General features: G+C 39.2%; 2 protein-coding genes and 1 long non-coding RNA gene across 5 annotated transcripts; 1 reads left to right on the forward strand and 2 right to left on the reverse strand.

Annotated features, from left to right (window-relative positions):
- The first annotated feature begins 14,409 nt into the window (after positions 1 to 14,409).
- LOC119497094 lies at positions 14,410 to 23,291 on the forward strand. The gene is made up of 4 exons (XR_005208869.1): positions 14,410 to 14,438; positions 19,679 to 21,186; positions 21,714 to 21,872; positions 23,005 to 23,291. It is a non-coding gene; the product is annotated as an uncharacterized LOC119497094 (long non-coding RNA).
- Positions 23,292 to 29,919: 6,628 nt separating this feature from the next.
- On the reverse strand, positions 29,920 to 49,089 carry LOC119497092 (NLR family CARD domain-containing protein 3-like; the record flags this gene model as incomplete). Its single annotated transcript, XM_037784924.1, has 8 exons — positions 49,085 to 49,089; positions 46,106 to 46,107; positions 42,329 to 42,478; positions 39,741 to 39,838; positions 35,905 to 37,699; positions 33,489 to 33,665; positions 31,253 to 31,426; positions 29,920 to 30,088 (listed from the first exon to the last, which is right to left on the reverse strand). Coding segments are annotated over exons 3-8 (2,544 nt in total), but the record flags the coding sequence as incomplete, so codon positions are not given.
- On the reverse strand, positions 48,495 to 55,376 carry cep70 (centrosomal protein 70). 3 transcript variants are annotated; one of them, XM_037784926.1, is made up of 16 exons: positions 55,123 to 55,376; positions 54,112 to 54,211; positions 53,670 to 53,793; positions 52,601 to 52,781; positions 52,295 to 52,458; positions 52,079 to 52,138; positions 51,191 to 51,278; positions 51,032 to 51,120; positions 50,870 to 50,947; positions 50,065 to 50,152; positions 49,838 to 49,975; positions 49,512 to 49,664; positions 49,140 to 49,308; positions 48,948 to 49,056; positions 48,732 to 48,811; positions 48,495 to 48,653 (listed from the first exon to the last, which is right to left on the reverse strand). In XM_037784926.1, exons 1-16 carry the CDS (start codon positions 55,129 to 55,131, stop codon positions 48,592 to 48,594), a joined length of 1,692 nt encoding a protein of 563 aa, XP_037640854.1. In that variant the 5' UTR covers positions 55,132 to 55,376; the 3' UTR covers positions 48,495 to 48,591. The 3 variants fall into 3 exon arrangements, 2 of the variants coding, with proteins under 2 accessions (XP_037640854.1, XP_037640853.1); XM_037784925.1 differs by having other exon boundaries at positions 52,295 to 52,470; positions 55,123 to 55,374; XR_005208868.1 differs by lacking the exon at positions 48,495 to 48,653 and having other exon boundaries at positions 48,948 to 49,052; positions 52,295 to 52,470; positions 55,123 to 55,375.
- Positions 55,377 to 72,089: the final 16,713 nt, after the last annotated feature.

The following is a 72,089-nucleotide window of genomic DNA, read 5'->3' on the forward strand; positions in this document are numbered from 1 at the left end:
CGTTCTCTCCCCACTGCTCTTCTCCCTGTACACCAACGGCTGCACCTCCAGACACCAATCTGTCAAGCTCCTTAAGTTTGCAGACGACACCACCCTCATCGGCCTCATCTCCGAGGGTGACGAGTCTGCCTACAGATGGGAGGTTGACCATCTGGCATCCTGGTGCAGCCAGAACCACATGGAGCTTAATGCTCTGAAGACAGTGGAGATGGCAGTGGACTTCAGGAGGAACTCAGCCCCGCTCCCCCCCTCATCCTGCGCGGCTCCCCAGTCAACACGGTGGAGTTGTTCCGTTTCCTGGGCACGACCATCGCCCGGGACCTCAAGTGGGAGCTAAACATTAGCTCCCTCACCAGTAAGGCCCAGCAGAGGATGTACTTCCTGCGGCAGTTGAAGAAATTCAACCTGCCACAGACCATGATGGTGCACTTCTACTCGGCCATCATCGAGTCCATCCTCACCTCCTCCATCACCGTCTGGTTCGCCGCTGCCACCGCCAGGGACAAGGCCAGGCTGCAGCGGGTCATTCGTGCTGCAGAGAAGGCGATCGGCTGCAACCTTCCCTCCCTCCAGGAGCTGTACACCTCCAGGACCTTAAGGAGGGTAGGGAAGATTGTGGCCGACCCCTCCCATCCTGGACACCATCTTTTTCAGACTCTGCCATCTGGCAGGAGGTTAAGGTCCCTCCCCCCCCCCCCCCCCCCCCCCCCCCTCTCCCCCTGCCGACACTGACTCTCCCCCCTCTCTCAATATTTGCACTATCTTTATATCATGTTTATAGCTTATTTGTAATTTGTAAATTGTACATTTTTATTATTTTATTCTAACGTTTTTATCTATTCTTTTGTTATTATACAGTTTGTCTCGCACCAATAATGCCAAAGAAAATTCCTAGTGTATACCTCTTACACCTGGCAATAAACACCATTCTGATTCTGATTCTCTACTCATTTTAGGGAAAAGCTCATTGATTAGGACATAGTGATGTTGAGCTACACATTTAAAACCTGAACACATCTGATTGGATTATAAAGTGATTTTTATCTTCATCATTTATTCTTTATTCAGATTGTGGGGCTGCACTTTGTCAGAGATCAGCTGTGCTTCTCTGGTCTCAGCTCTGAAGTCCAACCCCTCCCATCTGAGAGAGCTGGATCTGAGTAACAACAAGCTGCAGGATTCAGGAGTGAAGCTGCTGTCTGATTTTCTGGAGAGTCCACACTGTAGACTGAAGACTCTGAGGTCAGTTCACTGACTCTCTGTTACTATTATAGATCTTATATGTTTAATTAACAATTGAACCTGATTTATGTACAAACATAACTTACATCCATAAAGTTGTTAATGTCCTTTTCTTCATATTTTCATGTTTCTTGAGCTAAATTCAGTCTGCAGTCACTAAAGACTTGTGTTTCTTAAAGAAAGTGTAGAAAATGTCCACTGTTAGTTGTTAAAGTAAATGAATGTTTATCATTGTTGGTAAATGGTCACATCTGGATACAGAAGATCCTCTGAACTAATACTCAGGGTTCCTACGCAGTATGGAATTTGATTTTAGAGAGATCAGCAGCATGTTATTAATGTGTGTTGACATGAATAGGTTTATGAATGTTGTGGTGACATTTGGATGATGTCTGTAGAAGGCTGACATTATGATGATCCACAATAACACAATGACAAAGTCACTGTACTCATTTTAGGGAAAAGATCATTGATTAGGACATATTGATGTTGAGCTACACATTTAAAACCTGAACACATCTGATTGGATTATAAAGTGATTTTTATCTTCATCATTTATTCTTTATTCAGATTGTGGGACTGCAGTTTGTCAGAGATCAGCTGTGCTTCTCTGGCCTCAGCTCTGAAGTCCAACCCCTCCCATCTGAGAGAGCTGGAGCTGAGCTACAACAACCTGAAGGATTCAGATGTGAAGTTGCTGTCTGATTTTCTGGAGAGTCCACACTGTAGACTGGAGACTCTGAGGTCAGTTCACTGACTCTCTTTTACTGTTATGTTATATGTTTAATTAACAATTGAAGCTGATTTATGTACAAACATAACTTACATCCATAAAGTTGTTAATGTCCTTTTCTTCATATTTTCATGTTTCTTGACCTAAATTCAGTCTGCAGTCACTAAAGACTTGTGTTTCTTAAAGAAAGTGTAGAAAATGTCCACTGTTAGTTGTTAAAGTAAATGAATGTTTATCATTGTTGGTAAATGGTCACATCTGGATACAGAAGATCCTCTGAACTAATACTGGTTTTAAATTGATCAAGTTTACTTCATGAAGTAGAAATATTTCTCTGGTTTCTGTTTGTTTCAACGTGTTCCACAAATAATGTCTGATCATTGATATTGATCCTTCAGCACACACACTGATGAACACAGAGATCAGCAGCATGTTATTGATGTGTGTTGACATGAATAGGTGTATGAATGTTGTGGTGACATTTGGATGATGTCTGTAGAAGGCTGACATAATGATGATCCACAATAACACAATGACAAAGTCACTCTACTCATTTTAGGGAAAAGATCATTGATTAGGACATAGTGATGTTGAGCTACACATTTAAAACCTGAATACATCTGATTGGATTATAAAGTGATTTTTATCTTCATCATTTATTCTTTATTCAGATTGAGGGGCTGCAGTTTGCGAAATATCAGCTGTTCTTCTCTGGCCTCAGCTCTGAAGTCCAACCCCTCCCATCTGAGAGAGCTGGATCTGAGTAACAACAAGCTGCAGGATTCAGGAGTGAAGCTACTTTGTGATTTTCTGGAGAGTCCACACTGTAGACTGGAGACTCTGAGGTCAGTTCACTGACTCTCTTTCACTATAATAGATCTTATATGTTTAATTAAGAATTCAACCTGATTTATGTACAAACATTACTTACATCCATAAAGTTGTTAATGTCCTTTTCTTCATATTTTCATGTTTCTTGAACTAAATTCAGTCTGCAGTCACTAAAGACTTGTGTTTCTTAAAGAAAGTGTAGAAAATGTCCACTGTTAGTTGTTAAAGTAAATGAATGTTTATCATTGTTGGTAAATGGTCACATCTGGATACAGAAGATCCTCTGAACTAATACTCAGGGTTCCTATGCAGTATGGAATTTGATTTTAGAGAGATCAGCAGCATGTTATTGATGTGTGTTGACATGAATAGGTTTATGAATGTTGTGGTGACATTTGGATGATGTCTGTAGAAGGCTGAAATTATGATGATCCACAATAACACAATGACAAAGTCACTGTACTCATTTTGGGAAAAGCTCATTGATTAGGACATAGTGATGTTGAGCTACACATTTAAAACCTGAATACATCTGATTGGATTTTAAAGTGATTTTTATCTTCATCATTTATTCTTTATTCAGATTGTGGGGCTGCAGTTTGTCAGAGATCAGCTGTGCTTCTCTGGCCTCAGCTCTGAAGTCCAACCCCTCCCATCTGAGAGAGCTGGATCTGAGATACAACAACCTGCAGGATTCAGATGTGAAGCTGCTGTCTGATCTTGTAGGGAGTCCACACTGTAGACTGGAGACTCTGGAGTAAGTAGACCGTCGGAGTCGGTCCATGCTGGTTTCAGCAGTGTTGTTGTGATGTGTTTCCTCAGTTAAGCTGTGAGAGGAGAACGGTGACACACAGAGAGAGAGAGAACAGTCAGCCAATCAGATCATCCAGAAGCTTGTTGTGATCATGTGTTAGAGTTGATGTGAAGAAGATGTTGTTGTTGTGTTCATGTCTCCAGGAAATAAAGCTGAATTACAGCTGACAGCATCACATCATGTATAGAGACAGTGGTCCTCATCCATCATCCATTTACTGTTCAGTCTGTGTATGAACATGTAGGACCTTTAAAGAGGACCTATTAATGTTATGTTCAGGTGCATACTTGTATTTTGGGTTTCTACTAGAACATGTTTACATGCTTTGATGTTCAAAAAAACACTTTACTTTTCTTCTACCGGCTGTGCTGCAGCGCCTCTTTTCACCCTCTGTCTGAAACGCTCTGTTTGATCTCCTCCTCCAGAAAGACTCCATATTTAGTCGGGATGTCAAAGTTAACGCAATAATAACGCGTTATCGCAAGTTCGTTTTAACGCCACTAATTTCTTTAACGCATTAACGCAACTTGAGATTTTTAAGTCGTAGTGTTCTCAGTTTTAAAGCTAGAGTGAAGATACCGGTATCATATGAGACTATAAAACCTGATGAATTAATTTGTGTCATTTGAGCTTGTCGAGAAGGAGGTTAAATAACGCTCCGAGGAAAAACTGGCATGGGCATTTTCAAAGGGGTCCCTATTAGCATCAAAATATTCTTAAAGTACCAAAAGTAAAAGCAGCCTACTCATCATGCAGAATGGCCTATTTCACATTATTATATATTATGGTATATCATTGTATTATAATTATTGATGCATTAATGTGTTCATCACTTTAATGTTGCAGCTGGTAAAGGTGCTCATTTTAACTAATTTATATTATTAATAAGGATATACTACTTAATACAGCACAGTTAATTAGTTGATTTATCTGAATCTGCACATAGCTAGTAACTAAAATTGTCAAATAAGTAAATAATTGAAGTAAAAAGTACAACATTTCCCTGTGAGATGTCGTGGAGTAGAAGTGGACTGTAAAGTTACGTAAAATAGAAATACTCCATCCATCTTCAAGTAAATACTCAAGTAAAGTAAAAGTACTTCAAAATTGTACTTAAGTACAGTACTTTAGTAGCCTACAGGGGGGGGGTGGTATTCTTCGATTAATAATCAAAACATTCCCAGTGATTTTCGAATAACATTTTTGCGTGGAATGCACATCACTACTATATATTTTACCTGCTTGGCAGTAATGTTAGCTGACCAGACGAAGGTCTCTCCATGAATCACTGCTGATCCTAGTGTTGGCTTTTCCTGCCTCAGCCTCCCGACCACGGCCAGAGGGAACAGGCGAGACACCGGAGTTTTGGTCGGAGACGATAACGTTTCTCGCTGCGGAGCCCCGTCACTTCACAAGACACGGGAAACCTCTGTTGGTCTGGAGGAGCTGCAGCAGTTATTTCTGCACAAACGTCCACTGTATATTCACTAGATATTCTCAGAGCTAAACTAACTCTTCTGCAGTGTGTACTGAGCGCGCATGCACGTGAGAGTGGAGCGCGGTGTGTGAGTGAAGCCAGGCAGAGGAGCAGAGTACAGCAGAGACTCTGGTCCTGGAGACCAAAGCTACGGTCTCCCCCGCGTCCTCCAACCGCGGCCAACACTGTTTAACAGACGGGCTTCACTAGATAGAACTTTGTGGTTTTGGTGCTTCCGTGTAGTTTGTGTTGGAGTCTGAGTCTGAACAGCGTAGCCTCACGCAAGCGCGCATGTGACACCGACCCGCAATGATTTATACGTGTAAGAAGTTACAAACAGTCCCTTTAATGAAGTAGAAATATTTCTCTGGTTTCTATTTGTTTCAACGTATTCCACAAATAATGGCTGATCATTGATATTGATCCTTCAGCACACACACTGATGAACACAGAGATCAGCAGCATGTTATTGATGTGTGTTGACATGAACAGGTGTATGAATGTTGTGGTGACATTTGGATGATGTCTGTAGAAGGCTGACATTATGATGATCCACAATAACACAATGACAAAGTCACTCTACTCATTTTAGGGAAAAGATCATTGAATAGTGTGATGGAATAATTGATAGACAAGTTAACTTAAGGAAGGAAGAGGTGCCGGAGCTGATGATGTCTTACAAAGAAGGTTTATTGAAGCTTGATCAAGGAGCAATTGTCAGGTCTCCACATTGAGATGCTCTCTGCATGAAGGCCTCACAACTCTGCCCTTCCTCCCTGGTGCTCAGTGTCTTACCCCTTATCATGTTTTGACTTACTCCGTTCCTCTGGCATCTCCGACCCTGGTTGCCCTAGCGACTGGCTCTACGGTCTCCACTACAGACACAGCTGTATAGATAACGGTGGCTCCTCTAGACAGGACTCCAACCCAATAATGTCAACAGAGGGACACTCTGACAAACACTCTGACCTTTCTACCAATAAGAGAGGAATTAATGGAAAATTCCATCACAAATAGGACATAGTGATGTTGAGCTACATATTTAAAACCTGAACACATCTGACTGGATTATAAAGTAATTTTTATCTTCATCATTTATTCTTTATTCAGATTGAGTGACTGCAGTTTGTCAGAGATCAGCTGTGCTTCTCTGGCCTCAGCTCTGAAGTCCAACCCCTCCCATCTGAGAGAGCTGGATCTGAGATACAACAAGCTGCAGGATTCAGATGTGAAGCTACTGTCTGATCTTGTGGAGAGTCCACACTGTAGACTGGAGACTCTGAGGTCAGTTCACTGACTCTCTGTTACTGTTAGAGATTTTATATGTTTAATTAAGAATTAAACCTGATTTATGTACAAACATAACTTACATCCATAAAGTTGTTAATGTCCTTTTCTTCATATTTTCATGTTTCTTAAACTAAATTCAGTCTGCAGTCACTAAAGACTTGTGTTTCTTAAAGAAAGTGTAGAAAATGTCCACTGTTAGTTGTTAAAGTAAATGAATGTTTATCATTGTTGGTAAATGGTCACATCTGGATACAGAAGATCCTCTGAACTAATACTCAGGGTTCCTACGCAGTATGGAATTTGATTTTAGAGAGATCAGCAGCATGTTATTAATGTGTGTTGACATGAATAGGTTTATGAATGTTGTGGTGACATTTGGATGATATCTGTAGAAGGCTGACATAATGATGATCCACAATAACACAATGACAAAGTCACTCTAGTCAGTACCAACAGAGACTTTTCCCTTTCTTCGGTCTTGTGTTTTACTGAGTCGTGGTTGTGTGGAACTATACCGTACTCTGCGCTGCAGCTGCCCGGCTTCCAGCTGTTCCGAGCCGACCGCGACCCGGAGTTATCACACAAGACAAAAGGAGGGGGAATATGTTTCTACATTAACGATGGCTGGTGCAAGGACGTGACAGTGCTTCAGCGGACATGTTCTCCGGATCTGGAATCTTTTATTATCAACTGCAAACCATTTTATTCGCCCCGTGAATTCTCCTCCTTCATTCTGGTCGGTGTTTACATCCCGCCACAGGCTCACGTGGAGCTCGCGCAGCGGCTGCTTGCCGACCAGATACGGGAGGTGGAGAGGAAAAACCCGGACTCTCTTGTTATCGTTCTTGGGAACTTATCACAGGAACTCCCAAAATATAAGCAGTTTGTTAAATGTCCGACCAGAGAGGAGAACACGCTGGACAAGTGCTACTGTAACATCAGTAAGGCATATCACGTCGTTCCCCGCGCTGCGCTGGGAAACTCCGACCACGTCTTGGTCCACCTCATCCCCTCTTACAGGCAGAGGGTCAAACTGGCTAGACCGGTTGTGAGGACGACCAAGAAGTGGAGCAGCGAGGCAGTGGAGGATCTGCGTGAGTGCCTGGACTGCACGGACTGGGAGATGTTTAGGACCGCCACTGACAGTCTGGACGAATACACAGAGGCTGTGACGTCGTATATCAGCTTCTGTGAGGACAGCTGTATACCGACGCGCACCAGGGTTCACTATAACAACGAGAAGCCCTGGTTCACAGCCAAGCTCAAACAGCTTTGTTTGGTTAAGGAAGAGGCATTTAGGAGTGGTGACAGGGAGGGCTTTAAAGAGGCTAAATACGCGTTTGGCAAGGCGGTGAGGGAGGCCAAACGGCAGTATTCTGAGAAACTACAAGAGCAGTTCTCAGCCAACAATTCTGCCTCAGTCTGGAAAGGGCTGAGACAGATCACAAACTATAAGCCCAAACCGTCCCACTCCACGAATGACCTCCGACTGGCAAATGAGCTGAATGAGTTTTACTGCAGATTTGACAGATGTAGTGACGGTCCTGGCTGCATCTCCTCTCCCCCCCGCCATCAGCCATCAGCAGCCAATTCCAGCACCCCCCAGCTTTCTCCACAAGCACCCAGCCTGTGCACACCCCTCCCCCCCTTCACACCTCTGTCCATCCAAGAGGGGGAAGTCAACAGGCTCTTCAAAGGACAAAACCCCCGCAAAGCAGCCGGCCCAGACTCTGTCTCACCTGCAACCCTCAAACACTGTGCAGACCAGTTGTCTCCAGTGTTTACAGGGATTTTCAACACCTCCCTGGAAAACTGCAGGGTGCCGTCCTGCTTCAAAGCCTCCACCATCATCCCGGTCCCCAAGAAGCCAAGGATCACAGGTCTTCAGGACTACAGACCCGTCGCTCTGACCTCTGTGATTATGAAGACCTTTGAACGCCTTGTGCTCCAACACCTAAAGACAATAACCAACCCCCTGCTGAACCCACTGCAGTTCGCCTACAGACCTAACAGATCTGTAGACGACGCAGTAAATTTAGCCCTTCATTACATTCTCCAGCACCTGGACTCCCCTGGCTCCTATGCCAGGATCCTGTTTGTGGACTTCAGTTCCGCATTCAACACCATCAGCCCAGCTCTGCTACAGGACAAGCTTTCCCTGCTGAGCGTGCCTGACTCCACCTGCAGGTGGATCACTGACTTTCTAACAGACAGGAGTCAGCACGTAAGGCTGGGGAAGCAAGTCTCCGACACCCAGACCATCAGCACCGGTGCCCCCCAAGGCTGCGTTCTCTCCCCACTGCTCTTCTCCCTGTACACCAACGGCTGCACCTCCAGACACCAATCTGTCAAGCTCCTTAAGTTTGCAGACGACACCACCCTCATCGGCCTCATCTCCGAGGGTGACGAGTCTGCCTACAGATGGGAGGTTGACCATCTGGCATCCTGGTGCAGCCAGAACCACATGGAGCTTAATGCTCTGAAGACAGTGGAGATGGCAGTGGACTTCAGGAGGAACTCAGCCCCGCTCCCCCCCTCATCCTGCGCGGCTCCCCAGTCAACACGGTGGAGTTGTTCCGTTTCCTGGGCACGACCATCGCCCGGGACCTCAAGTGGGAGCTAAACATTAGCTCCCTCACCAGTAAGGCCCAGCAGAGGATGTACTTCCTGCGGCAGTTGAAGAAATTCAACCTGCCACAGACCATGATGGTGCACTTCTACTCGGCCATCATCGAGTCCATCCTCACCTCCTCCATCACCGTCTGGTTCGCCGCTGCCACCGCCAGGGACAAGGCCAGGCTGCAGCGGGTCATTCGTGCTGCAGAGAAGGCGATCGGCTGCAACCTTCCCTCCCTCCAGGAGCTGTACACCTCCAGGACCTTAAGGAGGGTAGGGAAGATTGTGGCCGACCCCTCCCATCCTGGACACCATCTTTTTCAGACTCTGCCATCTGGCAGGAGGTTAAGGTCCCTCCCCCCCCCCCCCCCCCCCCCCCCCCCCCCCTCTCCCCCTGCCGACACTGACTCTCCCCCCTCTCTCAATATTTGCACTATCTTTATATCATGTTTATAGCTTATTTGTAATTTGTAAATTGTACATTTTTATTATTTTATTCTAACGTTTTTATCTATTCTTTTGTTATTATACAGTTTGTCTCGCACCAATAATGCCAAAGAAAATTCCTAGTGTATACCTCTTACACCTGGCAATAAACACCATTCTGATTCTGATTCTCTACTCATTTTAGGGAAAAGCTCATTGATTAGGACATAGTGATGTTGAGCTACACATTTAAAACCTGAACACATCTGATTGGATTATAAAGTGATTTTTATCTCCATCATTTATTCTTTATTCAGATTGATTCACTGCAGTTTGTCAGAGATCAGCTGTTCTTCTCTGGCCTCAGCTCTGAAGTCCAACCCCTCCCATCTGAGAGAGCTGGATCTGAGCTACAACGACCTGAAGGATTCAGGAGTGAAGCTGCTGTCTGATTTTCTGGAGAGTCCACACTGTAGACTGGAGACTCTGAGGTCAGTTCACTGACTCTCTTTTACTGTTATAGATCTTATATGTTTAATTAACAATTGAAGCTGATTTATGTACAAACATAACTTACATCCATAAAGTTGTTAATGTCCTTTTCTTCATATTTTCATGTTTCTTGAGCTAAATTCAGTCTGCAGTCACTAAAGACTTGTGTTTCTTAAAGAAAGTGTAGAAAATGTCCACTGTTAGTTGTTAAAGTAAATGAATGTTTATCATTGTTGGTAAATGGTCACATCTGGATACAGAAGATCCTCTGAACTAATATTTGTTTTAAATTGATCAAGTTTACTTCATGAAGTAGAAATATTTCTCTGGTTTCTGTTTGTTTCAACATGTTCCACAAATAATGTCTGATCATTGATATTGATCCTTCAGCACACACACTGATGAACACCGAGATCAGCAGCATGTTATTGATGTGTGTTGACATGAATAGGTGTATGAATGTTGTGGTGACATTTGGATGATGTCTGTAGAAGGCTGACATTATGATGATCCACAATAACACAATGACAAAGTCACTGTACTCATTTTAGGGAAAAGCTCATTGATTAGGACATAGTGATGTTGAGCTACACATTTAAAACCTGAACACATCTGATTGGATTATAAAGTGATTTTATCTTCATCATTTATTCTTTATTCAGATTGTGGGACTGCAGTTTGTCAGAGATCAGCTGTGCTTCTCTGGCCTCAGCTCTGAAGTCCAACCCATCCCATCTGAGAGAGCTGGATCTGAGATACAACAACATGAAGGATTCAGGAGTGAAGCTGCTGTCTGATCTTGTGGAGAGTCCACACTGTAGACTGAAGACTCTGAGGTCAGTAGACAGTCGGAGTCGGTCCATGCTGGTTTCAGCAGTGTTGTTGTGATGTGTTTCCTCAGTTAAGCTGTGAGAGGAGAACGGTGACACACAGAGAGAGAACAGTCAGCCAATCAGATCAGCCAGAAGCTTGTTGTGATCATGTGTTAGAGTTGATGTGAAGAAGATGTTGTTGTTGTGTTCATGTCTCCAGGAAATAAAGCTGAATTACAGCTGACATCATCACAACATGTATAGAGACAGTGGTCCTCATCCATCAAACTGCCGTACCATCAAATCTGATCAGAAAGAGTTTGTTCTCTCATTGAGAGATAGAACCATCATAGATCCATGGTTACATTTAGTAACCATGTGGTCTTTATATAGACCAGAACCTCTGCTGAAGTCCAGTAATCACTGCTGACGTTTTACTGTTCAGTCTGTGTATGAACATGTGGGACCTTTAAAGATGACCTATTAAGCTGATGTTCAGGTTCATACTTGTATTTTAGGTTTCTACTAGAACATGTTTACATGCTTTAATGTTCAAAAATACACTTTACTTTTCTTCTACCGGCTGTGCTGCAGCGCCTCTTTTCACTCTCTCTCTGAAACGCTCTGTTTGATCTCCTTGTTCAAAAAGACTCCATATTTAGTCGAGCTGTCAAAGTTAACGCAATAATGACGTGTTCACGCAAGTTCGTTTTAACGGCACTAATTTCTTTAACGCATTAACGCAACTCGAGAGTTGTAGCGTTCTCAGTTTTAAAGCTAGAGTGAAGATACTGGTATCATATGAGACTATAAAACCTGATGAATTAATTTGTGTCATACGAGCTTGTCGAGAAGGAGGTTAAATAACGCTCCAAACGCTCCGAGGTAAAACTGGCATAGGCATGTTCAAAGGGTTCCCTATTAGCATCAAAATATTCTTAAAGTACAAAAAGTAAAAGTAGCCTACTCATCATGCAGAATGGCCTATTTCACATTATTATATATTATGGTATATCATTGTATTATAATTATTGATGCATTAATGTGTTCATCACTTTAATGTTGCAGCTGGTAAAGGTGCTCATTTTAACTATTTTATATTATTAATAAGGATATACTACTTAATACAGCACAGTTTATTAGTTGATTTATCTGAATCTGCACATAGCTAGTAACTAATATTGTCAAATAAGTAAATAATTGAAGTAAAAAGTACAACATTTCCCTGTGAGATGTCGTGGAGTAGAAGTGGACTGTAAAGTTACGTAAAATAGAAATACTCAAGTAAAGTAAAAATACCTCAAAATTGTACTTAAGTAGCCTACAAGGGGGTTGGGGTGGAGGGGTATATTCCAATAATAATCAAAAAATTCCCAATGATTTTCGAATAGTATTTTTGCTTGGAATGCACATCACTACTATATATTTCAGCTGCTTGGCAGTAATGTTAGCTGACCAGACGAAGGTCTCTCCATGAATCACTGCTGATCCTAGTGTTGGCTTTTCTTGCCTCAGCCTCCCGACCGCAGCCGGAGGGAACAGAGGAGACACCGGAGTTTTGGTCGGAGACGATAACGTTTCTCGCAGCGGAGCCCCGTCACTTCACAAGACACGGGAAACCTCTGTTGGTCTGGAGGAGCTGCAGCAGTTATTTCTGCACAAACGTCCACTGTACATTCACTAGTCACTAGATATTCTCAGAGCTATACTAACTCTTCTGCCGTGTGTAGTGTGCGCGCATGCACGTGAGAGTGGAGCGAGAGAGCGATTGAGAACGAGCGTGGTGTGTTAGTGAAGGCAGGCAGGCAGGCAGAGGAGCAGAGTACAGCAGAGACTCCGGCCCTGGAGACCTAAGCTACGGTCTCCCCCGCGTCCTCTGACGTGTTGGAGTCTGAGTCTGAACAGCGTAGCCACGCGTGAGCGCACACGGGACACCGACCCGCAATGATTTATACGTTTAAGAAGTTACAAACAGTCCCTTTAATGAAGTAGAAATATTTCTCTGGTTTTTGACTGTTTCAATGTATTCAACAAATAATGTCTGATCATTGATATTGATCCCTCAGCACACACATAGGGCCTTTCCCATTTCGGATTTTATACGGCTCGATTCCTCTCCTCGACTCCTCTCCTCGCGTCTTAATCCCGCCCACGGGAGATGCGAGCGGAGGAGGCGAGGAAAAGACACGAGGAGAGAGGAAGAGAGGAAATATGTTTTTAGATACATGAGACGTCCTTTCCTCTGAAGCGTCACGTGAAGCGACGTCCGTTTCTGATTACAGCAGCAGCTGATCACAGCTGGATCAGCTGTCAGTCGGCTTTAACAGCTGTTTGTGTCTGAACTGTACTAATACTAATAAAGACAAACAGTTTTTGTCAGTGGTAGAGCAGCAGTGTTTTCTCTCTGTAGCCTGTTACCTGTTTAACAAACACCTGCACATGAATAACAGCTGCAGTCTGTATCTCTACTGTGGACTGAGTCCTGCTTAGAGGACCAGGAACCATCTCTACTGGCACAATATCTTTATATTATTTATTCATTATTAGCGTCTGTAGTTATTGATATTCTGACAGTAGAAGTTATGTATTAGGCTGAATGTTTCAGGGAAAATGTAAATGATGTAACTCATATCAAACCCGACGTTCAGGAATTATCAGCCTCATGTGACTGAATGGAAATGACTTAAATGATGTAAAAGGTGTAAAAGACAGACCCTCCTTCTCTCTCTGACTTTAACTGGATCCTTAATGAAAGTTAACAGAGGACATAACAGATCATCAAAAGAAAATTCTTTCTAATAAATGAAGAAAGTAGTTTGAGGTCTGTTGTCAGCTTTTATAAACCCCTTTTAGTGTCAGACTCCTTCAGCTGCAGTGTGTGAAGCAGAGATACTACAGGTCCTTCTGCTGCTAGAACACTTTACCATCAACATGGTCCGTCTGTTATTCAAACCTACAATTAACACACATTTTAACTACATGGTGAATCAGAAGACAACTAAACTATAAAACTTTAATCTCTGATCTGTCTTCACTCCGGTATAAAACTCCAGTGATGCTGACATGTATCAGATCAGTCCGATCGGCGCAGCGTCCAATCAATAACTGATATCCAATAAGGGGGCGTGTCGGTCGGTTAAAAACTTCCGTGGAGGAGACACTGGAGGATACACTGGTGTAGATGGAGCGCTGAGATCAATTTCCGTGTCACAGCCGGAGGAGCGAGGAGACGAGGAGGCGAAAAATCGTGAAATGAGATGCAGCTATAGATGAACACAGAGATCAGCAGCATGTTATTGATGTGTGTTGACATGAATAGGTGTATGAATGTTGTGGTGATATTTGGATGATGTCTGTAGAAGGCTGACATTATGATGATCCACAATAACACAATGACAAAGTCACTCTACTCATTTTAGGGAAAAGATCATTGATTAGGACATAGTGATGTTGAGCTACACATTTAAAACCTGAACACATCTGATTGGATTATAAAGTGATTTTTATCTTCATCATTTATTCTTTATTCAGATTGATTAGCTGCAGTTTGTCAGAGAGCAGCTGGGCTTCTCTGGCCTCAGCTCTGAAGTCCAACCCCTCCCATCTGAGAGAGCTGGATCTGAGCTTCAACAACCTGCAGGATTCAGGAGTGAAGCTGCTTTGTGGTTTTCTGGAGAGTCCACACTGTAGACTGGAGACTCTGAGGTCAGTTCACTGACTCTCTGTTACTATTATAGATCTTATATGTTTAATTAACAATTGAACCTGATTTATGTACAAACATAACTTACATCCATAAAGTTGTTAATGTCCTTTTCTTCATATTTTCATGTTTCTTGAACTAAATTCAGTCTGCAGTCACAAAAGACTTGTGTTTCTTAAAGAAAGTGTAGAAAATGTCCACTGTTAGTTGTTAAAGTAAATGAATGTTTATCATTGTTGGTAAATGGTCACATCTGGATACAGAAGATCCTCTGAATTAATATTTGTTTTAAATTGATCAAGTTTTCTTCATGAAGTAGAAATATTTCTCTGGTTTCTGTTTGTTTCAACGTGTTCCACAAATAATGTCTGATCATTGATATTGATCCTTCAGCACACACACTGATGAACACCGAGATCAGCAGCATGTTATTGATGTGTGTTGACATGAATAGGTGTATGAATGTTGTGGTGACATTTGGATGATGTCTGTAGAAGGCTGACATTATGATGATCCACAATAACACAATGACAGAGTCACTCTACTCATTTTAGGGAAAAGATCATTGATTAGGACATAGTGATGTTGAGCTACACATTTAAAACCTGAACACATCTGATTGGATTATAAAGTGATTTTTATCTTCATCATTTATTCTTTATTCAGATTGATTAGCTGCAGTTTGTCAGAGAGCAGCTGGGCTTCTCTGGCCTCAGCTCTGAAGTCCAACCCCTCCCATCTGAGAGAGCTGGATCTGAGCTTCAACAACCTGCAGGATTCAGGAGTGAAGCTGCTTTGTGGTTTTCTGGAGAGTCCACACTGTAGACTGGAGACTCTGAGGTCAGTTCACTGACTCTCTGGTACTATTATAGATCTTATATGTTTAATTAACAATTGAACCTGATATATGTACAAACATAACTTACATCCATAAAGTTGTTAATGTCCTTTTCTTCATATTTTCATGTTTCTTGAACTAAATTCATTCTGCAGTCACAAAAGACTTGTGTTTCTTAAAGAAAGTGTAGAAAATGTCCACTGTTAGTTGTTAAAGTAAATGAATGTTTATCATTGTTGGTAAATGGTCACATCTGGATACAGAAGATCCTCTGAATTAATATTTGTTTTAAATTGATCAAGTTTTCTTCATGAAGTAGAAATATTTCTCTGGTTTCTGTTTGTTTCAACGTGTTCCACAAATAATGTCTGATCATTGATATTGATCCTTCAGCACACACACTGATGAACACCGAGATCAGCAGCATGTTATTGATGTGTGTTGACATGAATAGGTGTATGAATGTTGTGGTGACATTTGGATGATGTCTGTAGAAGGCTGACATTATGATGATCCACAATAACACAATGACAAAGTCACTCTACTCATTTTAGGGAAAAGCTCATTGATTAGGACATAGTGATGTTGAGCTACACATTTAAAACCTGAACAAATCTGACTGGATTATTAAGTGATTTTTATCTTCATCATTTATTCTTTATTCAGATTGTGGTGGTGCAGTTTGTCAGAGATCAGCTGTTCTTCTCTGGCCTCAACTCTGAAGTCCAACCCCTCCCATCTGAGAGAGCTGGATCTGAGATACAACAACCTGCAGGATTCAGGAGTGAAGCTGCTGTCTGATCTTGTGGAGAGTCCACACTGTAGACTGGAGACTCTGGAGTAAGTAGACAGTCGGAGTCGGTCCATGCTGGTTTCAGCAGTATTGTTGTGATGTGTTTCCTCAGTTAAGCTGTGAGAGGAGAACGGTGACACACAGAGAGAGAGAGAACAGTCAGCCAATCAGATCAGCCAGAAGCTTGTTGTGATCATGTGTTAGAGTTGATGTGAAGAAGATGTTGTTGTTGTGTTCATGTCTCCAGGAAATAAAGCTGGATTACAGCTGACAGCATCACAACATGTATAGAGACAGTGGTCCTCATCCATCAAACTGTCGTACCATCAAATCTGATCAGAAAGAGTTTGTTCTCTCATTGAGAGATAGAACCATCATAGAACCATGGTTACATTTAGTAACCATGTGGTCTTTATACAGACCAGAACCTCTGCTAAAGTCCAGTAATCACTGCTGACGTTTTACTGTTCAGTCTGTGTATGAACATGTGGGACCTTTTTAAAGAGAACCTATCAGGGTGATGTTCAGGTGCATACTTGTATTTTGGGTTTCTACTAGAACATGTTTACATGCTTTAATGTTCAAAAAAACACTTTACTTTTCTTCTACCGGCTGTGCTGCAGCGCCTCTTTTCACCCTCTGTCTGAAACACTCTGTTTGATCTCCTCTTCCAAAAAGACTCCACATTTAGTCGGGCTGTCAAAGTTAACGTGATAATAACACGTTAACGCAAGTTCGTTTTAACGCCACTAATTTCTGTAATGCATTAACGCAACTTGAGATTTTCAGGTTGTAGCAGCTCAGTTTTAAAGCTAGAGTGAAGATACTGGTATCATATAAGAGTATAAAACCTGATGAATCCATTGGTGTCATATGAGCTTGTCGAGAAGGAGGTTAAATAAAGCTCCAAACTTTCGCAAACTTTTGGTGAGGAAAAACTGTCATGGTCATTTTCAAAGGGGTCCCTTGACCTCTGACCTCCAGATATGTGAATGTAAATGGGTTCTATGGGTACCCACGAGTCTCCCCTTTACAGACATGCCCACTTTATGATAATCATGCAGTTTGGGGTAAGTCATAGTCAATCCAACAAATTTCCCTTTAAGGTACATTTTGAACAGATGTAAAATGTGACATTAATTTGAGAGTAATCACGATAAATCATGGACAATCACGTGATTAATTGCGACTAAATATTTTAATGGATTGACAGCCCTAATATTTTCATATTTGTCATGTAATATTTAAAAGTAGATGAAACATTCAAATGTGACTGAAACCAATCTAACAGCAGTAAATCCATCATTAAAGTGAGCAGTGAATAACTCTCTGTTTCTGCAGTAATGATGCGCGCAGGACTCTCAGCAGTTTATTTCCACTGTGTACTGTGCGGATCGTAAGATAATATTCCACACAGACAAAGAATTTAAAAACATAATCCAGGCTAAAAGCAACACAGTTTAATCTGACAAATGCAGGAAGGACAGCTGGCAAAAAATCCCTCACTGTGTGAATGTGTAAATTAAAGGGACTCTATGTAAGAATCAGAAATGTCTTGTTAACAGCGACACCTGTGGCCGTTAAGTCAACGAAAGTCAGCGCCCTGTTGCCCGCACTCACGCTTGTGCTCGCTCTACATAGACATGAACAAGCATTGCTCAACACAGTGAGGAGACACACGTCAGCTAAAAGCACAATATCACTCTATATTTCAGCTGCTTGGCAGTAATGTTAGCTGACCAGACGAAGGTCTCTCCATGAATCAATGCTGATCCTAGTGTTGGCTTTTCCTGCCTCAGCCTCCCGACCGCGGCCGGAGGGAACAGTGGAGACGCCGGAGTTTTGGTCGGAGACGATAAAGTTTCTCTCTGCGGAGCCCCGTCACTTCACAAGACACGGGAAACCTCTGTTGGTCTGGAGGAGCTGCAGCATTTATTTCTGCACAAACGTCCACTGTACATTCACTAGATATTCTCAGAGCTAAACTAACTCTTCTGCAGTGTGGAGTGTGCGCGCATGCACGTGAGAGCTGAGCGAAAGAGCGAGAACGAGCGCGGTGTGTGAGTGAAGGCAGGCAGAGGAGCAGAGTACAGCAGAGACTCCGGTCCTGGAGGAAAAATAAATAAATAAATAAAAAGAAAGACAAAAGGCGGGAGGGAGTGCAGAGCAGTCACGGGTTACAACAAACATTTTAACTTATATTACCGACTCAGAGCAGTCGAACAAAAATACCCATTCCACATTGCATGTCATTTCAGCATAGACATAATTTCCTCATGGGCAGTCAGACTCCACAACAGTGTGTGTCTCGACAGAATGCGTTGTGTTCAGGAATGTCCTGATTGAAGTCCAAGGACCTTCAAGCCCACTGTCCAGTTTTTGAGGAGTCCTGGCCGCTTGTTCCATTGAGACCAAGTCCAGGTATTCCTTGAGCCAGATGTCCAAACTGAAACAGTTATGTTTCCTCACTTTCCAGTGTATGAGCATTGTCCTCTTCACTGAGAGACATGCTAGTCCAATCAGACGTTGCATCATATTAAAGTCAATTCTGTCTAACTTAATGCCCAGTAAACACACTGTAGAGGATATTGGAATATTTACACATAAAATGGAATTTAAAAAATGCATAACATCAACACAAAATCTTTTCACTGCTGGGCAGAGCCACAATTGATGTATTAGTGTACCTGTCCCACCACAGCCATGCCAGATTAACTTCTTGACTTCTAATATCACTGCCACATCTAGAGCACCATAGATCTGACTATAACTACTTTGTGTACTCTGCTGAGTTAATGTGATTAGATGTATTATGACATGTATGACAATAATTTAATCTTCTTTTTTCAGCTGCAAACCCAGCGGTGTGAAACGGACATAAATTACATTTATATAACCACAATAACACAAAATCAGTATATAATCTCTTATCATATATTCATTCAGTATCTTCTATTCTATTTTATAAGAATACATCCAATCAACACATTCATTTAATGGAATACACGTGTAATTAGTTATAGTCAGATCTCTGGTGCTCTAGATGTGGCAGTGATATTAAAAGTCTGTTAATTTACACATTCACACAGTCAGTGATTTTTTTTTATGCCAGCTGTCCTTCCTTCATTTGTCAGTTTAAACTGTGTTCATTTTTATCTGGATTATGTATTTAACTTGTCTAATATGTGTTTGTAAAGTATGCCGCGCTGCTGACCGTAGACTGGTCCATGTCTGTGATTGGTCATGTGCTACAAACACCGCCGCGCCCCTTTCATGTGAACGCGCTCGTAGCCAGACTGAGAAACCCTGGGTTGACTTACCGAGTTGATAACAACTGTCGTAGGACCGCTTAGCGGGATCGCGGTTGTTAGTTAAACCACATAAGGAGAAGATACCCTGGGTGTGTTGAACTGGCTTCGTAGTACAGGCCTCTGGTCTGTGAGCTCTGAGCTCAGTGTGTTCACTCCAATACGTGAGAGCTGAAAGGAAGCTGGCTACGCTGCACAGACTGAAGTCCCTCTGCTCTTTATACTGGATGCTGACTGACAGCTGATGAAGGAAGTCTCTGTAAACACTGATGGATGACTTCTGTTGTCTTCTTCTCTCATCAGATGGAAGTAGTGATCTCTAACCACCATCATCCGTGTGTTCCTCTGGACCTGACAGAGTATCATCAGTGTATCTGGACTCTGTCCTTCTGCACAGTCTCTGCAGACACACTGAGACTCCTCCACTCCTTCTGCTCCACACTCAACCACCTCCTCCACCTGGACCTGGGTTTCACTTTGTCTTTATTCATTCATATATTCTGAACCCAAAGTGCCTCTGCAGATTAGTTCTGTTTATGACAACAGAACTGTAGATTAACACATTTAAATAGAAGTTTCTGCTTTGCTTTCTGTTGCAGCTCCACCCTGTGGAACGATGGAGTTTTGCAGTTAATTTCCACATGTAATATATATACTGTATATATACCATATACCATTTATATGCCAATACCAGCTGTTTTTCATATTATAACAGATTTGCTTGTAACAAACAGAAAGAAGTAGATAAAACTTGAACCTGAATTCAATCAAGGCTTCAGTTTCTCAACTGACTACAAACAGATTATGTCTGGATTTTGGTGGAAAGTCAGCACCTTAATATTGTCTTTTTATGTGATGTTTGAAAAACAATCCTGACTATCTGTTTTTTTGCTGCAAAACAAATCATATTTTTTTGTTTATAACAGATGCATGTGTCACCATTTTAGTATTACATTACATGGCTCAACACAGACACATGAGGTCAACCTGTGGAGCTTTTCCCCTCAGAAATCAATGTTGAGTCGCCGTTATCACCACCGTGTTCATGTTCTGTAGCTCCTGGTGGAATTTTGTAAAAAATGAAATGCAAACATAAATTACTTTATTTAAAATGATGAATGCCTCTGCCTCGACTGTTCAGCTCATTTTGCACACGGAAGAAGTCTTTGCCTTCATCGCTTTCTGCCAGAAAGAGTTTATTTTAACCCAAACCGTTATCTTTTCCTAAACTTAACCAAGTAGAGCTGTTGCCTAAACCTGAGGAGGTTTCTGACAGAGGCAAACTTCTCCCATATGCACTCAATTTCTGTATCGAGTGTAGCATTAAAGTGGGTTTAGCAAGCTAGTTAGCTAACTAGCCAGTTGATAAATTAGTCTAGTTTAACAACAAAAAGCTTCATCCACACACACTGGTCACAGGTCAAAGGTCACAGCGTAGGAAAGCACATCGCCAGTTGAGTGACAACTTTGTTTGGCTCTGTAACCAGTGTAGCATGAAAGCATGGCCCCGTTTCGACTGCAGGAACTTTCCTTCTGAACTAGGAACTTTTTTTTTTTTTTTATTGTTTCTGCACAATCTCCTCTTCCACACTGCAGTCCAATTGGTGGCGGTAATGCACCTCTAAACTGGTTTGCCAACGCCAATAAACACCAAAGAAGAACAAGAAGAAGCAGCTTGACGAGTGTCGTGTGTTCTTTTAATACATCCATGGTGTCATGAGGAAAGGGTCCTCCATGCTGTGAATACAGACGGCTGGAATCTACTCAAAGATGATCTCTCAAACGCAACTTTTGACCACAAAACAGCAAAGGTAAGACATCATTTATGGCTGTATTAAATGGTAAATGGACTTGCATTTATAAAGCGCTTTTCTAGTCTTCCAACCACTCAAAGCGCTTTACACTACATGTCAGCATTCACACACACATTCTTACACACATTCATACACTGATGGCAGAGGCTACTAAGGTGCCAACTTTGCCCATCAGGATCTAATCTAAATACTCATTCAAACACTGATGGCTCAGCCTTCGGGAGCAATTTGGGGTTAAGTGTCTTGCTCAAGGACACATCGACATGTGACCCGGAGCAGCCGGGGATCGAACCACCGACCTTCCGATTGGTGGACAACCGTACATACTTATTAAGTAAACGATAAAACAGTCACTATATCCTGACAGTAGTACATGAAACAGGTAACCTAACTCTAAAACTCAGACACTTTAGTAAAAATTGTCATAAAAAAAAATAACATCATAAATAAAACACAACATTGATAACACATTAAGAAGCAGTTCTAAAAAGGTGAGTGTTGATTTGTGATTTCAATGTGGACAGGTTGGTGCAGTCTCAGATGTGTTCGGGAGTGAGTTCCAGAGGGAAGTGGCAGCTATGGAGAAGGCTCTGTTGCTCCAGGTCCGCTGCTTGGTCCTGAATGGTGGAAACAGGAGGTTGGCATCAGAGGAGGCTGCAGGAAGAAGTGTGATGGTGGAGCAGGTCGGTGCTATACTGTGACTTTTTTTTATGTCATTCATACTATGACTTTTTTTCTACATAATATCCTTTGACTTTTTTCACGAAATTTTTCAACAAACTATACTATGACTTTTTTTTTTTTTCGACATACTATACTATGACTTTTTTAAAAAAAAATTCAACATACTATACTATTACTATTTCTTTTAATTTCAACATTCTATGCCTTTTTTATTTTTTCGACATACTATACTATGACTTTTTTTATTTTTTTCGACATACTATACTACGCTTTTTTATTTTTTTCGATATACTTTACTATGACTTTTTTATTTTTCGACATAATGACTTTTTTCGACATACTATACTATGACTTTTATTTTTTTGATGTGCTATACTCTGACTTTTTTATTTTTTCAACATACTATACTATGCCTTTTTATTTTTTCGACAAACTATACCTTGACTTTTTTTTTTGACATACTATGACTTTTTTTTATTTTTTCAACACGCTATACTATGAATTTTTTTTATTTACTGACATACTATAAAATGACTTTTTTTGACATACTATTCTATGACTTTTTTTTCGACATGCTATAATATGACTTTTTAATTTTTTTCGACATACTATACTCTGACTTTTATTTCGACATACTATACTATGACTTTTTTATTTTTTCGACATACTATAAAATTACTTTTTTTTGACATACTATAGTATGACTTTTTTTTTTTTTTGATGTGCTATACTATGACTTTTTTCGGACTTTTTTCGACATACTATACTATGACTTTTATTTATTTTTTTGATGTGCTATAGTATGACTTTTTTTTGACATACTATAATATGACTTATTTTTTTACTTCTTTTGAAATGCTATACTCTGACTTTTTATGACTTTTAAATAATTGTTAATAGCAGCTAGTGAACACAGACAGCATTAATGTATGACCCATAGACAATCTAGTTTGGTATAAGTTTAATGTTTACCTTAAACAGCAAGATGTCGTTTTCAATACTTTCCAATCAGTGAGCTCCACGTGAGTCATCTGACTTGTTACAAGCCAGTTGTCAGTCTGAACCTGAACAGAATAACAAAACAGAATTCCAGTAATACTAACCGGATGTTTCCTCTTCCTCTGTTTTAAGGCTTTGACGTGAGCATCGGGAGGTTGGTGGGTTATGAGTCCGCCACCACCCAGCGAATCTGTTGGAAACATATCAGACAACAACACAGTCAACCTGTTCTCCTCCGTCCTCGTCGCACTCATCTTGCCCGGGCTGGCGTGGGGGATGTGGCCACGACACACTGACGACAGATGAACAACACGGATCCGGACGACTGATCTGAGACCGACTGCTGATTATTTAGACATTTAAGTAATCTGTATTATTACATGTTGGACATGAAGATACAGAGGCGAGGAAAATAAATATTTACTGATGAAAACCTTGTGCAGTGTTTAATATATTAACTCAACAAAGTTCTACAACTGACTGCAAGCACTTTAATTGGAAATAATTGAACGGATAGTATCTGATGGACTGAGGATATTTACGCAGATTTTGGGAGAAACTTTCCCAGACTAGGGATTGGGAGATGAGTAAATGTATCGACTAAAAATTTTAATTACTATTGGTGATTTACATCGTTAAAAGGCCAAATTTATTTCACACAAAACTTAACAGCTATTCAGAAGTTGAAATGAAGTCATAGTAAAGCATGTCGTTAAAAAGTCTTAAAAAAAGTCATAGTATCATATATCTAAAAAATGCAACAAAGTCCTAGTTTAATATGTCGAAACAAATGTTTTAGTATAGTATGTCAAAAAAAATGAAAAAAGTAATTTAATGGTATGTCGAAAAAATAAAAAAAAAGCCATAGTATAGCATGTCGAAAAAAGTCGTAAAAAAAGTCATAGTATAGTGTGTCGAAAAAAGACAAAGTATCGTATGTTGAAAAAATAAAAAAAGGCATACTATAGTATGTCGAAAAAAGTCGGAAAAAGAGTCATAGTTTAGTAGGTCGAAAAAAAAAAAAAAGTCATAGTATAGTATGTTGAAAAAAGTCGTAAAAAAAGTCATAGTATAGTGTGTCGAAAAAAGACAAAGTATAGTATGTCGAAAAAAAAAAAAAAGTCATAGTATAGTATGTCGAAAAAATAAAAATTGTCATAGTATATCATGTTGAAAAAAAAAATCTTAGTATAGTATGTCGAAAAAAAAGCCATGGTATCGTATGTTGAAAAAATAAAAAAAAGTCATAGTATAGTATGTCGAAAAAAAAAGTTATAGTATTGTATGTCGGAAAAATAAAAAAAAGTCATAGTATATCATGTTGAAAAAAAAAAAAAAATTGTCATAGTACATAATGTTGAAAAAAAAAGTTTTACTATAGTATGTCGAAAAAAGTTATTTTATAGTATGTCGAAAAAAGAAAAAAAAAGCCATAGTATAGCATGTCGGAAAAAAAAGTCATAATATAGTGTGTCGAAAAAAGACAAAGTATCATATGTTGAAAAAATAAAAAAGGCATAGTATAGTATGTCAATTTTTTTTTTTTTTTAAAAAAAGTCATAGCATACTTGTCGAAAAAAAAAGTTATTTTATAGTATGTCGAAAAAATAAAAAAAGTCCTAGTTTAGTATGTCGAAAAAAAGTCCCAGTATGGCACCGACCTGCTCCACCATCACACTTCTTCCTGCAGCCTCCTCTGATGCCAACCTCCTGTTTCCACCATTCAGGACCAAGCAGCGGACCTGGAGCAACAGAGCCTTCTCCATAGCTGCCACTTCCCTCTGGAACTCCCGAACACATCTGAGACTGCACCAACCTGTCCACATTGAAATCACAAATCAACACTCACCTTTTTAGAACTGCTTCTTAATGTGTTATCAATGTTGTGTTTTATTTTTGATGTTATTTTTTTTATGACAATTTTTACTAAAGTGTCTGAGTTTTAGAGTTAAGTTACCTGTTTCATGTAGGATGAAGGACTGTCAGGATGTAGCGACCGTTTTATTACACACGCACGCACGCACGCACGCACGCACACACACACACACACGTCGTTAAAAATCCGGCAAATAAGGCATCAAATAAGGCATCTTCCAGCAGGGTTGTGTCGGAGGCGTGTTTATTTGTGCTTCAGAACATAACCGCCGTGAAACAATCAGAAAATAACGTTTTACTTCTCTGACTCACTGCTTTGCGCTCACTAATGGCGCTCCCTCTCTTCATTCACTCTACAGCTTGCATTTTTCATCATTTTAAATAAAGTAATTTAAGTTTGCATTAAATTTTTTACAAAATTCCACCAGGAGCTACAGAACATGAACGGTGGTGATAACGGCGACTCAACATTGATTTCTGAGGGGAAAAGCTCCACAGGTTGACCTCATGTGTCTGTGTTGAGCCATGTAATGTAATACTAAAATGGTGACACATGCATCTGTAATAAACTAAAAAATATGATTTGTTTTGCAGCAAAAAAAAACAGACAGTCAGGATTGTTTTTCAAATATCACATAAAAAGACAATATTAAGGTGCTGACTTTCCACCAAAATCCAGACATAATCTGTTTGTAGTCAGTTGAGAAACTGAAGCCTTGATTGAATTCAGGTTCAGGTTTTATCTACTTCTTTCTGTTTGTTACAAGCAAATCTGTTATAATATGAAAAACAGCTGGTAGTGGTATATAAATGGTATATGGTATATATACAGTATATATAGTAGTATGTGGCAATTAACTGCAAAAGTCCATCGTTCCACAGGGTGGAGCTGCAACAGAAAGCAAAGCAGATACTTCTATTTAAATGTGTTAATCTACAGTTATGTTGTCATAAACAGAACTAATCTGCGGAGGCACTTTGGGTTCAGAATATATGAATAAATAAAGACAAAGTAAAACCCAGGTCCAGGTGGAGGAGGTGGTGGAGTGTGGAGCAGAAGGAGTGGAGGAGTCTCAGTGTGTCTGCAGAGACTGTGCAGAAGGACAGATACACTGATGATACTCTGTCAGGTCCAGAGGAACACACAGGGATGATGGTGGTTAGAGATCACCAATCCGATCTGATGAGAGAAGAAGAAGACAACAGAAGTCATCAATCAGTGTTTACAGAGACTCCCTTCATCAGCTGTCAGTCAGCATCCAGTATAAAGAGCAGCAGGGACTTCAGTCTGTGCAGCGTAGCCAGTTTCCTTTCAGCTCTCATGTTAAAGTATTGGAGTGAACACACTGAGCTCAGAGCTCACAGACCAGAGGCCTGTACTACGAAGCCAGTCCAACATACCCAGGGTATCTTCTCCTTATGTGGTTTAACTAACAACCGCGATCCCGCTAAGCGGTCCTACGACAGTTGTTATCAACTCGGTAAGTCAACCCAGGGTTTCTCAGTCTGGCTACGAGCGCGTTCACATGAAAGGGGCGCCGGCGGTGTTTGTAGCACATGACCAATCACAGACATGGACCAGTCTACGGTCAGCAGCGCGGCACACTTTACAAACACATATTAGACGAGTTAAATACATAATCCAGATTAAAATGAACACAGTTTAAACTGCCAAATGAAGGAAGGACAGCTGACAAAAAAAATCACTGACTGTGTGAATGTGTAAATTAACAGACTTTTAATATCACTGCCACATCTAGAGCACCAGAGATCTGACTATAACTAATTACACGTGTATTCCATTAAATGAATGTGTTGATTGGATGTATTCTTATAAAATAGAATAGAAGATACTGAATTAATATATGATAAGAGATTATATACTGATTTTGTGTTATTGTGGTTATATAAATGTAATTTATGTCCGTTTCACACCGCTGGGTTTGCAGCTGAAAGAAGGCGGCTAAATTATTGTCATACATGTCATAATACATCTAATCACATTAACTCAGCAGAGTACACAAAGTAGTTATAGTCAGATCTATGGTGCTCTAGATGTGGCAGTGATATTAGAAGTCAAGAAGTTAATCTGGCATGGCTGTGGTGGGACAGGTACACTAATATATCAATTGTGGCTCTGCCCAGCAGTGAAAAGATTTTGTGTTGATGTTATGCATTTTTTAAATTCCATTTTCTGTGTAAATATTCCAATATCCTCTACAGTGTGTTTACTGGGCATTAAGTTAGACAGAATTGACTCTAATATGATGCAACGTCTGATTGGACTAGCATGTCTCTCAGTGAAGAGGACAATGCTCATACACTGGAAAGTGAGGAAACATAACTGTTTCAGTTTGGACATCTGGCTCAAGGAATACCTGGACTTGGTCTCAATGGAACAAGCGGCCAGGACTCCTCAAAAACTGGACAGTGGGCTTGAAGGTCCTTGGACTTCAATCAGGACATTCCTGAACACAACGCATTCTGTCGAGACACACACTGTTGTGGAGTCTGACTGCCCATGAGGAAATTATGTCTATGCTGAAATGACATGCAATGTGGAATGGGTATTTTTGTTCGACTGGCGTCAGTCGGTAATATAAGTTAAAATGTTTGTTGTAACCCGTGACTGCTCTGCACTCCCTCCCGCCTTTTTTCTTTCTTTTTATTTATTTATTTATTTTTCCTCCAGGACCGGAGTCTCTGCTGTACTCTGCTCCTCTGCCTGCCTTCACTCACACACCGCGCTCGTTCTCGCTCTTTCGCTCAGCTCTCACGTGCATGCTGCACACTCCACACTACAGAAGAGTTAGTTTAGCTCTGAGAATATCTAGTGAATGTTCAGTGGACGTTTGTGCAGAAATAACTGCTGCAGCTCCTCCAGACCAACAGAGGTTTCCCGTGTCTTGTGAAGTGACGGGGCTCCGCAGAGAGAAACGTTATCGTCTCCGACCAAAACTCCGGTGTCTCCCCTGTTCCCTCCGGCCGCGGTCGGGAGGCTGAGGCAGGAATAGCCAACACTAGGATTAACACTGATTCATGGAGAGACCTTCGTCTGGTCAGCTAACATTACTGCCAAGCAGGTGAAATATAGAGCCGTGATGTGCATTCCAAGCAAAAATACTATTAAAAAATCACTGGCTATTATTCGATTATACAAAATGTGTTACTATCTATGTGCAGATTCAGATACTAAATACTAAATAAAAATCAACTGATAAACTGTGCTGTATTAAGTAGTATATCATTATTACACATATAAAGTAGTTAAAATGAGCACCTTTACCAGCTGCAACATTAAAGTGATGAACACATTAATGCATCAATAATTATAATACAATAATATACCATAATATATATTATTGTGAAATGGGTCATTCTGCATAATGAGTAGGCTGCTTTTACTTTTGGTACTTTAAGAATATTTTGATGCTAATAGGGACCCCTTTGAAAATGGCCATGTCAGTTTTTCCTCGCAGCGTTTGGAGCGTTATTTAACCTCCTTCTCGACCAGCTCGTATGACACCAATGGATTCATCAGATTTCATAGTCTCATATGATACCAGTATCTTCCCTCTAGCTTTAAAACTGAGAACGCTACGACTTAAAAATCTCAAATTGCGTTAATGCGTTAAAGAAATGAGTGGCGTTAAAACGAACTTGCGATAACACGTTATTATTGCGTTAACTTCGACAGTCTGACTAAATATGGAGTCTTTTTGGACAAGGAGATCAAACAGAGCGTTTCAGACAGAGGGTGAAAAGAGGCGCTGCAGCACAGCCGGTAGAAGAAAAGTAAAGTGATTTTTTTTTAACATTAAAGCATGTAAACATGTTCTAGTAGAAACCAAAAATACAAGTATGCACCTGAACATCATCTTAATAGGTTCTCTTTAAAAAGGTCCTACATGTTCATACACAGACTGAACAGTAAAACGTCAGCAGTGATTACTGGACTTCAGCAGAGGTTCTTGTCTGTATAAAGACCACATAGTTACTAAATGTAACCATGGTTCTATGATGGTTCTATCTCTCAATGAGAGAACAAACTCTTTCTGATCAGATTTGATGGTACGACAGTTTGATGGATGAGGACCACTGTCTCTATACATGTTGTAATCCAGCTTTATTTCATGGAGACATGAACACAACAACAACATCTTCTTCACATCAACTCTAACACATGATCACAACAAGCTTCTGGATGATCTGATTGGCTGACTGTTCTCTCTCTGTGTGTCACTGTTCTCCTCTCACAGCTTAACTGAGGAAACACATCACAACAACACTGCTGAAACCAGCATGGACCGACTCCGACTGTCTACTGACCTCAGAGTCTCCAGTCTACAGAGTGGACTCTCCACAAGATCAGACAGCAGCTTCACTCCTGAATCCTGCAGGTTGTTGTATCTCAGCTCCAGCTCTTTCAGATGGGAGGGGTTGGACTTCAGAGCTGAGGCCAGAGAAGCACAGCTGATCTTTGACAACCTGCAGTCACTCAATCTGAATAAAGAATAAATGATGAAGATAAAAATCACTTTATAATCCAATCAGATGTGTTCAGGTTTTAAATGTGTAGCTCAACATCACTATGTCCTAATCAATGAGCTTTTCCCTAAAATGAGAAGAGTGACTTTGTCATTGTGTTATTGTGGATCATCATAATGTCAGCCTTCTACAGACATCATCCAGATGTCACCACAACATTCATACACCTGTTCATGTCAACACACATCAATAACATGCTGCTGATCTCTGTGTTCCTCAGTGTGTGTGCTGAAGGATCAATATCAATGATCAGACATTATTTGTGGAATACGTTGAAACAAACAGAAACTAGAGAAATATTTCTACTTCATGAAGTAAACTTGATCAATTTAAAACCAGTATTAGTTCAGAGGATCTTCTGTATCCAGATGTGACCATTTACCAACAATGATAAACATTCATTTACTTGAACAACTAACAGTGGACATTTTCTACAGTTTCTTTAAGAAACACAAGTCTTTCGTGACTGCAGACTGAATTTAGGTCAAGAAACATGAAAATATGAAGAAAAGGACATTAACAACTTTATGGATGTAAGTTATGTTTGTACATAAATAAGCTTCAATTATTAATTAAACATATAAGATCTCTAACAGTAACAGAGAGTCAGTGAACTGACCTCAGAGTCTCCAGTCTACAGTGTGGACTCTCCAGAAAACCACAAAGCAGCTTCACTCCTGAATCCTGCAGGTTGTTGTTACTCAGATCCAGCTCTCTCAGATGGGAGGGGTTGGACTTCAGAGCTGAGGCCAGAGAAGCACAGCTGATCTCTGACAACCTCCACCACCTCAATCTGAATAAAGAATAAATGATGAAGATAAAAATAATTTTATAATCCAATCAGATGTGTTCAGGTTTTAAATGTGTAGCTCAACATTGCTATGTCCTAATCAATGATCTTTTCCCTAAAATGAGTAGAGTGACTTTGTCATTGTGTTATTGTGGATTGCTACAGAAAATGTCTGAACCGTCCTGTGTATTTGTCTGCTTAACTGTGGTGCAGTATTTAATTCATTCTGTCAATTAAGGCTGGTCAACATGTCATTTGCTTCTCTTGAGGGATTCCCGCCTGGGTCACGCCTCCGGACCGTACCACCTGTGTTTGTGCCCAGTCTTCCCCAACTTCAACTGGCCCCTCCCCCCTTTCTCGCCTTTGGTCCCAGCCACCAATCAGCAGCCTGCATGATCCACCGCCTCACCTGATAAGAGCCTCTTCGTGAAAGTGACAGGGCGGTTGTGATTTCATCTGAGCAGTCCACCTCTGTGTCTCTCTATTGTATGTTAACTTGCGTGATAGTCAGAGTAACTTTGTTAATGCGTCTATTTAAAGGTTAACTTGTGTATGAGACACTCGTTAAGTGGTTCAGGAATTTGGGGCAGTAGCATAATTTATTTAGAAATACATTACTTACAATAAGTGTGCATCACATGTAGTGTTTTAAATGTCTGGCTGAGGGTAGCTGTGAGGGTGAATCCCTCAGTGCCACAACGGAGCTAATGACGCATGCAGCCCCGGGTGTTGCATTCGAGCCAGAGGGCCGGGTGAAGACACGGGTTACCCTGCCCTGTTATGATCCCATCTCGCCTGGTTTTTCGGGATCTCGAGATGAGACTCGGTTGAAAGTGCGCCTAGCTCGCCTAAAGCTGGAGGCTCAAGAAAAGGCACAGGAAAGTCAAGCGCAGCTTGAGTTCTGCCTACAAGTTAAGAGAATGGAAATAGAGGCAGAAGATGACCGTACTGTGCGGATTTTATGCGACACAGCTTGTTCCCAAACCGTCATGTTAGCCAGAGTGTTGCCATTTTCAGATCAGTTTGCCTGTGGCTTCAGTACTGCATTAAGTGGTATTGAAATGGGTTGTGTCTCGCGGCCCCTGCACCATGTGTATGTGCGATCTAAATTAATCTGTGGTCGTTTCACTGTTGCTGTCTGTCGACTTTAACAATCAGTGAACTGACCTCAGAGTCTCCAGTCTACAGTGTGGACTCTCCAGAAAACCACACAGAAGCTTCACTCCTGAATCATACAGGTCGTTGTTACTCAGATCCAGCTCTCTCAGATGGGAGGGGTTGGACTTCAGAGCTGAGGTCAGAGAAGCACAGCTGATCTCTGACAACCTGCAGAGTCTCAATCTGAATGAAGAATAAATGATGAAGATAAAATCACTTTATAATCCAATCAGATGTGTTCAGGTTTTAAATGTGTAGCTCAACATTACTATGTCCTAATCAATGAGCTTTTCCCTAAAATGAGTACAGTTACTTTGTTATTGTGGATCATCATAATGTCAGCCTTCTACAGACATCATCTAAATGTCACCACAACATTCATAAACCTATTCATGTCAACACACATCAATAACATGCTGCTGATCTCGGTGTTCATCAGTGTGTGTGCTGAAGGATCAATATCAATGATCAGACATTATTTGTGGAATACGTTGAAACAATCAAAAACTAGAGAAATATTTCTACTTCATGAAGTAAACTTGATCAATGTAAAACAAATATTAGTTCAGTTGATCTTCTGTGATGATAAACATTAATTTACTTGAACAACTAACAGTGGACATTTTCTACACTTTCTTTAAGAAACACAAGTCTTTAGTGACTGCAGACTGAATTTAGTTCAAGAAACATGAAAATATAAAGAAAAGGACATTAACACCTTTTATGGATGTAAGTTATGTTTGTACATAAATCAGCTTCAATTGTTAATTAAACATATAAGATCTCTAACAGTAACAGAGAGTCAGTGAACTGACCTCAGAGTCTCCAGTCTACAGTGTGGACTCGAGACAAGATCAGACAGCAGCTTCACTCCTGAATCCTTCAGCCCGTTGATACTCAGATCCAGCTCTCTCAGATGGGAGGGGTTGGACTTCAGAGCTGAGGCCAGAGAAGAACAGCTGATCTCTGACAATATGCAGTCACTCAATCTGAATAAAGAATAAATGAAGATAAAAATCACTTTATAATCCAATCAGATGTGTTCAGGTTTTAAATGTGTAGCTCAACATCACTATGTCCTAATCAATGAGCTTTTCCCTAAAATGAGTAGAGTGACTTTGTCATTGCGTTATTGTGGATCATCATAATGTCAGCCTTCTACAGACATCATCCAAATGTCATCACAACATTCATACACCTATTCAAGTCTGGAATTAGTAATATCGTGATATGGCATAAGTGTTGTCTTTTCCTGGTTTTAAAGGCTACATTACAGTAAAGTGATTATTATTTTCTGAACTTACCAGAATGTCCTAGCTGTTCTATTATTTGTCTTTTACACTTAGTCATTATATCCACATTACTGAGTTATTTAGTAAAAAATATTGTGATATTTGATTTTCTCCAAGTCACCCAGCCCTAATACATATAACTCAGACTGCTGAAGCCTCCGAGTTTTAGATCAACGTTACAGGTCATTTTACACAGAACAAGACTGCGGATTTTGTCCTCATCTCTTAACACTCAGGTTCTACGGGGATTGCTTCACAGACAGAAGGAATGATGACAGACATCAATAACTCTTTGAATATACATATGAACATGCGAGTATTGTATTGAGACAGACTTGAAAAAAATATGAACCTCTAAAGATGTTTCTGATGCAGAATATTTATTAGTTTTTTGTTGTAATCTAAATGTCTGCGGCTTCAAATAATTAGACAATGCTGACATGAAAACAGAGCACAGTTAGATCTGCTGTCAAAAAGAACGTGGGAATAACTTAGAACCATAGAAACCTCTAATTTGATAGTGTTGTTCATAATCATCACTTATGTGCCATTAAGTTGGTGCAATACGTGTTTGTTGAAGAGTGCTGCACCGTTAGACATGTTCAAATAGATTGCTGCAGGAATGAGTCCTAAAACCCAGAAATGAGTTAGCATTTCAGCAATTCCTGTTCCCTCGTCTGGAGGTCAATGGTTTTTTGAATGGGATTTTAGTTAGATGCCTGAAATGAGGTCTGTGGTTAAAGGTCCAGTGTGTAGGATCTGGCAGTATCTAGCGGTGAGGTGAGGAGATTGCAACCAACTGAAGCCCCTCCTGTGTGCCAAGCGTGTTGGAGAGCTACGGTGGCCGACGCAAAAACGTGAATGTCCCTCTCTAGAGCCATCTGGAGCCAAGCCAGTGTGTAGAGAGTGTGTGTACAAACTACAGTAAGCTAAGCTACAGTCAGTGAACTGACCTCAGAGTCTCCAGTCTACAGTTTGGACTCTCCAGTCCAGCAGACACAAGCTTTAGTCCTGAATCCTGCAGGGTGTAGTTGCTACTCAGCTCCAGCTCTCTCAGATGGGAGGGGTTGGTCTTAAGAGCTGAGGCCACAACTTCACAGTGAGTAGCTGAGATCCGACAGTGAGAAAGTCTGTGACGACACAAAAATTACAAAATATGTTATTATGAAAGAGGACAGTTTATATTTACTTCATGGACTTGATGACTAAACAGTTTGATATATACTTCTTTGATTAACATTTGCTCCTCACATCAGCATTCAGCTAATCTTATCTCACTGTTTGACATGAAACAATAACTCTCATCACTCTCTCTCAAACCTGCAGACTTTTAATCTTTGTTTTTCTTTAATCTTGGAGATGAAGAGAAAGAAAATGAAGCTACATTGAGGCTTCCCTAATGTCCAGCCTGTCAGTGTGATCTCAGCCCATGTCTGTCTCCACAAAGTTAGCATGAGGCCTTCTTGGTTAGAAAAGCACATTAAAACTCAGTGAATAAGTAATAATAATACAGTTGAGAAAGTTGACCTCTCTTTGCTGCTACCTGCTGCTGTCAGGTTCACGTTTGACTACTGCCAAACGGTAGAGAAATTGAACAAATCGCGTAATAATATTAGACCTGTACATAATTAAACATTTTTATAATTAGATATTTTGATGACTGCATGGTGTTTTGTCATTAACACTCTTTTCTGAGCATCAAGCGTATTCATCTCACAAACACAATTAAAGAACTAATAAGGTTGCATTATTTTCAACATAATATCATCAGAAAGATGTTATCAGTGTATCAGCATTAAAAACATAACATTGATCTTTGGTGTGTATAAGATCTATTAAAAAGTCTTAATTCTACCATTCTGCTGTTATATATTCATCAGACCGCTGTTATTGGTGGAAGCTGTGTATTTCCTGTTACTACTCTTCTCTACATCAACAAGAGAGAGAAACAGAGAGGTGGAGACAGAATCTCACTTCTTACTGTGCTGTGAGAAATATAAGGATGCGAGAGATGTTTTCTTTGAAAAATTAAATAGCATATATCCCGAGTTCATCCATCTCCCCAATCCTCAGAAAATACCATACTTATGTGGGGAGAAAAATCAATGTACAATATTAGTTGCAATATATGTTGACTGTTGCTATACAATAAAAAGGTGCTACAAGCTCTAAACATGTTTCTGATTGACTACATCTGTAAAGAATGTGTATTTAAAATGTATTTGGTATTTTGTGATTGAGATTATTTTGTGATTATTTCTTGTGAAATGTAATTACTCATTAATATGTAATTTAGCTTTGGCAATAATGTAACCTGAACATTCATGTTAATAAAGCTTATTTGAATTTGAAACACCAGAGTTTCCTTCTTTGAGTAACAGAATAAAAGGAAAGATTTAAAAACAAGATGATGGAACACAACTTGAATTCATGAGCAATAAAATGCACCATTGCTCGATTCAACACACTCAGGGGTTTTACAACGACAATCTTTGTCTCGTATGACCAGTAGTTTACGGTGGCCAATGCTAGAGTTGCTGGTCCGGTCCGGTCCGGTGTACGAGCTTAAACCGGTTTGATTTTATGCTAATCGACGGAACCGACATTTGTCATTATGACACGTTCTGGAAAATTAAAAAGTAGCCGACATCAACAACCTGTGCCGACAAAGTCACAGTGCTAAATCCAGCCTGTATTGCATTACTAATAAGCAATATGACAACGTGATTAATGTAATACGATATTACGTTGGTTTATAAACAAGAAGAAGTTTGTTTACTGTTTTTTGGGGTGACAAGACATGACAGAGCTGGTCTCAAAGAAAACTAAAACTGCGGCAACATTTTGGATTTGAAGCCAACGAAAGAGATGAGCCCAAAAACACACGAGGTAAGGTGTAATGTGGTGCAAGGCCTATTGAAAGCAAACCCCAGCACCAGGGCTCTGATCCCAGGACCGCCCCGACTCCCTGCCGGATCAGCAAACGTACTGTTGCTGCTGTTACACCGGTTAGACCCAGCGCTCCACCAGCCAGCTGATCTTTTGTTTTTTTTTCATTTGTTTTACCAGGTTCACATGTAGTCTCCATCACCCCAAAAGATAAATAAGAAAAAACTGTAAAATGTAACAATTATTATAAATAAATAGAATAAGTGTTCATTAACTTGACAGCTAGAAACACAACCTACTGAAACATTTTTAACTCAACATTGGAAACAGCTCAAAAATATCTGTGAGAAAATACAACTGACATATTTATGTAATAAACACGTGGAACATTTATAAGAATATTATATTTTAAGAATAATTTATAGTGTGCATACTTGAAGAACTACACTGATCTATAAAGTTAATCACATCTGGACTTACAGAGCTTTTCTGCAGTTCCTCACAGCTGGAATCAGTCTCCATCGTCCCTCATCTGTTGTGTTGTACTTCTTCAGGTCCAACTCATCCAGAACCTCCTCTGACATCTGCAGCATGTAGGCCAGAGCTGAGCAGTGGATCTCTGTGAGTTTCTTCTTTGTTCTGTCCACTGACTTTAGGAACTCTTGGATCTCCTGATGTACCGTGTGGTCGTTCATCTCCGTCAGACAGTGGAAGATGTTGATGCTTCTGTCAGGAGAGGTTTTGGTATATCTGTTCATCACCTTCAGGTTGTTGATAACTCTCTGGATGATTTCTGGACTGTTGTCTGTCTGACCCAGCAGACCTCCTAAGAGCTTCTGGTTGGACTTCAGAGAGAGGCCATGAAGGAAGCGAACAAACAGGTCCAGGTGGCCATTTTTACTTTCAAGGGATTTCTCCATGGCTCTCTTCAGGAAGTTCTCCAGGGTTGAATGAACATAGTCTTCTCCCAGGAAGGCCTTCAGTACCTCTGTGTTGCCGTTTGTGAAACAGTGGAACATGTAGACTGCAGCCAGAGACTCCTGAATGCTCAGGTGAACAAAGCAGTAGACTGTTTTCTGGAAGATCACACACTCTCTTTTGAAGATCTCTGTACAAACTCCTGAGTACACCGAGGCCTCTTTGACATCCAGACCACACCGCTCCAGGTCTTCTTGGTAGAACATGATGTTTCCTGTCTCCAGATGTTCAAACGCCAGCCTCCCCAGCTTCAGAAGAACTTCCCTGTCAGCCTCCGTCAGCTCCTGTGGACTCGTCTCATGTCCCTCACCATACTTCTGCTTCTTCCTCTTTGTCTGAACCACCAGGAAGTGTGAGAACAGGTCAGTCAGGGTTTTGGGCAGCTCTCCTCTCTGGTCTGTCGTCAACATGTGGTCCAGAACTGTAGCAGTGATCCAGCAGAAGACTGGGATTAGACACATGATGTGGAGGCTCCTGGATGTCTTGATGTGTGAGATGATTCTGCTGGACAGCTCTTCATCACTGACTCTCCTCCTGAAGTACTCCTCCTTCTGGGCGTCAGTGAAGCCTCGTACTTCTGTTACCCTGTCAACACATGCAGGAGGGATCTGATTGGCTGCTGCAGGTCGGGAAGTTATCCAGACGAGAGCTGAGGGAAGCAGATTCCCCTGGATGAGGTTTGTCAACAGCACGTTGACTGATGACTTCTGGGTTACATCAGACACAACCTCGTTGTTCTTGAAATCCAGTGAAAGTCTGCTTTCATCCAGGCCGTCAAAGATGAACAGAACTTTACAGACAGCGAGCTTCTCTGCTGTGACCTTCTGTAATGTTGGATGGAAAACACGGAGCAGCCTGAGAAGACTGTACTGCTCATCTCTGATCAAGTTCAGCTCCCTGAACGAAAGCGGAATCACCAGACTGACATCTTGGTTTTTCAAGCCCTCTGCCCAGTCCAGAGTGAACTTCTGCACTGAGAAGGTTTTTCCAACGCCAGCGACGCCGTTCGTCAGAACGACTCTGATGTGTCCCTGTTGGTCAGGTAAGGCTTTAAAGATCTTGTGGCACTTGATTGGAGCGTCATGGAGGGTCTTCTTCTTGGAAGCTGTCTCAAGCTGCATCACCTCATGTTGGGTATTAACCTCTTCACTCTGTCCCTCTATGATGTAGAGCTCAGTGTAGATGGTGTTGAGGAGGGTTCCACTTCCTGTTTCATCAGTTCCTTCAGTCACACGTTCACATCTCTCCTTCAGACTGATCTTATGTTCATCTACAACCTCCTGCAGACCTCTATCTGCTGAAAGAGAGAGACAAAGTTTAAGACAAAACAAAGAAACGTATTATTTCCAATGCCAATATGAAAATAATCAACATAAGAACATATAAAGAAGTAAAGGTTATAAAGTCATCATCCCTTCTTGAAGTCAAAAATAACGTCAAAGTGATTCTTACATTTATTTTTAATAGTTTTTCAACAAGTTGCTCCGCAGGACAGACCTATGGTTTTAAGTTAGAGAAGGAGACTGTAGCAGGAAAGCTAATGTTGTTTAAAGTCTGTGGCTCCTGTTCAGTTCAGTTCAATTCATAACAGAAGTTATCTTAAGACGCTTTTCATATAGAGCTGAGGCCTGTACTATGAAACAGGATCAGGGGTTAGCGAGGTAACTTCAGGGTTGACCCTTCACGGTTTTCCGTCCTACGGAGGTGGTTCACTTCTTACCGGGGTAGATCGCCATGGTAACTGATGCTGAACACCTATCCTGCTCCGGAGCAGGTTATGTTCCAGATAAGAGATCAACTCGTATAAAAGCACCACCTACTGACCAATCACAGCTGAGTGCGCATAACACAGTTTAAACTGACAAATGCAGGAAGGACAGTTGGATTTATGCTGTGGGTGTTCACCGCTTTGAATTATGTTTTTATATTTATTTTCTTTACTTGGTCTTGAGTCCGTTTCACACCGCCTGTAATGCAAAATTACATTGTATGTAATGATGTCTCTTTATGCAACAGTGGAAAGTTACTGTCTGTGTGCTCTTCGTCTCATGTAGTGGGAAAGTACTGAGTGTTGACTTTTACTGGGACACTGTCTGAGTTAAACAACTCCTTATCTGAGTAAAACAACTCCTTTTCTCACAGTCCCTGTTGTAGATTTCTATATAGTCACATTGTAATAATCTCCTGCGGTGCACTCTTCTGCAGACTTTGTGTGACTCTGTATAACCAGTGCCTCTTCTTGCAAGAATAAAATACAACAAAGACATTTCATCTGTTCAAGATCCTTATTTCAACGTTCATTAGGACTCATCTCGGAATATTAATTGAATTTCCATTACACGCCGGAGACGGGGACGCAGCTGAAAGAAGGTTGAAATGGTCCTACACGCCGTGTACTTATTAATGGGCATAATGAGGTGTAATCCATTCATCCATAACACATCTAAAAGCTGTTTATATCTAGACAACTATATCTGACTTTTGAGTGTTCCGTTAAATTAATAAGTCTGTTAATTTACGCATTCACACATCGGGAGTTTTTTCTTTTGCCAGCTGTCCTTCCTGCATTTGGCAGCTTCAACCGTGTTACTTTTAGTCTGGATTAAGTGTTTAACTTCTTCGTATTTGTCTAATAATATAGTTTGCTCTTCCTTTGTAAAATGTGCCGCTCTGCCTGTCTGTCTGCAAGTCTGTGGACTTGTCCATGTCTGTGATTGGTCAGATGCTGCAGACACCGCTCCGTTCATGTGAAAACGTTCGTATCCAGATTGAGAAACCCTGGGTTGACTTACTGAGTTGATAACCAGCGTCGTAGGACCGCTTAGCGAGATCTCGGTTGTTAGGGTTAGTTAAGCCAGATAAGGAGACGATACCCTGGGTATGTTGATCTCTCTTCGTAGTACAGGCCTCAGGTCTAGACCGTGCTCTATAATTTAGAGACCCAACAAGAGCATGAGCATGTATTGTTATGCGACAATGGCAAGGAAAAACTCCCCTTTCATCAGTGTGACTGTCTGACTGTGATAGAACAGTGATGTTGTTGCTTTACACATAGTTTAATAGTTCTCCATCTTCATCTATGCAGATGGAGAACAAACATCATTCTGATTGGTTAATGCAAAGATGGAGTGCTATCATAAAAACAAAACATAAAAATATAAATGTATTCCTTTTGGGTTCAGATTTTCTCTCAAAGGAGAACAAAGTACAAGTGATACAGAGCAGATGTGTATGATGGAGAAGATCTTAAACAGTTGTCACAACAACAGTCAGTGTATTAAAACAAGAAGTCCTGTCTCCAGACATGAAGACATCAGCAGACCGATCTACAGTCTTACTTTGTACAGTGCTGGTCTGACTGGCTGTCTGCAGTCCAGGTCTTGTTCTGGATCCGGACATCGGCTCCTCCACAGAAGCATGACTCTTCTTCTTCTCTCTGTGGAGACATTACTTTATTACTAAAATCATTTGTTGATTGTTGAAGAATATCAAGATTTGGCCAATAACGTCTAGAAGCTCAGATGGTCACAGAGAAGAGTTAAAGTGTTGTTACTTTTCTGTTTGAGTTCAGTATTCAGTCTGTAATGAAAATGTTCCTTTATTTTAACTCTCCTGCTTTAATAAACAAGAATTAGCTGCTTTTCCTATCTGACTGTCTCATTAAACATTCAGTGATCTGGCTGAAGTTTGTTTATTAAAGGGGAACAACGGACATTTTTAAAACATTGATATTATTCTATTCTAACAAGGAACACCAAGGACACCATTGTTACATGATGTGTCTTAGACTGCTGGTCTACCTCAATATTTAGACCACTTCTAACCTCAGTTCAGCTGCCCAAAGTGACTGTGAATCAGTAAAGGACATAATCAGCTCTCTTTAATGGAGGACTTTTACTGTGAAGTAGCTGCAGAAAATGATGAGTTTGTATTAAAGGGGAACAACGGACATTTTTAAAACATTGATATTATTCTGGAGACTAAATAACATGATGAAAAAAATGCTGCAACTTGCTCATGTACGCTCATATTGAGAGGGCACGCCAGGAAACCACGAGGTGACAGCATCATCACGGTAAACAGTAACTTCCTGTCGGTGGTGATATGAATAGAGAATAGAATCTCAACATTTGCAATATAAATAAACATGCTGTCACTTCTTCAATGTATTTTATGTGTTAACAATAAACACTTCTAAGACAGGGAAACTGTGTCAGACCTTTCTGACTTCTTTAGTTTTCCAGTAGTTACAGTTTATACAAGTGCTGTCCACTGGAACGGAGAGATCATGACAGGATTTCAGCGCATGTTGTGGCGGTCATCCTGCAGCTATCGACCATGTTAGCAACAGGCACGGCATATTGGTAGCTAGCTAGTTGGATAGTAAAATAACGTTAGCTATAACTAATTCCATACATACAGTCCTAGACTATTCTAGACCAAGTAGAGCGCAGATGGGAACAGTCTGATATACCTTACTGGTGTGGTGTTCATCACTGTGGAAACTACAAGCTAGCTGCTGCCCAAATCCTGTCATGCACCTCTCTGTTCCAGTGGACAGCACTTGTATAAACTATAATTACTGGAAAACTAAAGAAGTCAGAAAGGTCTGACACAGTTTCCCCGTCTTAGAAGTGTTTATTGTTAACACATACAATACATTCAGGAAGTAACAGCATGTTTGTTTATATTGCAAATGTTGAAATTCTATACTCTATTCATATCACCACTGACAGGAAGTTACTGTTTACCGTGATGATGCTGTCACCTCGTGGTTTCCTGGCGCGCCCTCTCAATATGAGCGTACATGAGCAAGTTGCAGTAGTTTTTCCATCATGTTATTTAGCCTCCAGAATAATATCAATGTTTTAAAAATGCCCGTTGTTCCCCTTTAATACAAACTCATCATTTTCTGCAGCTACTTCACAGTAAAAGTCCTCCATTAAAGAGAGCTGATTATGTCCTTTACTGATTCACAGTCACTTTGGACAGTTTAGTTTGAGTTAGTTAGGTTTGAACTGAGGTTAGAAGTGGTCTAAATATTGAGGTAGACCAGCGGTCTAAGACACACAGCATGTAACACTGGTGTCCTTGGGTGTTGTACAAATCTATTTTTGACCATTTCATGCACTTTGTTTTGTCAGCAGATACTTTTACACCAGAGATGTTTGTTCTTGCCCTCCAGAAACAATATGTGGTGAAGAGAATCTAAGCTCAAAGGTCCACATAATAATGATCCAAAGCTTTCAGCTCCAAGCTCTGAATCATGAGTAAGTGGACCTTTGAGCAGATTTTTCTTTCACCATATTTTACATATGTAGTTAAAGAACAAACTCAAACCATCAACACATATGATCAAGGTGAGCAAATATTTTCTACAAATGCTTTTTCACCACATGTTGCACAGTTATGATGTGCACTGATTCAAGATGACACCCAGCAGCTCATAACAGCTGATTTTAGGAGAAGTCAAACCCACAAAATATTTTAAGGACAAAGCACATTCTTCCAGATTTTGAATAGTCGCAGATCTTTAGACCATTTCACAGTTGTAAACATAAACATTCCAGATGTGTCCCCGTTTATTTCCTGTTGCAGTGGATCTGAATGACATCAGCTGACAGGAAGTAAACATGGACCCCAAGCTGTCTAACAATGCAATTCTGTTGAACCGGCCTTTACAGAGACTTATATGGATATTTTTTAAGTGTTATTTGTGAAATGGAGGTTCTCAGGTGTTTTGTTACAGAAATACAGTCAGTAGTTTGTAGCTATTAAACCCAGACTAAGATCCATCTTAGTTTGAAACAGTATCTGCACTAATAGTTCTGCATCAGGAATAGAAATCTTTTAGCAGAACATTTTGTCTCCATTCTCAATCCATCACCGTCCATCAGCTCAGTTTACAGTAAAAACAGTCTCTTACTTTGTGTTTGAGGGTCGAGGTTCATTACTGAAGTCTGGTGGATGATCTTTGGACCCGTCACTCTTCATAGACAGACAGTCGGAGACTGGAGACTCTGCTCTGTCCTCCTCTTCCTCCACACAGTCACTCATCTTCTGATCTGAAGTCAGTCTGAGAGGTAAAACAGGAACACTGACTGTGAACACGTAATGCCGGGATCAGACTACACGATATTTTTGTCTTTGATGATGGTCAATAGGCTTGTTCAAGATGAGCCAGGCCGGCACAGAATCGATCCGTGTAATGCACGCCGGTTAGATTTGTGTCCGACTTGATGCAGCTTTTAGTCACCTCCTCCTGCTGCTGCCGCCTGATCTCCTCTACTTAACAGGCGAGGAGCAGTTCATCTCGAACGAGCCTAATGCTTGGGTAATGATAATTTAGCATATTCCCGCAATTAGTACCTTTTTTGACTCCGTCATGGTACTCCATCGACAGGAAGTAATACACAAATACACACACACACACACACACACAAACAGTATACAGTATAATAAAACCATCCAGCATCCAGCTGGTCACTTCTCTTTAAATCTCTGCTTGTTTTCTTGGGTTACAGCAGGTTTAATGAGGATTATTCAACTAGTCACAACTTTGTGTTCACAGATGAATCAAACTGTTGAGTTCATTCTAACATTTCTCTCCTCTACAGTCCACATGGAGGAAACTGACTCAGAGACCAGCGTCGGCGTTAGGGGCCTTGGGGTTCCAGGCCCGCCAAAAAAGGTCACTGTGGCCCCTCATCTGAATTCTCTCCTGACAAAAACAATGAACTGAAATAACAGCTAGGCTATAAGTAAGATTAAGTCATACTGTTTGGTAATGGAAGGATTTAACACTACAATGTAAAATAAAGCACAAAACAGTGATAGCTTTGCATTTAGGAAACAACTAAGACATGTACTTGGGCTTGATTACATTGTTTTTCTATTGGATGGTCCTAACTGATTAGTTTAGATAAAATGAGCCGAGAAAACCGGGTCAGTTGTCCTGGATGTAAATGAAGATATTAACTTGATTACTGACACTTTTAGCACAAGCATTGACGCTCGTAGTTACTGTATATGCGTAGCGTTCACTAGCGAATCGTTATTACAAGCTGTCAAAAAATATAACAGCCACCTCACTAATGGTTCAAATAAAACAAGAACACACAGCACAGAGAGACAACTATGGAAACTCTGGGAAATATGAGCCGTCACTACAATATTTCAGTAAGAAGCCTGTTTTGATCCGCTCCGTTTGCCATTTGTGTGACATTTAGTCTTTATTGACTTAAATAGTGGTTATGAAGAAATCAGTCAGACTGTTAGATTAATGTGTTGTTTAACTCCGTTTATCTCGGCACCTGTCTGTGTGCGCATTTTGACCCTGGCACGAGCAAGACGCAGGGCGGGCCTGAGGAGTTATCTGTAGCCTCCAGTACCTCCTCATTTCACTACAGAAACCATAATAAGGGTGCAGCTGGCTGGAGAAGATCACAGATAACAACCTAACTGCTGTTGGCTATATCGTATGTTATTTCCAGTAATAATATAAAATGTGTGTTTTCTGATTAAAAAGTACACAAACGTAGGAAGATAACAACTAACCCATCTTTGGAGTGGTTAAGTATCCAGCTGCAGTCTGATCTGGAGCTCACAGCTGATATGTACGTGGTTTGCAGTGGCGGCCGGCCAATAGAGTCACACACAAAAAAACATTACTACTACTACTACTACAAATAATAATAATAATAATAATAATACAAATTATACAAATTGTCAATATTTGTGTGTTTTAAATATGAAATGCACACAGTAATATGTGTAATTTGATTGTAATGTGATTATATTTTGTATTAATAATCTGAATCTGTAAAGTAACTAAAGTTGTCAGATAAATGTAGTGGAGTAAAACAGTCTAATATTTCCCTCTGAGAGGTAGTTGAGTAGAAATAGAAATTAGCAGAACATGGAGATACTCAAGTAAAGTAGAAGTACCTCAAAATTGTATTTAAGTACTTAGTTACATTCCACCACTGAGTACATGTTATACTGTTGTGTTTTTCAAAGCATTATTTACTCTTCCTGTTGGAATAAAATAATTGTTAATTATTTAACTGCAAAGTATTAATGTGTTTTTGCATTAAATGATAACAGGATGTTTGCTGAAACGGATCGGATGTTGCTCCACCCAGAAAACCTTCCACCAGCCGCCACTGACGGTTTGTTTACATGATGCAACAGAAGAGCAGATTGTGGACAGAGACGCTCTCATCCAGTTAGACCAGTGTTAGTTTATAACCTGTTGTTGTGCACATAACAACATGTGAATGCAGACCCTGATTAAGGCAAGGCAGCTTTATTTGTAGAGCACATTTCAGCAACAATTCAAAGTGCTTTACATAAACATTCAAGAACATTGCGACAAAGTGCAAAGAACAAACATTAAGACATAATTAAAACAGTTATAAAAACATTAAAGATTAGAAAATAAAAACAAGCTAAAATAGAATATAACACACAAGAGTAAAAGCTCTAGTGCAGTATATAAGATCATTATCTGGTTTAATAAAAGGCAGCAGCAAACAGGAAAGTTTGAAGCTTTCCAGATATTTGGTGCATAAAAAGTGAAAGCTGCTTCTGCATGTTTAGTTGTGACTCTGGGGACACTAAGCAGACCTGATCCAGACGACCTGAGAGGTCTGGATGGTTCAGAACACAGCAGAAGTATTTTGGCCCTAAGGTATTTAGTGCTTAACACTCACCCTGCTTCAGTCTTCACTTGTCCTCCTTCTGCTCTGCTTCTTCATCTCAAAATGGTTTCTGGACTGACTCTCAGGGTTATCCCTCCCTCTGTTCTCATGAGCCTGCATCACATGGTCAGAGTGCCTCCTCCTCTCTCCATTTAAAGGAAATCAGCTCAGTTCTGTGACTGTGTGTGTTCACAGCCATTTAACATGTTTAAATCTAATTCTCTCGCTTCTTGATCTCTCCTCGCACATTTCTTGTTTGTTTTTTTCATTGACTGGATTTTGTGCAGTTTGATTTATGTGCAAATAAATAAATAAAATAAAATAAAATGTGTTAATAAGAATCTCTCTTGGCTTGAACAGGCTGAATTAACCCTCTTAGACCGACAACAGACCAGTTTTAGTCTTCTTTAGGGAGGTCCAGGGGGTCTTTAGGGGGAGATAGCAGGTCAACAGTAGATGTCACATAGAAGTGGTGTACATCATCTGAAAGGTGGGAACCTGGAGATTAATTTGAGATGCAGCTCAGCACTGTGTGACAAGTTGTTCTAGTCATGAATCAGAAATAAACATTAATGAATCAATTAATTAAATAAATAGTGAAAGTGTATCAGGGTTTAGAACATTATGATAGAAGTATATGATGGCCATCCCCATGCTCTATTATGTCTCATAAGTTGTTGCAGCAAATTCATTTAAATAAAGTCATAAAAAAGTCATAGTATAGTAAAGGGGTCAGCAACCTGCGGCTCTTTAGCTCCTCTCCAGCGGCTCCCTGTGGATTTATAAAAATGGAAATTCATTTTTATGTATCATTGTTGTAGGTCTATGGGACGACGGGACGATGGAGTATTAGGGCCACATTGAGGGAAAACATTTTTTTTAGTAAGTCGTAATGTCACGGGTTAGACCGTGCCCTGTAAAGTAAGATGCAACGCACGCACACTGTAACGCCACCTCCATCATGTTAACTCAGGTGTTAAGTGTTACTGTAGCATCAGGACTTCTAAATGTCGACAAAGTAATCCATTTCTTAATGGGGGTCAGAGTGATACAAAGTAAAAATGTATTTATGAATTACACACAGGCATAAGTATTAATATTGAACATTTCCATTTATTGTTAAATGGATATTCAGTAAGTTGTTTGTCACCCTCTCTTCTCTGCTGTAGATGCGCTCCTTGGTTTAGACCTGGACTGCAGAAACCCAACAGGAGCGTACCAATAGCTTATGTAAGGGGGGTTCCCAGAGAAGGTACCAAGTACTGTAGAGTTGGAGGGGTGTTTGGGGGGGTTGATAATAGGCAAGGTAATTTTAATTAGTTTGAATAATTACTTGCCTCAAAATGTTATATTAAATGTTTTATAATTTAATTATAAATGATGTCCTATTTTTTTGGACTGGATATTATTATGCTGTTGTTTGATTGTTTATTAATTATTATTTGTTTTACTTAGTAGGATCCAGCTTCATAAAAGAGGAGGCTGGAATACCTGGAGGGGGGGTCAGTGGAGAGCAAACCTCTGATGAGAGGCAAGCCATATTGTAGAGCTGCAAGGGCCCAACATTTAAAGGGGCATAGCCTATGCTGTATCTTCATATATATTTTTGTCATTTTGCTTATATTTTTCATTATTTTGGAAGAACCTGTTTCCTGGATGCCAGGCCTGCACTGTACCTATTTTTGCACTGGATTGTTGGTTTCCACTAATTGTTAATAAATACACCTGGACTGCTTAACTGGAATTTTTCTCAGTTTTTACGCCTTAGCCACTCGGCCAACCTTACACGTAATATGAGAATGAAGTCAAAGGTTTACGAGAAAAAAAGTCGTAGTATTATGAGGATAAAGACATATTATAAGGTAGTAATTTTATGTTTTCTTTTTTTCTCGTTATGACTTTATTCTCATAATGTTCCGACTTTTTTCTTGTAATATTACAACTTTGTTCTGGAAATCTCAGATGTTTTTTCCCTCAATGTGGCCCTAATACTCCGTAGTACATTGTCTCTTTGGCCCTCACTGCATTAGACTTATATACTATATACTTAGACGATAAACTGTGCTACCTTCATCACAATGCTCAAAATATTGTTTATTTTCTTTGCCTAAAATGGCTCTTTTGATAGTAAAGGTTGCTGATCCCTGGTATAGATTCGAGATTCAAGATTCAAGATGTTTATTGTCACGCTGGTTGTACAGGTACAAACGTGTGAAATACTTTTTGCTGGGAAGCTCCATTAAAATAATAAATTATATTACATTTACATTACAATTATAAAAGGAAATACTTTATACAAGGTCATATTAAGAACATATAGAGGCATATTAAGAACATATGTATTAACAATATATACAGTATATACAGTATAAGAAATATTTTTGTGTAAGAATGTGTCGAATTAATTATCGATTTAAAAGTCTGATGGCCTGGGGGAAAAAACTGTTCCTCAGTCTGCTGGTGAGAGTCCTGGGGGTCCTGTATCTCCTGCCAGAGGGCAGGAGGCAGAACAGGCTGTTGTGGGGGTGTGTCGTGTCCTTAATGACCCTCAGGGACTTCCTGAGGCACCGCTGGGTGTACAGCTCCTGCAGGCTGGGCAGCTCGCACCCGGTGATGTGTTGGGCCGAGCGCACCACACTTTCCAGCGCCTTACGGTCCACGTTGGTGCAGCTGCCGTACCAGGTGGTGAAGCAGCCTGTCAGGAGGCTCTCTACGGTGCCCCGGTAGAAGCCCCTGAGGATTTGTGGTTTCAGTCTGAAAGTCTTGAGTCGCCTCAGAGCGTACAGTCTCTGCTGGGCCTTCATGACTACAGTGTATAGTATGTAGAAAAAAGGAAAGAGTCTCTCTCAAGGAGAAGTCTCTTTATGAAATCTGGCGAGTTGACGTGTTGCCGGAGGACAGCGGTGGAATAGAGGAACACATCCATGGTGGAAACCAGAGTGTTTGTTGTGTTGGAGGACAGAAAAGCGTAGCTTAGTGTTCATCATCTAACAGATGTTTAATGTCATGGCTGAATATTTAGATGATTGATGATGAGAATGGAGCAGCTCTTTGAGTTCGATGGACGCCTGTATTTATTTGAGCCACAGTATACGGAGGTTCAGACAGCCTGCAATAATAGAATACAAGTAGAGACGTAGAAATGGAAATACTCAAGGAAAGTGCAAGTATTTTGTTTTTTTAACTCCAGAAAGTTCAGCAAAGGTCAGGTGACTACAATGATCTGCTTTTTACTCACCTCTTCAAACCTGCAGGACGGCTGCCAGAGTGTTGAGTGGGGAATGTGTGGAGGTACTGAATAGTGAGCCTACTTAAATAAACCTGCTGTATATTCTCCAACTGAAGAGGTAGAACTGCTCCCGTACTGATGCTGATAATCACTGAGACTCATTTATCAAATATTCTGTTTTTATTCAAAAACTAAAATCACACTTCACAATCATTACAGTGACCAAAACACCGCACTCAGATCAGTTAAAGCAGCACCTCATTGAGCGGTTTGTTTCAAAGACTTCAGAGCTGGAAGGATGTCGTCCAGGTGACTCACTCCTGAAAAACACACACTCTCTGTATTAGTATACGTTGCTTTATGGATTTAGTCTTGTATTGTTACTGTGTCATATTTACCCAGAGTGTGTAAAATGTCCATGATGAGGGCGTGGAAAGCAGGAAAGAACTCCTCATGCTGCTTCACTTTGACGATGATACTGAGAAACAACAGCAGTTTATATCATTATTGTGGCCCTGCAGATAAAAGGTGATATTCTGAACAACATTTGAAGGCTCTGTGTGTGTGTGTGTGTGTGTGTGTGTGTGTGTGTGTGTGTGTGTGTGTGTGTGTACCTGTCAATATCAGCATCTCCCAGCAGACTGTGGAATCCAGCAGTGTGCTCAGTGGAGGACACCAGTCTGGCCACCTGGTTCACCAGCTCAGCAGGAGGAACCCTGCTGTCTGACACACAAAGCCACAATCAGTCCACTGTATCAGAGGCAGTCATTAGAACATATGCAGCTCTGATTGTAGCCGAAGGTTACCGAGCTCCAGAACATCTCGGAGGTTCCTCATGGTGTTGGTCATCTCTCCCAGCCTGGTGTAGACCTCGTTCATACGCGGGTACACTCCGCTGAGGGAGGTGACGTCAAACAGCCTCTGGAAGTGAGACACCATGGAGCCCAGAGTGTACCGAGTGGGACTCCTGAGCACCTGGCAGGACAAACAACACTCCTACATGAGTAGATCTCACTGGAGTCTACCCAGTCCTGGACCTGGGATGAGTCCACATGCAGCAGGGACACCTGCAGCAGCCTCTGACAGCTGCTACTTACAACCATCAATGCACCATGGAGTGGATTTGACCCCGTCACAAATACATTTAAACACTACCCTGTAGCAGTGCAGCGTCTTACCTTCTCCTCATCAGTGGAGGTGTTTTCCAGCAGTGTGTCCACCAGCAACATCATGTCCTCCACCTTCACTGCTTCTGCAGCATTATGGCCACCATCAGATGGCTGCCACGGCATCAGTCTGACAGACAGTTTATTTAAAGCCCTTTGCAGATCCTACCAACACACACATACAACAACTCTAGTCAGTTCAAAATTTGACCAACTAGGTTCCTGTTAAGCTGTATCCACTACTTCCTGGTGGATGACCAGAGAGAAGCTCCACAAAGCTCTCTTCTACCAGTATTCCCATCAACTCCCCTGGTGGGTGGTGGGCAGGTGGGGTTTACCTTCAGCAGGTGGAGCTGCTGGGCCCAGCTCTCCAGTGTGGGGAGGACAGTGTGAAAGTCAGCAGAGGAGGGTTTCTGTCTGTGCAGTCGTAACGGAGCGTTGGGATCGGTCACAACAGCACTGATCTCATTCAACAGCTGGAATTCAGCAAAATAAATCACAGTTATGAAAACATGAAGGACTGAAACCCAGAGAGACGACTCAGTGGAACTAATTATATGCTTACATGGCGATAGTGGTCATAAAGACTGGCCTCCCTGGCTTGGTCACTGATGTTCTCACTGATCTCAGTTCTGTTGTCTTCTTCAGGCAATCTGCAAAGACGGTTGGTTCTGTACATGAGATTATTTACGCTTCAACTCTTTGTTTCATTTAGTGAAGCGTAGTCTGCATAGACAGCTGTTTCAATATCCCGCTGAATATGTGTGTTGAATTTATTAACTGCATCTACATTGATTGATCACGGCTCCCAGTCTGTTTCACTACAGGCAGATTCCCCTCACTCGCTACGGTGGCCGGGGAAATAATCGATGAATCAATACGCAAACACTGATCCTCTGAACTGCATAGCCATGAGTGATAACGAACTGTAGGAGGGCAGCTTGACATTGTCTTCATAAAATAATCAATAGTAAACATATTGCAATGGTCATCTCCATTGTATGGATTTGGGATCTTGTGACTGGCACGCTTTTCTACACTGTAGCAACAACAGAAATAAATGTCGCAGAGATGATGATGCAAGTATCCGCGGATACGGAACATTACTAATGTGAAAGCTGAAGTGGAGGGGGTTCAGTTGTGATGAACGGGGAAATTAGCATCAGAGATCAAACCTGTTTTTTGTCGTGTTTATGGGGATTGACTCGCTTTTGAAGCCTCAAGTGGCCGTTTGAGGAACTGCAGTTTTGGGCACCTCTGTACTGGCTTAATTTCTTAGCATCGGTCGCTGCTTGGTCTCAAAAACGAGTCAGCACGAGGCCAAAGTTCAGCTATAGAACAGTCTTTTAGGTCACACTCAGAGTTCCTACCTTGTGTTATTGTGCTTGTTTGAACCCTCCAAACGGCGGAGTTTGTGTTTGTAGAACTTCACTTCTTTGAGTGTCGGCCTACACAGAGGAACACAGTCAGTGTTATTACTGATACTGAACATGGACACTGATGCATGTGTTTCAGGCTGGAGGAACACACACCTGGTCTCCAACTCTCGCTTCAGGCGCTCAACCTCCCTCTTTAGCTCTTCTATTTGAATCTTGCTTCCCTTTTGCTGTTCCTGGTATGCCTTGGAAGAAATGTAAGAGTATTACCCACTGCTTGAAAATGTGAAAAAGAATAAACATTCGTCAGGTTACCTTGAGAATGGTTTTGAAAGATGGAGTAACGTTGCTGATTCCTGTCTGATGAGCCACTGGAGATCCTTCTGGTTCTCCTTTGACTGATCTGGGGTGAAAATGAACAGCTTAGTGCAAACAGTTCCCGGTAATAATCCTGCGACCCCTTGGATGTGTCTCATCCCCCAGGCTGGGCATCATTGCTCCAGCATACTAGTCACTTAATACATTGAAGAGTCATTGTAACGTAGTGGCAGGTTGATCTGGACTTCAATGAGCAGTGAACTATACCAGCTGCCACTACAGCCTCATAGGAACATGTCGAGTTATCTACACATACGTACTAACAAGGTATCAGGTCAGTGTTTTAATTCATACTGTATTACTGCATTCATGTACGAAAGAGTCGTTTGTAATAAACAAGACACATGATGCATTAACTGTTGCACGGTATACCGATATCACAGTACCCTGCCGTTAAAAACGGTACTATACCCCATTTCATTAGTTCCGGTACTTTAAGAATGACGGCGTTTTAATAAGAGCTGTATTTATGAGCTGTGTGTGTGTGCAGCGCTCTGCTTCCACTCCCTGCAGCCATAGGGGGCGTGACAACCTCTCATGTGTCCGCTGCAAATACAAGTGCTCTTCTAGTCCAGTAGTCCAGCCGTGTGACATGTGGAGGTGGTGGCTGTTTTGTTTTTTTAATTAATAAAAAAACTAAGAATTTTAAGTTCCATGTTGTGTCATCTGTTCTTCCACTACTGCTCCTGGTGTTTTAGGTTTTTACTGTGGCATCGTTTCAGTCCCCGTATAGACATATTTAGGCAGGTATCGTGTCGGGTCATCATTTTGGTATCGCGACAACATTATTATCATTATCTTTTGAAACATGTCAGCGTGTGTTACCTGAGCTCCTCCAGCAGCTGAGTCAGTTTGGTCTCATAGAAGTCAATCACATCCAACACCCTGCAGACAGGAGAACCAGGACAACTGTAGCAAGCAGCTCATCACAGAGTCATGAGATCTCTGTTAAAATCACAATATTTTACAAGCCAGTATAGAAAATAATATTTAATCGATAACAATGAATTTCATTTGAGAAAGAAAGGCTACTGTTCTCACTGCTGGTCTGCTGGGGAGTTCTGCTGGCTGACTTTGTTGCAGATGTGCTGGAAGGTGCGACTCTGTCGAGCTAATCGTCGCTCTTCTTCTTTGATGGTGAAATAGAGTTTCCTCTCAAGTTGAGCTGCTTCTTCCGTCTGTTTAGACAGCTTCTGCTCCAGAACCTGACACCGGTCCTACACAGATGAAACAGACGTTTTCCTCACTGAGAGGACCATATTTTCTGACTGAAATATATGATAAATCATTTTAATGTGCGTGCCATCTGATCAACATGTGTCAGTCCTCAGTGGCTTGTTGACACACCTGTGCGTCCTGTCTTTCCTGCTGCAGTTGATGTGTGTGGCTGTGCTGTTGGACAGCCTTGTCGAGGCAGCGGTCCTCCAGGTCCTGGACTTTGGTCCTCACCACGTCCAGCAGCCCCTCCAGCTCTGCGGTCCTCTGAGACTGCTGAGCTGATCGACTGGTGTGCTCATGAACCTCCTCTCTAAAGACACACCAACACACAGAACAGGGTCAGTCTAACAATGCAACAGGTGCATTTCTATTCTATTTCTTACTTTAATCTGGGACAGTGGGTTTCTCTGTGCTTTTTCATTGAGTCCTGCACAGTGTAGAGATCTTGTCAATATATAGGAAACAAGGAATTGATCGTATTTTTGAAATTTGAGGCTGATAAAAGCATTAACATGTGATTTCTGACTTCTGATGTAACACAGTAGCCTTATATTAACGACAGTATTTCTTCGAACTAAATGCTTATTTGCTCTGGAGACGGTGTGGAGATATATGACCAGTACAGGCAGCTGGTCTCCCTTTGACCACAGCAGCTCATAGCTCATACCTGCACTGACCATAGGACAGGACAGGTGCATCTCTGTGATAGTCCTGTGATGCTGATGAGATTAGATAACAGGAGGACAGGTGGTCCACACACACTGTGTATACATTATTAAGTAGATAGGCCCACAGTAATATATACTGCAGGCATGTATACACTGTACCAGACCCTCAGCTGTTCTTCCACTGTTTTACTTCACTCTGAATTCTTCCATACATTCCAGCAGGATGACATGATGGAGTCGACTACATACTGCTAGTTTCTATATATTTCCATGACTCTGCCTCTTCTGTGATGGACTTCTTGTCGTACAGTTGTTGGATGAGACTCTAAAGAAATTGTTTAACTAGATTAACCTTATTCTGCTATTAAACTTCAATGCTGTTTGACTGAAAATATCTCAAAATTATGTTGAGTCGTGCAAGTTAGGCCACAAGTAAAAATACTACAAATTACTGGGACTTAGTGAAATGCTTTTCTCTTGGGATACAAATTTAAATTCCTCCAGGGTATGATTAACTGGCTGTGACTTACTTGAGTTGGTTGTTGGACTTGACGAGCTCCTGGATTAGGGCCTGTCTTCTCTCCGAGTCGGTGAGCATCGTCCTCAGAGTCGTCCTGATCTCACCAGCTGACTTCTTGTCCAGCAGAATCAAATCTAAGGACACACAGAGAGCAATGTGACTGAGGCTTCACTAATAAGGAGTATTCATATGGTCCAATCCCAAAGACAAGGTGTCTGCAAACTTCTCAAAGCCAAATGTAAGAATTAGCAATCATTTCAAATGCTCCCTAAAACTGGAATTTCACCGTAACAAAAATGAAATGCTGAGGCCGACAGACATGCTACTAAATAAGACTGTTTTTCATGTCAAAACAAAATGAGATTGTATTTCATGCACACTGTAGCAATTAAATCCAAGAACATTATTATTAATTTAACTCAAAGTTACTTGGAGAAATTGGAACCACTTACCTGAAAGATTCTTATTCTCTACGGGATCAGCAAAATGCACCGGCTTAAAACCATGATGCTGCAGGAGTTTATTCACATCATCCCATTGTACCTGCTCCTGCTGCAACACACACACACACACACACACACACACATGCACATAATGAGCAAACCAACAGCACAGAGCAATGAGAACCTGTTGAGGACATCTGAGCTCTAACCTGGAACTGCCTGTTAGTCCACAGATAAACATAGGTCTTATTTCTGGACTGTAAAAGACGAGCTGTCCTGCTGTCCATGTCCATGTCCATTCTTAAAGTCCTCCACTGCAGCACAAACACAAACTAGCTCCTCAAGAGCATCACTTGAATCCTGACCTCCTGCCTCCTGGGATCAGGTTTCTGTTGTTCCTTCAGCAGAGGAGCTGCCACTTCAACAACTAAAGAAAGGTGATCCTCCTCTCCACACACACTCAGTCCTCTCCTCTACAGCCTCTGATCAACACTATCATGTGATGTTGCTCCAAACTCAGTGTGATGGAAATTCTGTCAATATTCCAAGATGAGTCCTAATGAACGTTGAAATAAGGATCTCAAACAGATGAAATGTCTTTGTTGGATTTTATTCTTGCAAGAAGAGTTGCACTGGTTACACAGAGTCACACAAAGTCTGTAGAAGAGTGTACTAGTTATACAGAGTCACACAAAGTCTGCAGAAGAGTGCACTAGTTATATAGAGTCAAACAAAGTCTGCAGAAGAGTGCACTAGTTATACAGAGTCACACAAAGTCTGCAGAAGAGTGCACTGCAGGAGATTATTACAATGTGATTATACAACAGGGACTGTGAGGAAAGGAGTTGTTTAACTCAGACAGTGTCCCAGTAAAAGTCAACACTCAGTACTTTCCCACTACATGAGACGAAGAGCACACAGACAGGAACTCTCCACTGTTGCATAAAGAGACATCATTGCATACAATGTGATTTTCCATTACAATAGTCCTCTAGAGGTATTCTGCTCAGGTAGACTCACCTGTTGCATCGTTTCAGCCTTCACTGCGAGAGATACACGGCGTTAGAGTTCACAGAGCTGCAGTCAGATCCGGTGTCACTGCAACGACTCGATGCAATCTGGAGGTTGTTCTGCTCAATTCGGCTCACAAGTAGCCAACCTAGCGACACTTTGAATCCATTAAAACAAGAAGAACAAGAAGAATGGACCCATTTCTGTTATTACTCCCTTCCGTCATTCAAACAACACGCTGTGACGTCATAGATCACAAACAGCTTGAAGGTGCATACCGCCTCCTTCTGGACTGGAGAGTGTAGCATCAGGTCATTTCACACCTTACTGCAGGGGCCAGCAACCTTTACTATCAAAAGAGACATTTTAGGCAAATACATAAATGAATCTGTCTAGAGCGGCAAAACATTTGTAGTGAGGTAGGGGAACAAAAATCTGAGATTTCGAGAATAAAGTCATAACTTTACAAGAAAAAAAGTCAATATTACCAGAATAAAGTCATAACTTTACAAGAAAAAAAGTCAATATTACCAGAATAAAGTCATAACTTTACAAGAAAAAAGTCAATATTACCAGAATAAAGTCATAACTTTACAAGAAAAAAAGTCATAATATTACCAAAATAAAGTCATAACTTTACAAGAAAAAAGTCAATATTACCAAAATAAAGTCACAACTTTACAAGAAAAAAAGTCATAATATTACCAAAATAAAGTCATAACTTTACAAGAAAAAAAGTCATAATATTACCAAAATAAAGTCATAACTTTACAAGAAAAAAGTCAATATTACCAAAATAAAGTCACAACTTTACAAGAAAAAAAGTCATAATATTACCAAAATAAAGTCATAACTTTACAAGAAAAAAAGTCATAATATTACCAAAATAAAGTCATAACTTTACAAGAAAAAAGTCATAATATTACCAAAATAAAGTCATAACTTTACAAGAAAAAAGTCAATATTACCAGAATAAAGTCATAACTTTACAAGAAAAAAAGTCATAATATTACCAAAATAAAGTCATAACTTTACAAGAAAAAAGTCAATATTACCAGAAAAAGTCACAACTTTACAAGAAAAAAAGAAAATAACTTGTAAAATTACTACTACTATACATATATAAACTGATATTATTTTTTTTATTCTCATAATACTACGGCTTTTTATCTTAATTTTCTGACTTTATTCTCATAATATTCCGATTGATTTTCTCATAATATTATGACTTTATTCTCGAAATCTGAGATTTATTTATTTTTCCTCAATGTGGCCCTAATACTCCGTCGTACCGTCGTACCATAGACCTACAACGATGATAAATCAAAATGAAAATGTAAACAAAAAACAGTTATTCATTTCCATTTTTATAAATCCACAGGGAGCCACTGGAGAGGAGCTGAAGAGACGCATGAGGCTCCGGAGCCTCAGGTTGCTGACCCCTGCGTTACTGCTATTCTTAAACTCTACCCACCAATCCTGTGTCTCTTAAAGGTCCCGAAGTGAGATCTTCATGTCTTTTATATTATAAAGCAGGTTTAAGAAATATATAAATACTGTGAAACTATCAAAACGCTCAATATACGGAGAAAAACACACAGCCCATATTCACAAACAAAAAATTGGAAAAATGTTGGAAAACAAAAGTCTAAACAATGTCTGAAAAAGGTAAAAAAAAAAAAGACTGGAAAAATGTCTGAAAAAATATGTTGGAAAAAAAATGTTGGAAAACAAAAGTCGAAAAAATGTCTGAAAAAGTTACAAAAAAAAAAAAAGTCTGAAAAAAAGTCTGAAAAATGTCTGAAAAAAAAGTTTGAAAAAAATTTTGAAAAATGTTGGAAAACAAAAGTCTAAACAATGTCTGAAAAAGGTAAAAAAAAAAAAAAAAATAGTCTGAAAAAATGTCTGGACCAAAAGTCTGAAAAATGTCTGAAAAAAAATGTTGAAAAAAAAGTCCGAAATTTTTTTTGGAAAAATGTTGGAAAACAATGTCTGAAAAAAAAAAAAAGTCTGAAAAAAAAGTCTGAAAGATGTCTTAAAAAAAATCTGAAAAATGTCTGAAAAAAAAGTTTGAAAAAAAAGTTTGAAAAGAAATTCCGAAAAATGTCTGAAAAAAAAGTTTGAAAAATGTCTGAAAAAAAAGTTTGACAAATGTTGGAAAAATGTTGGAAAACAAAAGTCTAAACAATGTCTAAAAAAGGTAAAAAAAAAAAAAAAAAAAAGTCTGAAAAACGTCTGAAATATTTATGAAAGAAAAGTTTGAAAAATGTCTGAAAAAAAGTTTGGAAAATGTCTGAAAAGAAAGTTTGAAAAAAAAAGTTTGAAAAATGTTGGAAAACAAAAGTCTAAACAATGTCTGAAAAAGGTAAAAAAAAAAATAGGCTGAAAAAATGTCTGGAAAAAATGTCTGGAAAATGTCTTAAAAAAAATCTGAAAAATGTCTGAAAAAAAATGTTGAAAAAAAAGTTTGAAAAGAAATTCCGAAAAATGTCTGAAAAAAAATGTTGGAAAAATGTTGGAAAACAAAAGTCTAAACAATGTCTGAAAAAAAAAAAAAAATAAATAAAATAGTCTGAAAAAATATCTGGAAAAAAAGTCTGAAAAATGTCTTAAAAAAAAATCTCAAAATGTCTGAAAAAAAATGTTGAAAAAAAAGTCAGAAATTTTTTTTGAAAAATGTTGGAAAACAAAAGTCTAAACAATGTCTGAAAAAAAGAAAAAAAAAAAAAAATGTCTGGAAAGAAAAGTCTGAAAAATTTCTTAAAAAAAATCTGAAAAATGTCTGAAAAAAAAGTTTGAAAAGAAATTCCGAAAAATATCTGAAAAAATGTTGGAAAACAAAAGTCTAAACAATGTCTGAAAAAGGTAAAAAAAAAAAAAAAAAAAAGTCTGACAAACGTCTGAAATATTTATGAAAAAAAAGTTTGAAAAATGTCTGAAAAAAAGTTTGGAAAATGTCTGAAAAGAAAGTTTGAAAAAAAAAGTTTGAAAAATGTTGGAAAACAAAAGTCTAAACAATGTCTGAAAAAGGTAAAAAAAAATAGGCTGAAAAAATGTCTGGAAAAAATGTCTGGAAAATGTCTTAAAAAAAATCTGAAAAATGTCTGAAAAAAAATGTTGAAAAAAAAGTTTGAAAAGAAATTCCGAAAAATGTCTGAAAAAAAATGTTGGAAAAATGTTGGAAAACAAAAGTCTAAACAATGTCTGAAAAAGGTTAAAAAAAAAAAAAATAGTCTGAAAAAATATCTGGAAAAAAAGTCTGAAAAATGTCTTAAAAAAAAATCTCAAAATGTCTGAAAAAAAATGTTGAAAAAAAAGTCAGAAATTTTTTTTGAAAAATGTTGGAAAACAAAAGTCTAAACAATGTCTGAAAAAAAGAAAAAAAAAAAAAAAATGTCTGGAAAGAAAAGTCTGAAAAATTTCTTAAAAAAAATCTGAAAAATGTCTGAAAAAAAAGTTTGAAAAGAAATTCCGAAAAATATCTGAAAAAATGTTGGAAAACAAAAGTCTAAACAATGTCTGAAAAAGGTAAAAAAAAAAAAAAAAAAAAAAGTCTGAAAAACGTCTGAAATATTTATGAAAAAAAAGTTTGAAAAATGTCTGAAAAAAAGTTTGGAAAATGTCTGAAAAGAAAGTTTGAAAAAAAAAGTTTGAAAAATGTTGGAAAACAAAAGTCTAAACAATGTCTGAAAAAGGTAAAAAAAAAATAGGCTGAAAAAATGTCTGGAAAAAATGTCTGGAAAATGTCTTAAAAAAAATCTGAAAAATGTCTGAAAGAAAATGTTGAAAAAAAAAGTTTGAAAAGAAATTCCGAAAAATGTCTGAAAAAAATGTTTGAAAAATGTTGGAAAACAAAAGTCTAAACAATGTCTGAAAAAAAGAAAAAAAAAAAATGTCTGGAAAGAAAAGTCTGAAAAATTTCTTAAAAAAAATCTGAAAAATGTCTGAAAAAAAAGTTTGAAAAAAAAGTTTGAAAAGAAATTCCGAAAAATATCTGAAAAAATGTTGGAAAACAAAAATCTAAACAATGTCGGAAAAAGGTAAAAAAAAAAAAAAAAAAAAAATAGTCAGAAAAATGTCTGGAAAAAAAAGTCAGAAAAATGTCTTTAAAAAAATCTGAAATATGTCTGAAAAAAAAGTTTGAAAAAAAATTCCGATTTTTTTTTTGAAAAATGTTGGAAAACAAAAATCTAAACAATGTCTGAAAAAAAGAAAAAAAAGAAAAAATGTCTGGAAAGAAAAGTCTGAAAACTTTCTTAAAAAAAATCTGAAAAATGTCTGAAAAAAAAGTTTGAAAAGAAATTCCGAAAAATATCTGAAAAAAAATGTTTGAAAAATGTTGGAAAACAAAAGTCTAAACAATGTCTGAAAAAAGGTAAAAAAAAAAAAAAAAAATAGTCAGAAAAATGTCTGGAAAAAAAGTCAGAAAAATGTCTTAAAAAAAATCTGAAATATGTCTGAAAAAAAAGTTTGAAAAAAAATTCCGAATTTTTTTTTGAAAAATGTTGGAAAACAAAAATCTAAACAATGTCTGAAAAAAAGAAAAAAAAGAAAAAATGTCTGGAAAGAAAAGTCTGAAAAATGTCTTAAAAAAAATCTGAAAAATGTCTGATAAAAATGTTTGAAAAATGTTGGAAAACAAAAGTCTAAACAATGTCTGAAAAAGGTAAAAAAAAAAAAAAAAATAGTCTGAAAAAATGTCTGGAAAAAAAGTCTGAAAAATGTCTTAAAAAAAATCTGAAAAATGTCTGATAAAAATGTTTGAAAAATGTTGGAAAACAAAAGTCTAAACAATGTCTGAAAAAGGTAAAAAAAAAAAAAAAATAGTCTGAAAAAATGTCTGGAAAAAATGTTTGAAAAATGTCTGAAAAAAAATGTTGAAAAAAAAGTTTGAAAAGAAATTCCGAAAAATGTCTGAAAAAAATGTTTGAAAAATGTTGGAAAACAAAAGTCTAAACAATGTCTGAAAAAGGTAAACAAAAAAAAAATAGTCTGAAAAATGTCTGGAAAAAAAATCTGAAAAATGTCTTAAAAAAAAATCTAAAAAATGTCTGATAAAAATGTTTGAAAAATGTTGGAAAACAAAAGTCTAAACAATGTCTGAAAAAAAGAAAAAAAAAAAAATGTCTGGAAAGAAAAGTCTGAAAAATTTCTTAAAAAAAATCTGAAAAATGTCTGAAAAAAAAGTTTGAAAAAAAAGTTTGAAAAGAAATTCCGAAAAATATCTGAAAAAATGTTGGAAAACAAAAATCTAAACAATGTCGGAAAAAGGTAAAAAAAAAAAAAAAAAAAAATAGTCAGAAAAATGTCTGGAAAAAAAAGTCAGAAAAATGTCTTTAAAAAAATCTGAAATATGTCTGAAAAAAAAGTTTGAAAAAAAATTCCGAATTTTTTTTTGAAAAATGTTGGAAAACAAAAATCTAAACAATGTCTGAAAAAAAGAAAAAAAAGAAAAAATGTCTGGAAAGAAAAGTCTGAAAAATTTCTTAAAAAAAATCTGAAAAATGTCTGAAAAAAAAGTTTGAAAAGAAATTCCGAAAAATATCTGAAAAAAAAATGTTTGAAAAATGTTGGAAAACAAAAGTCTAAACAATGTCTGAAAAAAGGTAAAAAAAAAAAAAAAAAATAGTCAGAAAAATGTCTGGAAAAAAAGTCAGAAAAATGTCTTAAAAAAAATCTGAAATATGTCTGAAAAAAAAGTTTGAAAAAAAAGTTTGAAAAAAAATTCCGAATTTTTTTTTGAAAAATGTTGGAAAACAAAAATCTAAACAATGTCGGAAAAAGGTAAAAAAAAAAAAAAAAAAAATAGTCAGAAAAATGTCTGGAAAAAAAAGTCAGAAAAATGTCTTTAAAAAAATCTGAAATATGTCTGAAAAAAAAGTTTGAAAAAAAATTCCGAATTTTTTTTTGAAAAATGTTGGAAAACAAAAATCTAAACAATGTCTGAAAAAAAGAAAAAAAAGAAAAAATGTCTGGAAAGAAAAGTCTGAAAAATTTCTTAAAAAAAATCTGAAAAATGTCTGAAAAAAAAGTTTGAAAAGAAATTCCGAAAAATATCTGAAAAAAAATGTTGGAAAAATGTTGGAAAACAAAAGTCTAAACAATGTCTGAAAAAGGTAAAAAAAAAAAAAAAAAATAGTCTGAAAAAATGTCTGGAAAAAATGTCTGAAAAATGTCTGAAAAAAAATGTTGAAAAAAAAAATTTGAAAAGAAATTCCGAAAAATGTCTGAAAAAAATGTTTGAAAAAAAAAGTTTGAAAAAAAATTCAGAATTTTTTTTTGAAAAATGTTGGAAAACAAAAATCTAAACAATGTCTGAAAAAGGTAAAAAAAAAAAAAAAAAAAATAGTCAGAAAAATGTCTGGAAAAAAAAGTCAGAAAAATGTCTTTAAAAAAATCTGAAATATGTCTGAAAAAAAAGTTTGAAAAAAAATTCCGAATTTTTTTTTTGAAAAATGTTGGAAAACAAAAATCTAAACAATGTCTGAAAAAAAGAAAAAAAAGAAAAAATGTCTGGAAAGAAAAGTCTGAAAAATATCTTAAAAAAAATCTGAAAAATGTCTGAAAAAAAAGTTTGAAAAGAAATTCCGAAAAATATCTGAAAAAAAATGTTGGAAAAATGTTGGAAAACAAAAGTCTAAACAATGTCTGAAAAAGGTAAAAAAAAAAAAAAAAAAAAATAGTCTGAAAAAATGTCTGGAAAAAATGTCTGAAAAATGTCTGAAAAATGTCTGAAAAAAAATGTTGAAAAAAAAATTTGAAAAGAAATTCCGAAAAATGTCTGAAAAAAATGTTTGAAAAAAAAAGTTTGAAAAAAAATTCAGAATTTTTTTTTGAAAAATGTTGGAAAACAAAAATCTAAACAATGTCTGAAAAAGGTAAAAAAAAAAAAAAAAAATAGTCAGAAAAATGTCTGGAAAAAAAAGTCAGAAAAATGTCTTAAAAAAAATCTGAAATATGTCTGAAAAAAAAGTTTGAAAAAAAAAGTTTGAAAAAAAATTCCGAATTTTTTTTTTGAAAAATGTTGGAAAACAAAAATCTAAACAATGTCTGAAAAAGGTAAAAAAAAAAAAGAAAGACTGGAAAAAATATCTGAAAAAAAAGTTTGAAAAATGTTGGAAAACAATTTTTTTTTGTGAATGACATCAGCTAACAGGAAGTAAACATGGACCTAAGCTGTTGCATAGCAACGCAATTCCGTTGCAGTTCCACTGTCATTCCATTGAAATGCGCTAAAACAGAGCGTTTCTGACAGAGGGTGAATACAGGTATATTCAGACGGACAGTATGAGGAAAATAATGTGTTGTTTGAACATTAAAGCATGTAAACATGTTCTAGTAGAAACCCCAAAATACAAGTATGAATCTGAGGATGAGCATGATATGTCCCCTTTAAGAACATTAATAGAACATTAATAATAAGAACATTAATAGAACAGTAATAGAACATTAATAATGCCTTCCTGGTGCCTTCAACCGACTCACCCTCTGTTCCCAGTATCCCCATCAAATCCCAGTCCCATCCCTCCTCTCTGACTTGGTCCTGTAATATTTGTCTTTCATACTTTTTTTTACAATGAATTAGGATACGCTGCAAATTTCCTTTAACATCACAATCCCCTCGAACACTTGTCACTGTTCCTTTTCCCCGTTAAAGCCAAAGTGCTATTAAGACCTGTGTGATCCAGTCTGAGTCTTGTTATGATGATTTCCTCCCTTGTGTTCCTTTCTTTTTATTTCTTTGTTATGCCCGACTTCTGAAATATCTCCTTCCTTTCTGGTCCTCCTCCCATCTTTTCTGCCATATCTCCACTCCTTTACTCTTAATCACCGCTTTTCCTTCTCCTTTCCCAAGTAGAACTGGTACTGTTATTTCCTTTTGCGAGGAACTTTTTGCTAGTTTATCGGCAAACTCATTCCCTTTCACCCCCTCGTGTGCTGGAACCCAACAGAATAATACATCTATACCCCCTTTATGCAGTCTTAGCAAGCTGTAGTATAGTTCAATGAGTATCTCCTCCCTTACAGCTTTTGTTGACTGTATGTTTTCCAGAACAGCTTTTGAATCGGTGCACAGCACCACTCTGTCAGGTCTGACCTCTTCAACCCGCTGTATATATATTATTATATACAATAATGATTGCCACTATTTCTGCTGTATATACTGACACCTGGTCTGAAATTCTTTTGGAGATAGATATTTTAAACTCGGGAATATAAACACCAACTCCCACACACTCCTGTTTGTTCTTGGAACCATCTGTATATATTTTGAGATAATTATAATAGCCGTTCTCAGATACACACTTGTTTCAACTCCCACTTCATTTAGTTGCCATTCCTTTTTCTTTTCCAGGATACTCATGTCTACTTTAACTTCTGGGAACAGCCAGGGGGGTACGCTGCTAACTGGTGTGGACCTGGTGAACTCTAAGGCCTCCAAAAAGGACTTATATGTCCTCACTCTTTCTTCCCATGTCCATCCAAATCCAAACCCTTGAAACTTAGAATATTCCCAAAAACTTCACACACACATCACACACACATTTCCATACTTTGTCAAGTGAAAAAAAAGCTAGAGGCACATCAAGGGAGGCTCCTGAGCTACTGTAGTTTAAATCATAATCAGTATCGGGCCCGGCATTTTGGGCCCCACGAGGGTTCTGGGCCCGTTGATGTTGGTGGGCTCCCGGTCATCAGGCCTCACTAAGTAAGAAACACACACACACACACACATTACGTGGTTAGACTGTAAAATGTACTTTCGGCCAGTAGCCTAGCCTCTGAGATTTCTCTCCTGCTGATAGGAGCCAATGCATTGCTGGCTGCTGATGTCACAGTACCTCTCTCTGATTCTGTGTTATTGTGTGCCGCCAGCTGCAGCTGAGTAACCAAAATCTCCAAATCGCTTTTCTCCCCAGAGACAGCATACCCTTTCACCCTGAAAATCTGTGCTGTCCTCGGCTGCAGATTCTCAGGCCTTGCACAGGGACTGCTTGCTGCGTGGCTGAGGACAGAGGGCCCTTCACAGCCTCTGTGCAACATCCAGCAGGACTTCACCTCCCCTCTGTGTTCACACTGTGCTGGTTATATATGTGCAACACAGATAGAGAAGAAATGTTCCACCAGCCTCAGGAATCTGATTGGATTCAAGATTCAAGCCAAAGACAACTGGTTAGACTCCATGATCAGTTCCAGTCCTCACACAGCAGCATGTATCTGTAAGTCAGAATAAAATTAGTGTGTGGGCAGAGTATGTCTTTAAAGGAAGTGAAGTTAGTGTTGTGGTTACTGGCAATAAAAGGCTAAAATAATTTGCATATCTGGAATGGGACATGAAGTCCAGCCTGTATGAGACATGCTACAGGCCCACCAGCCACCTCTGCCTACACACCTGTACTTCCTGCATTAGCTCTAAATGTTGGCATTGGACATAAATCTTGGGGTGCAGAATCATTCAACGTGGACGTATTTCTTTGGGATACTGGACTCATACTAGCTTTACTTCAGTCAAAGCCAGGAACATGCACGTCCTTTTTTTTTTATGAGGACACAGAAAGACACATATTCATGCTTTTTACACATTTCCTTTTGTTTATGCCGATGATTGTTCACATTATGTGTACCCCCTGGAGGCCATACCCACAATATAAAATGAAAGCACTAAAGCACTGAGTGACTCACAACAGAGAGTAGAGAAGAAATGGCAGAGATTCAGGTCCAGGTGTAAAAAAAATATCAATCTGTTTGTACTTTTTCAAAAGAGAAGGAAGGGTAAGAAGTTCACCTATATGCAGTATGATTTAAACTACAGAATACAGTTGTGCTTCATCATGGGATGGGAACATGAGCCTCTCAATTGGTCTTTGTGTCTTTCCACAGTCAAAACTCAACAAGTGTAGGGTGGATTCAAGTTTCCAGAGAGGACAGGAGACCCTGCAGCAGTCACATTAAATATCACTTCAGACAAACAAATCAAGCGTCAGAAAGTACAGACATAACACTGAATTCCCTTAAAACTTAAATAATTTATTTACCACTAGAGCACCACAACAACATTGTGTTACAATACAGCCTAGTGGGTCAAAATAACATCGTCATCATCATCATCATCATCATCATCATCATCATCATCATCATCAAAACAACAACAAATACACATCAAAAATAACAGCTCTATTGTGACAAAGTTGATGCCTCTCTGCTACTCAGAAAGTCCACTGGGCTGGGGTCAGGTGACCTTCATCAACACTCATTTAATAACAGGGGGGAGGGGAGTTCTGACTTACCAAGAAAACTACTTTAAAATAGTAAAATTAAAAACAGCATCAGTGCATTTGTATTAAAGAAACAAAAACATAATGATTGACAGAGTTTCTGCAAATGTATAAAAGTTGTACGTGGGGAGGAACACGACACACTGATGACAAACGACTACTAAAGAGTGACAGAGGAGGCTGTTGATGGTTGGACACATTTTGTAATAGTCTTTGAGCATTTTTTTGAAGATCATATCTACTCTTCATTAACACCTGATATGATCTTTCATCACCCTAATCACTAGCAGTGTTTCTCCAAACATAGCTCCATCATCACTTACCAAAAGACAGCATCTCCTCTCTCTGAACCCAGACCTTTCATAGCTAGTGTGGACTAATTCTAAGGCTTATGAAATGTGAGTTTTCTCCATGTCTGGAAAGCCTCTAATTGTTCAGTGGCACCCACTGCTAAGTACAGCCAGGACACACTAAACTGGACATGAAAGGACACCTCTGTTTTATTGACTTTATGTAAGTTATTATAGATACGACAGCAAGAATCTATGTGTTCATAACATTGAAGGGATAATTCCGGTTTATCACAAATTAGTTCTTAATTTTGTAGTTATCTTTTGGTTGCAGCAGCAACGGGTTGGCTCCAAATTGCTGGCCGGCTGGGTCCTTTTTGCGTGGAGTTTTTGCACGTTCTCCTCATGCTTGCGTTGGGTTTTCCTCCCAAAGACATGAAGGTTAGGTTAACGTTTGAATGTGAGCATGAATGGTAGTCTGTCTCTGTCTTTGTGTCAACTTACTCAAAATTCAAACACAGGACTTACACCCAGGAGACCACCGTTCATGTACCGTGTGAAACTAAAAGTGACTTCTTTTTGTCACGTAGTCATGTGAGTCATGTGATCGCTACTCAGACAGACAGTTTTTGTTTTAGCTTGTTTGTAACTTGTTATTAGCTGAGCTATAACATGCTGCGCTTGTGTAAAACATAGCGGCGGTAGATGAGAGACTGCGGACGGAGCAGATTGAAATATTGCTTTTCTACATGTTAACTTGCTTACGCTTGTTGAACAGGTGTATTGATAAATGATTGGCCTTTTACTCGGTTTTATTGCACTTACAGTAACAGGCGTATAGTTGTCGTCAACTCAAGGAATCTTCAAGTTCACTCACCGGAGGCCTGTTTAAAAAAAATCTAGATAACGGATTAAGGCGGGGTTTTCCAGTTATCCAGGCTCATTCATGTGATAGTAATTATTACAGTTATATTGTGTTTATGAAGACTGCTGTTCATATTGTTGTTAGAGGTTTGATGAATATATTATTGATTAGAAATGTCTGATAAAGTTCACTGGGCCAGTAACTATATAGTGTTCTGAGTATTCATGAAACAACAGGGAGCGGACACCACCATGCATTTTGACTTTTATTTTTCTTGGATCACTGGTCTGCTGGGGGAGAAAGAAACAGCAATGATTAATACATCCTGTTACTGTATATACTTAGTGTACATTTGAATGTTCACTTAGGCTACTTCTCTTTCTAATCCCATAATCAGAATGTTTTTTGTGAAGTGTGTTCTGCACAGCAGGAACTGTCCTACACGTAACACTCACTACGTTGCCAGGCTGCTCTCAGGCTGTACAGCGTCTCCGTCCTGTTAGCACCACATCACTGACTTCTTATCCATTATGGACTAAATAAGGCATACACCATGCACAATTCCTGCTGTGCTAATTAATATGTGTTTTAAAGAATTGACAAACTGTCAGATGTCTGTAGGCATACAGCACACACTTAAAAAAAGCAAATGTATTTTGCAAATGTGCAAATATCAATGAAAAAAGTGATTTATTTAAAAAGAGTCAACGTTTAAAACCACAAAAAAAACCCCTGCAGGACTTGGACCGAGATATGGAGATAAAAAGACATTGAGGAAATTAGAAAGAGAAGTAAGTGATCATTCCAATGCACACCGTAAACATGTACAGCATGTAACATAATGTATTAATCACTGATATAGATGGCCTCCCACCCAGAGCCCGGTTCTGCTCCAGGCTTCTACCCGCTAAACGGGGAGTTTTTCCTGGCCACAGCGCATAACAATGCAATGCTCTTGGTGGGATCTCTTGTTGGGTATCTAAACTATAGAGTACGGTCTAGACCTGCTCTATATAAGAAGCGTCTCGAGATAACTTCTGTTATGATTTGACGCAATATAAAAATGAATTGAATAGAATATATATATTGTATCGTCTTATTCTATCATTGTGAATATAAGTGGTTGTAATTAATCTTCATGGTAAATTTCCTAAATAATATATTAACTTCCACCGCTCACTTTTAAGGCGAGGTGACAGTAACTCCTTGAATGGTTTGATTATGACGGTTTCAGTTAACAGCAGTGCTGAGTGAATGTAACGTTATGGGCTATTTTAAGGCCACATTGACTCGGTCTGCTATTGTCTGCCACGTTTTTTTAAACAGCAGCCGACGGACGTTTCTCCTTTTCTACATATTAAATTGCTTAACTTCCTCGTGATCTTCCATTAAAAGCTGTTTCTCACTGGGTTGAAAGTACGCGGAACGTGTTTACTCAATTTCAGCATCAGTAAATCTGCAGTCGACCTCGTGGTCAGTTGAAGAAAGCCGTCAACACGAATCTATCTGAACTACTTACACCTGGCACAACCTAGTCGCTCCACCTCAGCCTGGCTCGGCCTATGTGAAACGCATTAAGCCGGGTTGAACTGACTAGACCAGGTCAAGCCTTGCTTTCTCTCTTATCCTGTGATTTCTTTATTCTGCTTTTGTGAAACAGTCCCCTGGTTAGCTTCATTGTCTCCCCCGCGGCCTCACTGATCTGCTGTTCGCTGACACTCGTTCGACACAGAGAGCCGAGAAGATGCAGCGTGACAGTAAATTATGCCAAAACATTAAAAAGAACAGACAAAAGAACCGATAACATCAGAGCTTATCAATACTAAACGGTCTTTAATAATTTAGCAACGTTACCCGCAAATATGGGCTGGGTCCGGATTGACTTGCCGTTCGGTCCGGATGCAGACCTAGGTCTAGACTTTGAGAACCCCTGCTCTCTTTATCTGGGGTTAAAGGCTAATTTCAGTATTTTTCAACCTGGACCCTATCTCCCCCGGCAAAAAACAAGCACTTTTAGTGGACGTAAACTGACGGTGCCAGGTTTCCCAAAGCGATTACATTACAGCCTGTTTGACAGCTGCAGCGTACTCCCTCAATACTGGACCAATTAAAAAAAATTGTTGTACCCATTAGTCGCTCAAAAACATGGAAAAATAGGGTCAGGTTGAAGAAAATACAAAAGTTATCCTTTAACCAACTATATCCTAAAATAAATGATCTGCTTCTAGAAAACTTGCTATTAGAAATGTCATCAGCATGGCATCGTAAGTGTTACGGTAGTTCCCTTAAACATGATATCCACCCACGCTCTCTTCTAATGTCATCTTTGTTGTTATCCGAGTTACAGAGGGTGTGGTGTGCTGTAGGCTATACAGACTGTAAAGCCCCTTTAGGCAGATTTGTGAGTTATGGTATTGGACTACAGAAGCAGCCACCTAGAATTTCCCCTCACTCAGTGATGGGGCCCGGGCCGATCCGTGACGTGCTGGGACCTTGCTGAGTCCTAGGCTGAAAAGAGATCCCCTGTGATGAAGTAGTGAACACGGGGGCCGACTCTTAACGCTCCTATGGCGCCACGTGTGGAAACCAGTTGCAATGATTTATCTATCCAGCAGGTGGAGCACTGATTATCAAATCAGCTGTTCTGTTCTCATGGTGTATGAGGGAGTGTGCTTCCCACAGAGAGTATACTGTTAATTATATAATAATATTTTGTTAGAGAAATGTTGTGAATTTTGGAAATGATTACATCGATCGTTTTTCAATCAATTTTGACTTTTGGACTTAAAATTGAGCCCCGCATCACTCGCTGTGTGTGTTTGAGAGAGAGGGGACGAGAAGACGGAGCAGTGTTTCTGTATCTTATTTATAATAATAATAATAATAATTTGAATGAAGCTTCAAACTATTCAGCCTACAGCCCTAGTAGAAACGAACTGTGTGAAACATATTTTGCAAAGTAAACCCTTTTATAAAGCTCTTATATCATATTATTACTGTGGAATTTATCACGTGTCCAGGTTGCCTCTCTATTCAAATGTATATATACAAGTTTACACCTCCATTCAGGGTTAGGATCTTCAGGTGATCAGCTTAAATCGGAGGTAGATAGTTTATGGGTGCTGCTGTTAAATTGCAGTTGTACCACAACAGGCCAGGACAAACTAACAATGGGTTTACAACTCATGAATTTACAACAAGACAAATAATTACAAATTTGTTGCAGACAGCATTTCACAAAGTTTATGAAGTTTAAAAAAAAAAAAAACTTGATTTGCCTTTCTATTCAGGGCCTATATGATGATGATGATTCCACGACACCGTGCAGGTCCTTGGGTCGTCTTTGAGGGAATCGTGGACGGACACTATTTTGAGAACAGTATAATCAAAGAATATACATCGGGGGACATTTTGGGTCGGATCATCACTTCTTCCAGGATAATCCAGGAAATCAAATGTTCTTACCACACAGAGCATACTTTTAATGATTATTATCATGATCATATCATTGCTATAATAAAATTACTATGATGAAGCCTTTTTTTTTTTTTTTTTTGCAATTCGGTCATGTTAAATTATCAAGCACTGCTCTCTGCTCCTCACTGAGCCCAAACACTTCATTAGCATTACAGCGCAACTTTTTGTTCGCACTTAGTGGGCCATCGGTGTGTTATCCACAGGTCTCACTGCCTCCTCCGAGTGAAGTTGCTGTTTAATGCTTCATCCAGACAGGGAACATCAGGGTCGCGTGGCGGCTGCGTCGTGTGGCGGCTGCGTCGCGTGGCGGCTGCGTGACTCACGCGTCGGGTGTTCACACCAGCTGCGTTTCTGCTGCTACTGTCAGCTCTTTCGTTCTACATAGAGTTTTCCTTTCATAACGGCCATTTAATTTCATTATGAATGTAATTTATATTTATTTTAGACAGAGAAAGGTTAAGAAACGTGTGTTAATTTGTAAATAATAGTAATAATCCACAATTAAAACCCCATACTTTATTCATTCATGGAGCTCTCCAAGTCACTGCATGTTCTACAACACTGTCCGGCACATATTTCAGAATAAAAGCCTTGTGTTAACAAAAGAATGAATTCTGTCCACAGAAAAAAGAGCTTGAGGGCTTTTATTTCGAAATGAAAGCAGGAAGTGTTGATTCAAACCCCGTACTATATTCATTCATGGAGCTCTGAAAGTCATTGCATGTTCTACAGCACTCTCCTGCACATATTTCAGAATAAAAGCCTTGTGTTAACATCTCACGGGGGCAGTGTGGCTGCTCTAACCTGTTAACACGGACGCCGAAATAAAAAACAACAGGTAACGCAGCTGCCATGCGCTCCTGACGTTTCCTGTGTGGACGAAGCGTGAGCCCTCGGCCATTAATGTGTACATCACTGTAATGTTGCAGCTGGTAAAGGTGGAGCTCATTTTATTTACTTTATACTGTTGGGTGGCTTAACCTAGAATGATACACCTTCATCCTGCCTTCGTCCCCTTGTTTTGTTTTTGTTCTTTGTCTTTCTCTGTATAATATCTTTCAGTTTTTTTTATATGTCCCTGCACATGTCTTCACCTGTTTTGTAATCACTTTATAAAACAATAATAAAAAAAAAGAAGTAATAATACATTATATATTATCATTATATAGCTGCTGGGGCATCTAACGTTACACAGAAATATCCAGACATGTATAGCACCGATTCGTACTGACTCACAGTATGCATTTACCTTCTCAGCTAATCAACTTTACAGTGATAGTCTAATTTATACAATCTGACTTTATTTTTTATTTCATTCTATGCAGCAGTATCTGCAAGCATTTATGAAGCATAACAAGGCTAATATTAGCTACATATAGCATATTTAGCTTTTCTCGTCCTGGGCAACAGGAGAAAATCACTTTATATGGCGCTCCAGCTACTATATGCTGTATATTTTCACTCCCGTGAGTTGGTGCCTCTGACAAATGTGCATTTAGAGGGAAAACCGACGAGACTCACCTACAACCGATGAATATGTGCGCCGCCATGACCGGATGTAATCCTTGAGACGAGCGGACCCGCCCCCGGCCAGCCAATCAGACGTAAGTTAGACCCGTCCTCTCAGGCAGCCCGACACACAAATAGAAATAAAAACTCTCAGATTTTCTGGTTTTAAATTTTAAATTTTCCTATTCAACATTCCAAAAAAAGAAAATTCAAAAAACGACTCCAAAATCTTCATTGTACATTGATCTGACAAACGAAAAAAAAAAAACAATTTTAGAAAATTCCATTAAATTTTCCAATTTTCTATTTTTTCGATGGAAAATTGAACTGATAAGCATTACACAGACCTGGTGGAGTAGAAGTATAATGTAGCATAAAATGGAAATACTAGTAAGTAAAGTACAAGTATCTCTAAAATGTACTGAAGTACAGTACTTGAGTAAATATACATAGTTACATTCCACCACTGAAAATCAGGGTTTATGTTGTTCAAATGATGTGAATAATAACTATTGACAACTGAGGGGCAACAAACATTAATAAAGTTCCAGCTACTAC

Source organism: Sebastes umbrosus, chromosome 11 (genome assembly GCF_015220745.1).
Source record: "Sebastes umbrosus isolate fSebUmb1 chromosome 11, fSebUmb1.pri, whole genome shotgun sequence".
NCBI classification, from domain to species: Eukaryota; Metazoa; Chordata; class Actinopteri; order Perciformes; family Sebastidae; genus Sebastes; species Sebastes umbrosus.

Coding starts and splice junctions, on each gene's coding strand:
- cep70 (XM_037784925.1), bottom strand. Junction 49,309..49,511: donor CCTCCACTGATGAGGAGAAG/GTAAGACGCTGC, acceptor TTGTCCTGCCAG/GTGCTCAGGAGTCCCACTCG. Junction 49,057..49,139: donor CCGAGATGTTCTGGAGCTCG/GTAACCTTCGGC, acceptor TTTGTGTGTCAG/ACAGCAGGGTTCCTCCTGCT.